This window comes from Aethalodelphis obliquidens, unplaced genomic scaffold, assembly GCF_003676395.1.
Source record: "Aethalodelphis obliquidens isolate GAN/ISIS:26980383/991018 unplaced genomic scaffold, ASM367639v1 scaffold58, whole genome shotgun sequence".
In the NCBI taxonomy this organism is placed as follows: Eukaryota; Metazoa; Chordata; class Mammalia; order Artiodactyla; family Delphinidae; genus Aethalodelphis; species Aethalodelphis obliquidens.
In genome coordinates, this window is record NW_020838002.1 from 7,483,141 (window position 1) to 7,549,019 (window position 65,879).

Sequence of the window (65,879 nt, forward strand, 5' to 3'; positions counted from 1 at the left end):
TGTTCAAAGCAGCACTATTCAGAATAGCCAAAACATGGAAACAACCTAAATGTCTCAACAGATGAATGGATTAAGAAGATGTGGTACATATATACAATGGAATACTACTCAGCCATAAAAGTGAAAGAAAGAAAGAATGCCATTTGCAGCAACATGGATGGACCTAGACATTATCATACTAAGTGAAGTAAGTCAGACAGAGAAAGACAAATACCATATGATATCACTTACATGTGGAATCTAGAATATGACACAAATGAACTTATCTACAAAACAGAAACAGATTCACAGGTATTGATAACAGACTTGTTGTTACCAAGAGGGAGGGGGGTGGGGAAGGGATGGATTGGGAGTTTGGGATTAGCAGATACAAACTGCTATATATAAAATAGATAAACAATAAGGTCCTACTGTATAGCACAGGGAATTATATTCAATATCCTGTGATAAAACATAATGAAAAAGAATAAAGAAAAGGATGTAGGTATATCTGAATTATTTTGCTGTTCAGCAGAAATTAACACAGCACTGTAACTCAGCTATACTTTAATAAAGTAAATTTTAAAAAGAAAAGGTAAAGGCAGAACCCCAAAGGAGGCTGAGATGGAATAACCAGAGAAATAGAAGGAAAACCAGATTGTAACATAAGGGAGCCAAGGGAACAGTCTGAGAGAGCAAACTGGACAACGAGGCCAGAAGAGTGTCCCTGGGATTTAGGAATATGGAAGTCATTGGTAACGTTAGGATTGCCTGAGAATGGAAGGAGCAGAGTTCAGATTATAGTGGGTTGAAGAGTGAGGCGGAGGTGAGGCACTAAAGACAGCAGGTGTAGACAACTCTTTTAAGAACTCTAACTGCAGTGGGAGGAAAGAGATGGGGCAGTGGCGGGAAAGGGGGGGGGGAGCCAGGAAATTTTTTTTTTTTTTTTTTTTTTGGCCGCACCACACGGCATGAGGGATGCTAGTTCCCTGACCAGGGGTCGAACCAGTGCCCCCAGCAATGGAAGCACAGAGTCTTAACCGCTGGACTGCCAGGAAAATCCAGGGAATACTTTTTAACAATGGGAAAAATCCAAGTGCGTCAACTGATGAAAAGAAGCTAATAAAGAAGGGGTTGGCGATACTAAGAAGGGAGATAATAACCTGAGAAGGATAACTCTGAGCAGACAGAAGATGAGACTGGCCTTGGATGGGAAGAGAGACACTTCCTTCAGTGTAACGTGGAGGAAAGTATCAATAGAAAGAATACATGTAGAAAAGGTCCACCTCTAGTTTAGGGTAGACTGATTTACCTACAACTGTTCTACCTACAACCGTTTACCTACAACTGTCACAGAGACAGATGTGACTACTTGTTAGTAGTGTTGGTGGTGGGAAGCTGATTTGTTCCCATCTGATGGCTAATTTCTCTGTAAAGTTGGAGGTAAGTCATCTGTTAAATGTTGATGGGAAGTGAAGAATAAAAGTTTGAAATAACAGCTGCTGAAGAGTAGGAAAAGCAGCATACTAAAGAAATACAGTGAGAGTGCCACGTGCAGGAAAAGCACCAAGTATATAAAGTACCTGGCACATAACAGGTGCTCCATAACCAATAAACAATATCTATCAACATTATTATTGTTAACATTGGCCAATATTACATAGTCACTGGCCAGACAGAAGAGTCTACTCTGTAGACAAAGGATTACAAACCACGTCAGTGCGAGTCTGTAGCCTTTATGAATACTAATAGATCATACTGTAATTTCATATCTTACCATTTATCATGATATGTCTATTAGCTCTTACATTTTTATGTATGTTGGTTTTGTCTCACCACATAAAGCTTTTTGAGAGGAAGTACTGCATGTTACTAAGTCTCTGTATCCCTCAAAGTTTCGTATTATTTGTAGAGTAATTTGTCATGGGTTTCCTCTGGTTACAATGGCAAGCCACTGTTTCCTTGCTTTAAAATGGTCAAATAAACTTGTACCTTCCTGTTTTATTTGTGCAGGGTAAAATTTTGGGGAGCTAAGAACTGTATGAATATGACCGTCCACAAGAGGAACTATCCGGTTTTCACAAACAAAAGACCTACTACCTACAGATAAAATGTTAGCTGGCTAGCACCGCACAAGAGGCTAAGTTAGAGAAAATATTGTGATCTTTCTTACCATAGTTTCATTCTTCTAAGACACTAAGGATATGAGGTGTAAACTGAAATATACAGAGATGATGTTTGTTCACCTTAAAGAGTTCAAAATATTTTGGGCTTTTATTCCTACCTACACTTTTATCATGTAAGTCAATTGTAGCTGGAACGGGAATATGGCAATCCCGGTGAAGAGGAGGGCAATATCTCTGTAATAAAACATGGATGACTGGTGCCAGTTTGTACGATGGGTGGTAGCAGTAGTTATTTACTTGTCAAACTTTATAACAGAATTCAAAACTTCTTTGCGTGGCAGGTCCTCTCCCAACAACTAAAACACAGAAATATATCTTACAGCTGAAACCTAACTGATATTAAAAGGAAACATTTTATTACATAACAGGAGTTGAAGTGTTTGAAAATTTATATTAAAAAACCAAACACCATTCTGGACACAACGAGAAAGCTTTACAATCAAAACTACCGTTTACTTTTCAGAAATCTGACTGAAAACAAATGGTTAAATGTGCTGCAAACAAACAAGTCATTGTGTCTATTGTGGCGGCTGAACAAAGTGTGAGCGATGGAACCACTGCCCTAATGGTGACTGAAGCAGACGAGGGAAGAAGGGAGCTCATGAGCAGGATACTCAAACGCAGGCCAGGAGTCCATCTATGGTCCACTTCCGGTCAGTCTGGCAAGTCACTCTGATCCAGCACGATTATCCTGAACAAAAAAGGGAGTTTCGAGTTGGTGTGATGTTTCTTAAAGACACAAACAACAGCCTCTTTTTATTCAACTGAATTCAAAGGAAAGAAACTTTGATCTTTATAATCAAGCGAGATTATGATAAGCTAGTGTATCACGGAAATGTAAAGCATTTCGAGAACAGCATCTTCTGTACTCCCTCCATCTAAAACCGTTCTTGTGGGACCTCCCTGGTGGCGAAGTGGTTAAGAATCTGCCTGCCAATGCAGGGAACACGGGTTCGATCCCTGGTCTGGGAAGATCCCACATGCTGCGGAGCAGTTAAGTCCATGCGCCACAACCACTGAGCCTGCGTGCCACAACTACTGAGCACACGCGCCACAACTACTGAAGCCCACGCACTCTAGGGCCTGTGTGCTGTAACTACTGAGCCCGCGTGCTGCAACTACTGAAGCCCGCATGCCTAGAGCCCGTGCTCCGCAACAAGAGAAGCCACCACAATGAGAAGTCTGCTCACCGCAATGAAGAGTAGGCCCCGCTCGCTGCAACTAGAGAAAGCCCACGTGCAGCAACGAAGACCCAAGACAGCCAAAAAAAAAAAAAAAAAACCCTTCTTGTGCTGTCTACCAATTATGTAATCAAAGTTGGCATTAATTTCCCCTTGTATTTTAATTAACTATAAACATTAGCATTTTTAAAACTGAGCAACTCTGAATTCAAGTCTTTGTCATTAATGTTTATTTAGATACTGGTACATGTTTAAAGTCTATTCATGTTGTCTATAAACAATGGACTTTGACTTACAAACATCTGACATCTCATTACCTGGATGGTTCGGACCAACCCAGTCGCTTCCAAAAACAGGGTTTTAGTTCCTCTTGATAGGAGGAAGAAAAAACAACTTGATTACTTCCTGGGTCAAAGGGTGAGAGCATTCAGAAGTCACATTAGTACTCTCTCTAGTTTAGGGTGGACTGTTTTCTCTCCATCAATTGTTTTCTTCTACAGAGATAGAATCTTTCTAAAAACACAGATACTGGGCTTCCACTCCTAACATCCTGCAGCTCCCTGTCATAGCAATGGACACAAATGATGCTAATTTCACAAAGTCCCTGCATTATGTTCTCGGTGAATTCAATACTAGCTGAACGCTCACACACTCTGGGCCTTGTGCCAGTCAGGGTCCTGGAGGAAACAGAATGCACCCCCAGGCCCTTTAATGAAGTGACTACTTACAGAGGTGTTGTCAGAATTAAGGGAGCAAACAAGGTATGGCAAAGCATCCAGCAACTAGCAGCAGTGGGAAGCCATTATCACCCCTAAGTCTGAAGAGACTGGGGTTGGGGGGGGAGAGGCGGGGCAGAACAGTTACTGGAACCCAGTGAGAGCTAGAACTGGGAAGGATGGGCTGCACCATAGAAGCTGTGCTTGTTGAGGGACCTCACTTCCACACAGAGATGAGGTGCTGAGGTAGGCAGTAAGGCAAGTAATATCCCAACTGTCTGATCTTCTGCTGGGCTCTCCCATTGGCCAACAGGAAGCCAGCTGGCCAGGAAGCCCAGCAGATTCAGTTCACAAGGGTCAGCATCCTGGGGCACAAAGCAGGGCAGAAAAAGGAGAAGAATGAGAATGGACTGGGGAAGGGATAAAAGGGATACCAGATGATCTGAAAGAGTTAATGAGTAGGAGGAACTTAAATATAGGAGGGCATCATTTGTGAATGGCGCCTTAAAGCTCTATCAAAACAGTTTTGAAATTAAGGTTTGTACTTTTCACATTACTTGTAGACGCCACTTAAATTCCACAATTTATGATTTCTTATCTTTTGAAGACACATTTGAAGGAAAACGTCTTTCCAGACAATATGAGCCTGGCTGAAGGCTTGCTTTAGAAATAGAATTGGCTATTGTTACTGTTTTGTGATAAAGACATAATTGGCATTTAACAGAAAACCTGGGCTGAACTACAGGGGAAAAGTGTAGGAGGATTATGTATAGCATCTGGGAAACATTTCTAAATAACTTTGATGCTCATGGAAGCCCAAGGACTCCAGGCTACATTGTAAATGAACATCCAACTCACCTTCTTCAGAAGTCCCTAAAAAGCTTTCTGATTTCCTTCTCTCTGGTGTGATGCTTTCTTCCCCTTTTCTCTTCTTTTCACCAACTTCTTGATCTTTGGTATTTGTCTCCCTTCAATGACAATGACTTTGGTCATTAAACCATGTGCACAATGGCCAGGGGAACAGCACTGCACTCCCAAGGAAATATGATAATAACTAGAGCTAACTGTGCGTTCCCTATGGAACAGTTCAAGTGCTGTAATATATATTAACTCATTTAATTCTCATCACAACTATATAAGGTAGTTAAGTGATGAGAAAACTGAGGCACAAAGAAGTTAAATTAATGCCCAGTAAGTCCTAGAGCTGGGATGGACCCAGGAAGTCTGACTCAGACGCTGCTCTCAACCACTAGGCTGTATTGTCCCAAAGGAAAAAAGCATTTCACTTATGTTGTAATCGGTGTCCTTTTTACAACCACATGTATTTTTATTACCTTATCTTCATTTCCTAAAACTCTCAATATCTAACTGCAGTATCTAACAATTGAAAACCAACTCCCCACTCAACTATAAGCTCCTTAAGGGCAGAGACATCCTATCCCTCTGCATCTCTAGCCCCTAGCACAGTGCTCAGCTCACTGACAGTGCTCAACAGATGATGGATGAATCAAACTGACATGGTTTAGGGATTTTTCTTCTGTTTTCATCTGGTGGATATTCAAAATAAAATATGCAAAGTAAGAGAGAAAATAAAGCCAACTAGGGTGAAAAGGATTTTTTTTCCTCCTAACCTCTCATCACTAATAGAATCACAGGCTCTAAAGTTGGAGGAGGTTATCTATTACCTCCGTCCAAATGCCCTGGACCAGAGAGTCATGCAGCCTACGCTCGGGTGGGAGGAGCTGCTGTTAAAGTTAGTGTAGAGGCAGCTGTTTCTCTATCAGATTGCTGTGGCCATTAGAAAGCTTGTGCTTTACTGAATAAAAATCTCTTACTCTGCAGTTTCTAGTCAGTGGCTCTGTCCTTTGGGGCAGAAGAGAGTAAGCTGACTCTCTTCACTTTACAATATTTCAGGTATTTGGGGGCAGCTATCAAATTCTCTACTCCATTTGCTCTTCTCAGACTGAGCCTTCCCAGCTCCTTCAGCTGTTCTCACATGACAAGGTTTCCAGACTTCTAGCTGTTCTGTGGCCACCCTCTTCTATTTGTTGACCGTTAAAATGTGACACCCCAAAGGAGCCCCACATGAGTTCTAGAAGTCCTCTAGCTAGCCTAAGACATCACCGTGACCTGGGCTGTACATTTCTGTCTGTTCAGCATCAGTGCTGCACTGACCTTTTCAGCAACTGCATCAAGCTGAGGTCTCATGGAGTCGCTGTCCATGTCTTCTTCAGGGGGAATTTCTTGAATTCTTACCACATCTCAAAATGCATGCTAAATGCTGGGCGTATAAAAATAAGACATACTTCCCATCTTCAATGAAATTACAGGTGAGTAGGAGCTTTCGATCAAAAAATGCTCCATTAGGTCAGATCTCTCACATTCTATACTTTTGGATCTAAATGCTCACTTTTATCTTTCAGAGAAATCTAACATTTCCACCTGTCAAGACCATTTTGAAGCCACAGTTTATCTGCCCATCACATTAGCATTTATCCTTAGATTTGTGTTATCTAAAAATTTGATAAGCATGCCTTTTCTGATTTAATTCGAATGACCAATGAAAATGTTGAAGGTGACAGGGCCTAGACACAGCAATCTTAGAGGCCTGTCTCTATACTAATATCAGTCTGCTAGTCAGTATCTTGAGCACTGTGGGTGGCTGGAGGAAGAGGAGGGAGACAGAAGGCGGGGCTGGCTTATCTAGAGCAATGTAACGCCATCACCAAACATTCCTTCTCCGAGGAGTCCATGTACTTCCTAAAAAACTAAAATCTATCTTTTTCAAAAAACTGAACTAAAATCTAGTCCCCCTTCCTAAAAAAGAAAAAAAAATGATCCCCTGATGGAGAAGAATAACCTTGCCGAGCACTTGGGGAGACCCTGTAGCTCCGTGCTGTCCTCAGGTGGCTGCAGCCATCTTTCCAGGTCCTCATCAAGCGTAGAGTGAGCTCTGTGCAAGGGCAAGTGAAAAGAATTGAGACAGCAATCATTCCCCTTCTCCCTTGACAAGGAGGCGTAGCACTCTGGAGTGGGAAAGGACCTTCAAACTCCTGCTTTCACTATACACATGAGAAAATGAGAGCTCGGTGAGACTGTACCTGGAGTTGTAGTGGTCACTCAGATCCGATTTAAATGTGCACCAGAACCCTCCTTTAGCCTCTTGACAAAAAAGCCCAAAGTGTGATATTAGACTCTGTCTCAATTCTAGATCATTACATCAATTTCCACCTGAGGCTAGAAATGTACACTCATTCCCACAAGTTTTTCAGATTAAGAACTGCCTCTGAGGCTACTGGATGCAGAGAATGTGTTTTCAGAAGGCCTGAAAAGTCCCAACCATCTGAAAAAATATCTTCCACTCTGGCTTGGTGCCAAGGACTGAGATGACTGAGCATCTGTGGGCATCTACCTGTGTCTAGCATAGCCAGCCCTTTTGAAAAAGGAAGAGACAATGATAATAGTAGCTAACTTTTGATAATGTGCAAAGCACTTCATATTTGTATAACCAAATGTAATTTGGCCTTCTTGAGCTACTCTTCTTTTGCCTTAAATAATGGCTAGATATTTACCGAAGGTGTTTGGGGGAGATGGAATGAATGGAGTTACATCATACATTATAGACAAAAGGTTCATAAAACTTTTAAAAGTTTACCTTCCTCCCCCTTTGCCTCTTTGTCTTCTCTGTCTCACCCCCACACACACACCAAAAAACCCTCTCCCCACTTCTTCTCAGGTCCCAGGGCTCTAGTCTCCTCACTTCCTGTCCAGGTCTCTCTCTTTTCCTTCCTTGTGGAGAATAGTTTAGCCCTTGAAGAGTGTGACAGAAACTGGATTCACTACCCAGAAGTTATTCATAACACTCTCCTCCCTTACCTTCCTCTTCTACAGCAGCTGAAAGCTAAAAACTCAATTTCCAGTCTCCCTGGCAACCAAGGGTGGCCATGCGTCACATCTGGCCAAGGAGATATAAGTAGGCATCTGCTGAGAAGGGCTTCTAGGAAAGCTTTTGCTTTCCAGATAAAAAGACATAAAGTTGGCTAGACTATTCCTTTGCCCCACCCTCTTATTTCTGCCTGGAGTATGGATAGCAGCCACCTTGTCCAGGAGTTGACAAGCCTGAAAACAAAGGCCAACATGCTATGTCTGGTAGAGCAGAAAGCTCAGAAGAGCCTAAGTCCCTGGTAGCATCATTGAGCTGCTACGCCAGCCATGCCCTGCCAACCTCCAGGCTTCATGTCATGTGAGACAAACTCATTTAAACACGATGGTGGGGTTTTCTAACGTTTGCAGCTGAAAGTATTCTGCAGGGCTTCCCCAAGGATTTGCTGGTCCAGGGTGAGGATGAAGCAAGTGGTGTAAGTGTAGATCCATAGCCTCTCTTTCTTTAAAACGTAAACATTTTGTTCATCATGGATTTGGTTTTGCATTAGTATTGATTTTTAAAAATATGGCATCAAAATAGTACTTTTCTTGACTTCTGAGTTTTTTGGTGCCTCCTTCAATTTTGTGCCCAAGGAGTGTGTTGCACTCACCTCCCTCGAGTCCTGGCCCTGAATAACAGTTCGGACAAAGCAAGAAATGTTAGGAGGCAAAGGAGGTGATCTGAAGTGGTTTACCTTACAACACAGGTCAAAGGAGAGCTCCAAGTCAAGAATGGAATTGGGTTTCTTGAGGCAAACTTGTGTTTTCAGACTGAATTGTCTGGATGGTTGCCTCCATCTTCTCTTATTTGGCTAGAAAGATCTAAAAATTCTCTTTAAAATGCTTTGAAAGAAACTGAAACCAATGTTTGCCTCACAAAATGAAGTAAAAACAAAAACAACAAACAACAACTTTACAAGAAAAAAATAAATAATCCTATTAAAAAATGGGCCAAGGACTAGGATATTTCTCCAAAGAAGATATATAAATGGCCTTCTGCATATGAAAAGATGCCCAACATCGCTAATCATTAGGGAAATGCAAATCAAAACCACAATGAGATATCACTTCGCACCTATCAAAAAAACAGAAACACCACCACCCTGGTGGTCCAGTGGTTAAAACTCCGTGCTTCCACTGCAGGGGGCACAGGTTCAATCCCTGGTCGGGGAACTAAGATCCCGCATGCCGCTTGGCACAGCCAAAAAAAAAAAAACAAAACAGAAAATAACAAGTATTGGCAAGGATCTGGAGAAAGTGGAAGCCTTGTACACTGTTTGTGGGAATGTAAAATGGTGCAGCTGTTGTGGAAAACAGGACGGCATTTCCTCAAAAAAATAAAAATAGATTTACCATATTATCCAGCAATACCACTTCTGGGTATATATCCAAAAGAAATGAAAGCAGGGTGTGTTGAAGAGCTATTTGCACACTCACACTCAGAGCAGCATTACAGTAGTCAAAAGGTGGAAGCAACCCAGTGTCCACTAACAGATGAATGGATAAACAAAATGTGATACACACACACACAATGGAATTCAGCCTTAAGAAGAAAGGAAATTCTGATGCATGCTACATGGATGAACCCTGAAGACATTATGCTGAATGAAATAAGCCAGTGACAAAACACAAACACCGGAGGGAGATGCAAGAGGGAGGGGGTATGGTGATATATGTATACGTATAACTGATACACTTTGTTATACAGCAGAAACTAACACACCATTGTAAAGCAATTATACTCCAATAAAGATGTTAAAAAAAAAAAAAAAGAATAGTGAAACTCAGAGAAACAGAGAGTAGAACTGTGGTTGCTGGGGACTGAGGGGAGGGGGAAATGGGGAGTTGTTGTTTAATGGGTATAGAGTTTCAGTTTTGCAAGATGAAAAATTTCTGGAGATCAGTTGCACAACAATGTGAATATATGTAGCACTACTGAAATGTACACTTAAAAATTTTGTGTTATATGTATTTTATAACAATTAAGGACTTTTTAAAAAAAAACAAAAAAAGCCTTTTAGGAATAGGGGCTATAAGGATAGTATGACAAAGGACCATTATTTCCTTATTTGTCAATATCAGAAGAAAAACTAATATAAACTAACACTATAGTTTTTTCAAACACTTTAAAAAAAAAATCCAGCTTTTTCTGTTACCTCTCTGTATCCTCTTCTAGATCCTGAGTTTCTTTGGTCCAAAGCATACTGCTGTCTTCTTTATTACTGTTAGTTTCTTGTTCTTCTAAATGCCTTGGATCTAAAAACAGTTGAAAGACTTAACTTTAGAACAAAAAAAATTTTGAGAAAACCTGCCTTAAAATGGAGTGCAGGACTTCCCTGGTGGCCCAGTGGTTAAGAATCTGCCTGTCAATGCAGGGGACATGGGTTCAATGCAGGGGACATGGGTTCAATCCCTGGTCCGGGAAGATCCCACATGCTGCAGAGCAACTAGATCTGTGCGCCGCAACTACTGAGCCTGTGGTCTAAAGCCCGCAAGCCACAACTACTGAGCCCACGTGCCGCAACTACTAAAGCCCGTGCGCCTAGAGCCCGTGCTCTGCAACAAGAGAAGCCACCGCAGTGAGAAGCCCACACATCACAATGAAGAGTAGCCTCCCGCTCGCCGCTACTAGAGAAAGCCCGTGTGCAGCAACGGAGACCCAACGCAGCCAAAAAAAAAAAAAAAATGGAGTGCAAAAAATTAAGGCTAATCAGTGGACCCTGAAGTCTGCAATGCACGGGTTCCCCTCTTCCCACAAGAGCAGGGGGCCAGGTGGCAATCTGCAGGGCGCCTGTATCCACAGCAGCTGCTTCTGAGGTCTGGGGAGCTCTTTGCCAGGCGAAACGGCAGGAAGCCTTGCCTGTGCCAAGGCTCGAGAGAGACAGAGGAAAGAAATGGCACATAAAAGAGGAGGCAAGAGTCCCTGAAAACAAATTGTACAGATTTATTCTGGGGGGCCACCCTCTTCCCATTTGTTAGATGTTTCCAGATTGGAGCCAGGGAAGGAATTTGGGTGGGGAAGGGTAGTGCCCTTTACTGTATGCCAGGCATTTTACATATGCTATCTCATTTCATCCTGCCAGCAGTCCTATGAAGGGAAGGAGACTAACATTTGTTAAGTATCTTACAATGTACCAGGCACTATGCATGCACATCATTAGGTAGGAGTTATCATTCTCATTTTACATATGAGGATAGCTGAAGCTCAGAGACATTAAACAGTCTGTCATACCAAAGTAAGTAGTGGAGTCAGAATTGAGGTGGAGTGTGCCTGACCTCAAGGTCCACACTCACCCAAATGTACCACTGTGCTTCCAAGGACAGTTACAGCAAAATCTGATGAGAAAGAACTGGGGATTTGGCTTACCACTTGCAGTGATGCCCAGATGACTTGCTGTGTTCTCATCCCGCACTGTGGATGAGGCCTGCTGCCGCTTCAGGTGCTCTGTCACAACATAGAGCAGAAAGCAACTTATTTCTTCTTTTGCATGTCACATCATCCTCTAGGGCAGTGGTTCTCAAACAGTACTCCTCAGACCAGCAGCCTCAGTATAACCTGAGAACTTGTTAGGTATGCAAATTCTCAGGCCACATCTCAGGCTTACTGAATCAGAAACTCTGGGGGTGGGGATGGTGTAGCAAGCCCTCCAGGTGCTTCTGATGCCTGATGAAGTTTGAGAACCACTGCCTTAGGCATCCAATCCCATGTAACACTAAAAATAAAAGTAAAAATAATGATGATGGGGGCTTCCCTGGTGGCGCAGTGGTTGAGAGTCCACCTGCCGATGCAGGGGACACGGGTTCGTGCCCCGGTCCGGGAGGATGCCACATGTGGAGCGGCTGAGCCGCTGAGCCTGCGCATCCAGAGCCTGCGCGTTCGGAGCCTGTGCTCCGCAATGGGAGAGGCCACAACAGTGAGAGGCCCGTATACCGCAAAAAAAAAAAAAATGATGATGATAGGTAACACTTGCAGAGCTCTAAGTGGCAGGTACTATTTCTAACTTGCATACATTAATTCAAGATTAATATTCACAATTAATCTTCACAATACCCTATGAGATTGATCACATTATTGTTATTCTTGTTTAACAGATGAGGAAATTAAGGTAAAGAAAGGTTAAGGAGGGACTTCCCTGGCTGGTGGTCCAGTGGGTAAGACTCCACGCTCCCAGTGCAGGGGGCCTGGGTTCAATCCCTGGTCAGTAGAACTAGATCCTGCATGCATGCCGCAGCAAAGATCCCGCGTGCCACAATGAAGACCCAGGGCAGCCAAGATAAGTATTTTTTTTAAAAAAAGGAAGGCTAAGGAACTTGCCTAGAATCACACAGATACTAAGAGGTGTAACTGGACTTTGAATTCAGGCAGTCTAGCTCTAAGGCTTATGCTCTTAATCTCTACTTTATATACTCTCTCAAAAAGTTGGTAAATTCAGAGTAGTCCAAATCTTTCCCTATCTCTGTTGGCCTAAAGTACACATTTTTGATCTGGTCTGTAGAGAGACAAAAGGCAAAGAATAAAATTTCCAGTTCCTAACGAATTGATCATTAGACTAAGACAAGCGTCTGCTAAACTCAGTGCACTGCTTCACGTGTGTTAGGCGCTCAGTTTCCTCAAAGTGCTCCCCAGAGCCCATCAGAGAGACAGCTGGGAGGCAGCACAGACGGGACCCCTGGGCTCACCGGCACGGCCCTGTTGTGTGCAGGCACAGGTCTTGCCCTTCTAGCAGGTCAGGAAGCAAGCCCTCCCTGGCAGCCCCTGGGCATCAAGGGGCCCCATAAGGTCATTTAATATAATCTGAAATTTTTAAATCCATTTTTATCTTTGTTAGAGGTAGTCCCTTGTTGATCTTACAAGATTCTAAAGGACCCTCCCCTTTAGGCCCTGGACGGAAGCCTGGAGTTGTGGATGTGTGCCCTTCAAAAGAGTAGGTGTCAGCTCCAGGTCACTCCCCAAAGCTCTCCTGAGAGGAAACAACGAGAGTGATGATAAACAATAATCAGGTAGGCACACCCGTTATTAGGAGAAACTACTCAGGTGCCCTCTGCCCTTTATCTTTCTGGAAAATTACTGACCCATCTCAAAGTACAAGACATCGCCTAGAAACCTGGCCCAGATAATTCCCATAAGCGAAATGAGGAAGAGTTTCTGCAGAGCACACTGGGGTACAGCAGTGCCAAGAGGCCGGCTGCAGAAGCCTGGTGACAGCTGCTGAGATGGGGGGTGGGGGTCCACATTGTGACTGCAGAGAGAGGAGAGCAGGATCCAGAGGAAAAGTATTGCTAAGGTCTAACTGCAAAGGAGCCTACAAGTACTGTCCTAAGCCGTGACCAAAAAACAGACGGCACTGAGAATCTACCTGAGCGGGACACGAGGGGCTGACCTCTACTCTCACAAGCAGTAGTTCCATGAGTATGTGAAGGAGAGCAACTGGAGGGGAGGAATTTGCAGGGACCCCTTAGGGGGTTCCAGGGGAGGCAGACTGGTGCCGGGGTGGGAGCCCTAAGAGCCAACAACCCTGTGACCCGCACAACCCTGTGGCACTGGGCGAGGGGTGTGGTGAGGCAAGAAGGGCCTATGACTACAGAAAAGAAAGAAACCGAGGGAGGCTTTGGCAGCTCTGACCGGCTCCACCCAAGTTTGTAAGGCCAACAAGCCAGGGGCTAGGGGTTGGGTAGCCTAGACCGTATCTGTCCATTGAGTCATTCAACTCCCTCTTCCTGATGAGACACAAAACCTCAGAGACCCTGAAAATCAAGAGATTCCCCTTAGGAAACTCCCTACTGTTCCCATACCAAGAACTGTACCATCAGAGGTCTGATGAGATGTGCCCTCTGAGAGTGAGGGGCTGGTCAGCCAGGCTGTCACGAAGAGGGCAGTCAGTCCTCCCTGGAGAAGCAAACCACCTGCCCCAAATGTTTCTATCACCATGCTCCATTTACTTTCAGCATCAGCTCAGCTGGGCAGGCCCGCTGATCAGCTGCAACTAAAATTGAGCAGGTATCCCTCAGTCTCTGCCTGAAATGGAAAATTCTGGTCTCATTAGGTCCTGTGCCACTGACTTCCCTGCCCTCAGGAAAGGGATTCATCCACAATGCCAATACCTTTAATATCTCCTGCTAATGGCAAAACAGAAAGCATGGGGTGTTTTGGCCTGAGTTGCCAGACTTCAGTATAGCTGAAGTATGGCTAGTTTGGTTCAAAAAGGAGCTAAGAATTCTTTTAATAAAACAAGTTCATCATAATAAACCACTTGAATGTTGTTATTTCCTCTTAGAATCATTACCGTAAGCCCTTTAAGTAACAAAATGACAACAGACACAGACCAATTATCCTGGCCAGGCTTCAGTAGTAGTCTGAGGCCCATTTTATTGGAAAACTGTCTCTTCCAGAATTCTGTACATTCAATCAAACCTTTATAGGGCCTTCGGTACTAGTGCTCTCACCTGAGACAAAGAACCATATGTGGTCAGTGACCATAAGAAGCAGGGCCATGGAGTATATTCTGCATTGAGCATGCCTTACCGATTTCGTCAAGCAGCTCCTGAGGTGGTGGTGGCAGCTCATCAATGTGATGTTGCGAGATGGCTTCTACTAGTTCTTAAAAAAGATAAAGGAGAAAGTGACTTACTGCCTTCCTAGACCTGAACTAGGTTTTCGAGGCTTCGACGTGGATTTGACTTAGGATTTCTCAATGATGAAACAAGCTAAGATGGGGAGAAAACCTCTTATATTAATGGTCCTAATTGAGACTTCATATGTGAAAGGCTTTACTCTCCCTTTTACTCTAAACCCTTTCCTACATCACACCTCACCTCAGTACCACTTGATCTGTGCCCCTCCCCAAGGATATTTGAGGGAGGTGAGGTATAAATTCTTACTAAGAGGCTGGGGTTCCAATTTGGACCAAGACTGCTGGAGGGATATAGAAGCTCTAGACCCGTCAAAATGAAAAAGTGGGAGGCCTTTCTCTACAGATTATCAGGCCAGGGGATATGGGAGACCATACTCTGGGCCTTCACGTAAGGGCTCAATTATAACATTAACCAAAACCCCTCAGCATAGTTCACAATATCTCTATCCCCCTGAGGGAAATTCTGAGTTGTACCAAAGACACAAGACAATAAGATTAATGGAGCAAAGGCAATTACACCTCAAGAGCTGTTAACGCTCTCATACCCTTTGATCTGGAAATTGTCTTCTAAGACTCTATCCTAAGGAAAAGATCAGAGGTTCAGATAAAGATTTCTGTACAAAGAGCAAAAGTTGGAAAACAACATAAATCTTCAACATAAGGGCATGGTTAAGCAACATAAGTAGAATGGACTACTATGCAGCCATCACATATATTTATGAATAATTTTTACTGACAAGTAGAAATCCTAAAATATATCATTAAAGAAAAAGAAGCAGGCCAGAGCTGATACACTATATGATCTCAACTATGCTAAGAAAAAGAATATATATATATATATATATATACAGCCCCCAAATATATATATATATATTCTTTTATATATATTTGGGGGCTGTGTATATATATATATATATACCAAAATACTACAAGAGGTTAAAAAATGATGGTAGAGGGACTTCCCTGGCAGTCCAGTGGTTAAGACTTCGCCTTCTAATGCAGGGGGTGCAGGTTTAATCCCTGGTTGGGGAGCTAAGATCCCACATGCCTCGTGGCCAAAAAACCAAAACATAAAACAGAAGCCATATTGTAACAAATTCAATAAAGACTTTAAAAATGGTCCACATCAAAAAAAACTTAAAAAAAAATAATGGTAGAATGGTCGTGGTTTTCTCTTTTAAGCTCGTCTGTATTCTCTAAGTTTTCTATAATGAGCATGTTTTACTTTTATAGTCAGGGGAAATTAGCATTTTTGTTTGAATCTGCTATAGCCATCAAAGAAGAGATGAAGTCTCCCTTAAACTGGTTTACTATTATGAACTTGTATTTTAATATTAAACACAGGGTACCTTTTGGCAGGCTCCTCCTCTGAGTGGCACGGGATGATGTGTCAGGTGCCTTGGCAATGCTGGAGGAACCAGCCCCAGTAAATGCAGGCAATCTTTTCTACAAGTAAGATATAAACATGGTAACCGACACGTGTATTAAGCTAAAAAGGCCTGTTAAGCTCAGTCATTTCCAAGATTAATCTTGTGTATCACTGATGGAAGAAGCTACTTGTTTTGTTGACTGAGTCAAACATTCAAACGTTATCTCCTCTCGGAAGCCTTCCCACCCCCTTTGCCTCCACAGCGCTCAGTTTTTACCTCTGTGTTACATCCTGCCAGTCTTTCTCAACAGGCAGTGAGCTCCTTCAGGGCGCGGACTTTCCTAGTCACTATGCCTAGAAAAGGGCCTGGCATAGTGCCTGGCACTTAGAACCTGCCCCATTAACAGTTTGTTGAACAAGAGCATAAAATTCTTTATTTCCCTACTTCAGAGTGAGACCTTTTGTGAGTCAAATGCCCAGAGAAGATGACAGTCGATTTTTCACTGAGGGCCAAACAAGTAATCAATCTGCCTACAGAAAGGTCAGTCAACAGGTTTTTAATGAGCAGAACCAAGTAAGGAACTTTCAGTTTTCTTGAAGAGACTACACATATGAAGTATGAGGGAGAGAGAGAAAGGAAACCAACAAACAAACAGCACGGGGAGGGGAAGGAAGCAAGGAGAAGGTACCATTAAGTGTTTTTACTGCAGATTATTGGTTCAGGAGTTCAGAAAAGGTAGAGATCAATCGAAACTCTCAGAGAACTAACCAGAGGAGGCGTCAAGAAGGAAGCAGAACTCAAGCCTCCTCTTAGTATGTAAGACATGGTTAGGTAGAAAGAACAATGCAGATGAACAATGCATCATAAACTATCGCAGCGGACGGATCTTTCGAGAAATCGACAAACATTACCTCTGGGGGAAAAAAGAGGGCACAAAAACCCAGGATCCATTCTACAATACAGACTCAGAGAGGAGCCCCAGGGAAGCCTGGAGAGGATCCAGCTTATTTCTTGCTTTCTTTGTAAAACAGACACGGAGAAATCTTGGCCTTTTGGATCACTGACGCCTTTGGACTCACTCCAAGAGTGTGCAGCGCAGAGTCAGTATACTTACGAGATTAGTCAGTCTTGAAGGAAGAGTTTCAGAGGAAGTAAGAAGGGAGTCTAGGCTCTTTGCTTTCTCTCGGACAGTTGTAAATTTATCAGACAAAGTTTGAATAGATTCTTGACTCTTCCAGAACGAGGCAGACCCTGTTTTAACCTGAAACGTGATACTTTCAAGACAGTCCTTATACTGACTAGAAGCTGAAGAAATTGACCCTGTTGTAGAAAAGAGGGCAGTTAGTGTCTGAATCCTTTACATTATTTAAAAACAACAAAAAGAAGCCCCCACAAAACTCTATACCTGGAACAGGGATTTTCCAAATTGTCAATAACTGAAATAATCACTGATCACTGATGATAGTCTCTAAACTTGGGAGAGACTACAGGGAGATTATTTGAACCACAAATATACTGGAAAAAAGGACACTAGAGAGAGGATATTTGATGCTGGCTGTATGCAGTTGCAGGACCCAGAGCTATGTATGTTTAAGCACAAGGTACTGTTTTAAGTTACTAACTCTAGAGAATCCAATGTATTTGCACTAAATTCAACAGTGCTTCAAGTACAAAGTAGACTCTGCATTTGCATGTCTCTATTGCTAGAGTTTAAAAATCTCCTTATAGCTGGTTAATCACCACCACCACAGCTACCTGGCCTCCCATGAGATTATCCCCTTCAGCTCTGACCCTAAAGAAACCCCTCTGTACTGTGACAAAACACTGTGGGTCTGCTCCTGCAGCCTGGCTTCCCATAGCCAGCGAGGCAGGGGCTGTTAGTCCCTTTCCCAGAACATCCCCCTGCTAGTTATTACCTGGGCTGAGCGGAGTGCTGACACTAGTAGGTGCGTGGTTTATTTTGGGTGTTTTGCATAAGACTTCCTTAAAAGAACTGCCTTGTTCATAGGAGATACTAGACAGGTCTTGAATGTCTGTCAGTGATCTAAAGAATTAAAAGCACAGAGTAATTGGGAGATGTTTACAAAAATCAAACACTATATTCCTAAGAGGTACTTTTTAAAGATGCTCTTCACAAAAATCTTTATTTGGCAAGTGGCCAAAATCAGAGAATATCTTAGAATATCCATAAGATATCTATAAGATATGTAAGATATCTTAAAGAGAATATTAGAGAATATCTTAAAAAGAGATACTAACTTTAAACATATCTCAGCAGCTAAAAATAAATTCCATAGGTGAAAGTCTATTTATGTGGCAAACAGATTTAATCTACCTCAAGTATAAACTTCTATTCTTCTTATCCCTGTGTTTCCTTGATTAAGATGCTGTTAATTTAGATCACTCATCACAACAGTTTTTTGGTGAAAGAAGAAACAGGCTCACATTAAATGTATACATAAAAATGGGAAGAACACAGACTCCTACAAACAAGGAAATACTCTTCCCCTAAAACCAAGACTTTGCACAGAATCCTTAGGCAACTTTTGGTGGCCATACATGTCTTTCTCTTTCATTTCCTTTGGTGACTCCTTTAATGTCTCCTCTTGTTCGTCTTCAATACTGTAAGAGAGAAAGTGAGAAAACTATGTAAATCTCCTGTCAGCAGAGTGCAATATCGTGGTACCAGGCACCAGTTACGGGCCCAGTGTGAGAGGCAGCTGGAAGGGCACTAAGCTCAAAGTGGAAAGTGAGGGTTCTGATCCTGGCTCTGCTACTGACTAGCCACATGTTCTCAGGGATGTCTGGGTATCTGTTTCCTCTTCAGAGGCTGAATAAATACTCTCTAAGGGTCAGCCCATCTGAAATCAGCCAATGATGCTACTGGCTGAGCAAGCTCTTGAGGAAATCAACAGAGCATGGGAACTTTGCTGTGGATGGATGATGGAGCAAAGGGCACAGCCATGGGGCCTTACCAACTGTGAAACAGCTTCTTGGCATGGAGTATCAGGGGAGGCCAAGAGAGGCTTGTGCCAAAAAATGGCCAGAAAAGAATTCTGAAGACAAACTTGACCTGCTTCTACTTTAACCAATATTTAAGATTCATTTTCAATATTCAAACACAAACTATAAGCCAGATCCCATGCTAAATCCTTCCAAATGTTTCCACATTTTTAATCTTTGCACAATCCTGTGAGACCAATGGTATAAAGGAAAGAGCATGGATTTTGGATTGAGTTGTGACTATTAATTCTGTTCACTAAATATTTGTTTCTCCTGCTGAGCACAATGTAGGACAGTACTTTCTGGCCCTCCTAATTTACATAAATGGCCATATGACTTGTTTTAACCAGTGAAATGCAAGTGAAAGTGATGTGATTCACTTTGGGGCAGAAACTTTAAAAGCCTAGTGCACAATTCACCATGTTCCCTTTTTTCCTGCCTCAGTAAGAAAGGAAGCACAAAGACGGAGTCTCCCTCAGTGTGGATTTCTAATGGAAGGTAGAGTAGCACAGAACACTCCTGGTGATGGACGTGGAGCACGAGCACAAAATAAGTTTTTGTTGCTTTAAGCCACTAAAATCTGGGGGTTGTGTGTTACATAACATAATCTAGCCTATCCTAATGATATAGCTACTTACTAACTGTACAACCTAAGGAAAAAACCCTCTGCTTTCTGTATTGGCAAAATGAGAGGGTTGTTATATGAATTAAATTTGACAAAACAGAGTACCTGGCATATTGTCACTACTTAGGAAATACTAGCTATCATTATTATAGAAAAGGAAACTGAGGTCCAGAAAAGAGAAAGTAAATTGAATGCTATCGTACCAGGCACTTCATCTCTGTTATTAGTTTTTGAATTAATCTTTTTACTTTGAAATAACTGTATGTATATTCACATGCAGTTCTTTTTCTTTTTTTTTTTAATTTATGGCTGCGTTGGGTCTTTGTTGCTGCACGCTGGCTTTCTCTAGTCGCAGCGAGGGGGGGCTACTCTTCCTTGCGGTACACGGGCTTCTCACTGCGGTGGCTTCTCTTGTTGAGGAGCATGGGCTCTAGAGTGCAGGCTCAAGTAGTTGTGGCACGCAGGCCTAGTTGCTCCGTGGCATGTGGGATCTTCCCAGACCAGGGCTCGAACCCGTGTCCCCTGCATTGGCAGGCGGATTCTTAACCACTGCACCACCAGGGAAGTCCACATGCAGTTTTAAGAAATACACTTTACCCAGCTTCCCTCAATGGTGACATCTTGCAAATCTATTGAGCAATATCATAACCAAGATATCAACATTGATACAGTCAAGATACAGAACATTTCCACCACAAGGACCCCTCACGTTGCCCTTTTATAGCCATGTCCATTTCCCCCCACTCCCATCTCTTTCTTAACCCCTAGAAACCACTCATTTAGTCTTTATTTCTACAATTTTATCATTTCAAGAATGGTATAAATGTAGAATCATATAGTAAATAACTTTGCAGGGGTTGCTTTTTCCACTCAGCATAATTCTCTGGAGACTTGTCCCAGTTGCTGCATGTACCAATAGTTCGTGCTTTTTTATTGCTGAGGAGCATTCCATGGTATGGATGTAACACAGTCTATTAAACCATTCACTTGTTAGACAACATCTGGGTTTCCAGATTTTGGCTATTATGAATAAAGTTTCTATAAACATTCATGTATGTGTTGGGTTTTTAAAATATTTATTTATTTATTTGTTTGTTTTTTGGCTGCATCGGGTCTTAGTTGCAGCATGCAGGCTCTTCATTGCAGTGTGCGGGCTTCTCTCTAGTTGTGGCATGCGGTTTTTCTCTCTCCAGTCGTGGTGCGCAGGCTCCAGAGCGTATGCGCTCTGTAGTTTGCAGCACGCGGGCTCTCTCGTTGAGGTGCACAAGCTCAGTCATTGTGGCACGTGGGCTTAGTTGCCCCGCCGCATGTGGGATCTTAGTTCCCTGACCAGGTATGGAGCCCATGTTCCCTGCGTTGAAGGTGGATTCTTTACCACTGGACCACCAGGGAAGTCCCATGTATGTGTTTTCATGTAAACATAATTCTTCATTTCTCTGGGTAAATGCCCAGAAGTCATATTATTACTTTTAATCTCTATGTCAACATTCCCAGTAAGAATTCTTTTCTTTTTTGAATTTAGAATCTTCCATTTATTCAATAGAATTGAAAATATATTATTTAAGAGAGGTGTAAAAATAAAACTCAATGTTGTCTACAGAAACTTTCCTTAACCAGATGGAATTTCTCTTTCTCATTTGTAAAAGTAAAAAAAAACAAAGTAGCTTTTTCTTTCAAAAGTAGTATGCACCCATGGTGGAACATTCCAACAGCAAAGAAGGTTATAAGATAAAAAGAAAAACCTCTGGACTCTCTCTCTAGAGTTAACCACTGTATAGACTTCCAGAAATGTCGACACACTACAAGGATTATAGGTATCTCCCTTCCCTCTCATTTTTACACAGGTGGTATTAAATTACATACACTGTTGTGCATTTTTTTCAATTAACAATATGTCCAGTGATGATTCTTATTGCTATTTTACAAATGGGGAGCTAGAAGAGAGGGGTTGAGAAATTTGACCAAGTTAGAAAAGCAGAGTCAGGATCTGAATACAGATAACAACTCCTTTTCACGACGCCTCACAATTCTGCTGAACAAGTCCTCACAAAGCTAAGCTGCCCAAAGCTTACTGTTATAACATGGTGGCTATTATATTTGAAGAAGAGCAACATGTAAATATGGGGCATTACCATCAAATAACATTACTTCTTTGAGTCTGAAACTGTGAATAAAATAATAGCATAGGGGGCTTCCCTGGTGGCGCAGTGGTTGAGAGTCCGCCTGCCGATGCAGGGGACGCGGGTTCGTGCCCCGGTCCGGGAAGATCCCACATGCCGCAGAGCGGCTGGGCCCGTGAGCCATGGCCGCTGAGCCTGCGCTTCTGGAGCCTGTGCTCCGCAACGGGGGAGGCCGCAGTAGTGAGAGGCCCGCGTACCCCAAAAAAAGTAAAAAATAAAAAAAATAATAATAGCATATACCTTTGTATAGGTTGGAATTGAGACCTGGTCAAAATTTCAGCATTCTTTCCAAGGTTTTTTCTCATTTGGAACTTTTCTTCACCTGAAAGAATAAAGTACGTGCATTTTTTAGTGAATTTTTGCCAACCCAGATGATTACTTTCATTCTCGAGAATTTTCCTTGGTCTGATCCAGAATAGGAAATAATCTACATAAACAGAGTGCTTCCTAGTTGGGTTTGGAGTGAGCACTGTAGAAGAGGTTTTTGCTCTGAAAGTTTATTTCCCTTGCTCAGAGGGGAGAACTATATTCTGACTCTCAGAATACAATCAAGCCATTTACTGGCCTTTCAGTTATAACTGCACAGTTATTTCTGGAGACAAATGTTGTTTTGTCTTTTCAGGAAGGCAAACTGACCTGGTTCCTGTCAACAGACACCAGGGGGCGTTGAAACCAAGAATTGTTTGTTCACTAAAGATTCCAAATAGAAAAGACCACGAGGGCTTCCCTGGTGGTGCAGTGGTTAAGAATCCGCCTGCCAATGCAGGGGACACGGGTTCGAGCCCTGGTCCGGGAAGACCCCACATGCCACAGAGCAACTAAGCCCATGCACCACAACTACTGAGCCCCCGTGCCACAACTACGGAAGCCCACACGCCTAGAGCCTGTGCTCCGCAACAAGAGAAGCCACTGCAATGAGAAGCCCGCGCACCACAAGGAAGAGTAGCCCCCTGTTCGCCACAACTAGAGAAAAGCCTGCGTGCAGCAACAAAGACCCAGTGCAGCCAAAAATAAATAAAATTAAATAAATAAATGAAAATATTAAGAAAATGAAAAGAAAAGACCAATGTTCTGGGCATTCCCAGAACATTAACTGTGTCTCTTGGCCACCAAACACCACATAAAGAGTGGGGATGGGGTCTTGAGTACTAAGGAGCTAATTCAACTGTCTTCTGTTCTCGTTGGCCTCAAGCATCTGAAGTCACTCCTCCCCAGCTCTCAGTAAGGCCTCTGGACACACGGGGCCAGTATCCATTTTCCTTTCCACCATTACATAGCTCTGGTTTATAGAGAAGAGGACAGACAGACCAGCCTGCCCCGCTGGCAAATGCTCATGATCCGCCTGCCATTCTTCAGGTCCAGGAGGTAGTCTGGTAGGCAATGGGAGGCCCACTATAAAAGTGCCGCCTTCAGCAGAAGCCAAGCTACTCTGAAACCCCACCAGTGGAGAAGCCTAGGGGTTCTTCTTCTTTCCACCCCTTTTCAAATGCCTAGAAAGCGTAAACACCTGGAAAGCATAAATGAATTCCTAATAAGCACAATTTAGACCTGGAGGGGAACTTAGAGATTTTAGAGTGTAACTTTCTCCTTTACTTTACATGGAGGAAAAGTGGAGCCCTCAGGTGGAGTGACATGCCCAAGGTAATGCACAAAAAAAATCAGTGGCAGAACTGGGCTTGGAACCCAGCATGTATGCAACTTTTATCCCTGTTGTATTGCCTGGTATGGAGAGGATATATTGATATATCAGACCCCTAGTGAAAAAGGGGGAGGAGAAGGGCTAAAAGGAGGAAACAGAGTAGAAATCAGAGGCTTCTACATGTACTTTAGATGTTTGTATCCAACTAGCCCTGGTTTTCTGATCTGCTTGCCCCATAACTTCTCTATCCTACTCAACTCTCTTCCAAACACTAGTGAAGTGGCCATGTACAGGTCAGGCTCACACAGAAAGTGATCATGGGCAGAGGCTCCACAGAAAGAGCTGGGTGGCCAGAGACCCAGGTTTGGGAACTTTAAATACATATTGTCCTGAGAATTTAACTGTTCATCTAAAAGCTTATAGCTTCTTAAAATGCTTGTGCCTGTGACGGGGGCCTGCATCAGGTTAGAGATGGCAGCTGGAGTATGCAGCAGGAGGAAGGGAGTATGGTCGGAACCTAAACCCACCCAGCCCGGGTTCAGACTGTTGAGACACGACCCTGGACCGAGCTACATGGCTTGGGAGGTGGATAACCCTGGTTTTAAAAATGGATGGTTGCATACCTTAAAAGAGCGAAAGTGCACAATTTTTAAAATGCCTGTATCAGAACCTGTGGTTCACTTACATCTTGTCTTGTGTCACACCCCAGCTGCTGATCCAAGGTTAATTTACCATGTAACGGGAAGCAGTTGCTAAGTTATAGAGAACCCAAGGCCTCCCAAGGGAAGGACGTTACATTCACTGTACTGTTGGCTATCATTAACCCTTTGCTAAGATGCCAAGCAACCAAAGGAAAATGATGGTGGAACTCTGCCTTTTGGGGAAGAGAAGGACATGGAAACCTAGTTCTGGTTGTCGCTGTGTCAATAACTAGCTGTGTGGCCTAGGTCAACCCCTCAGGTCAGCTCAGCAAAGATAACTGAACACCTGCTATGTGCCACAAAAGAGCCTGAAATCTAGGGAAAGAGACTACAGGGGGAAAATAGAAGAAGAAGCAACTGCTATAACGTATGCTATAAGAATGCAAGGGGAGGTATAAATAACATGATGTATGGATGTCATGAGACTAGTGAGGGGCAGGGGAAATCACTGAGCCTAAGTTTTCTCATCTGTAAAATGAAAGGCCTGGAAGGTTATTTCTAAGGACCTTTCCAGCTCTAAACATGTGTGATCTGACAGAAAGTAAAGATGAGGGACTCTCAAAGGAATCTGCCCTGAGGGCTTATTACCAGAGGCTTGAGGTCGGGCACAAGCATGTTGTATTCCTTCAAAGTCTTCTTCAATGGGACTTGAGGTCTGCAAAGAATGAAAGAGCAAAGAAAGGAGGGTCACTGGAGGCAGACATATCATCAGAAGGTGGAGAGAGAATTTCTTGATGTTCTTAAACCTTGAAAATCTTCATAAGGTTCCTACATCTTCTACAGAAAAAGAACAAACCTTCATCACAGACATTAAGCACTTATTTGTACTATGTGTTCTTCCTCAACAAGCCCTCCCCCACCTCCCATTCTGAGGTGGAATCGGGTGACTTTTCCCTTCATCATCCCCTCCTCACCACAACCTTCCAACAAAGATGTTTTGATTCCTGGGAGCTTTATCAGAAAAGCCAAAGAAGGTAGGAAAAACGGCCCAGACTGCAAAGCTACTCTATGGGGTGACCAGTCAGAACACTGGTTCCTTTGAGGGGAGGCAGGGAGTAGGAGGAAACACAAGGAGGTCTTTCGGGGGATCAAGAATGGTCTATTTCTTGATTTGGGTGCTGGCTACATGAGTGTGTTCAGCATGTAAAATTTCATGAGCTGTACACTAAAGACGTGTGTAGTCTTCTCCGTTATACTTTTTATATACATCTACACGTTACATGTATATACATATGTATGTTACATGTATATACATATGTATGTATATATACTTTATACATTTCTATTAAAGATTTTCTTAATGTCCCAGTCCACCGTAAAACCAAGAATGTTTAAAGGATTAATAATGGAAAATTGCTCTAATTGAGTTTTCAGAAGCGCCAACAAGTGGAAACTACGCGTTTTGATGCATCACTGAATTCTTCTTGTCAGTCAAATGCTGTGACTGACATGTACAATCCTCTCTTTCCTCTTCCGTACCTTCCATATTGGTAAAAGAACCTCAAAAAGTGGCAGGTTAGGGGACAGGTGAGGTAAAAATAACATAAGTAAATAAGAGAATCCAATAAGTTTCATTTTATAAATGAAAATACTCTGTACAAACAGGTTCTTGCAAAAGCTAGGCAGATCCCAGAGAAAGCCCTGTGTACTGGACAGCCTCACATTCACTGCTGACACTGTGACTCTATTCCTGGCTCTCTCACCACTAAATCTGGCCAGGCCAGGGCTAATTCCCTACATCTGCATTTGCCAGTTCTTCACACGGAGGAATAACAGCAGGCTGCCTTCTCTTCCCTTCAGGAAGGATGTGTGAATTGGGTAACATGAAGGAAAGTGTTTTGAAAAAAGAAGTACAAAGTGCTGTACAAATGCAGGAGCCACAATTTTGGGAGAAATTGCTTATGACCTTCATTATCAAAAATCTTATTTTTCACGTTTTTTCAAAACACACAAAAACACTGATAAATTGACATTATATACTTTTATGTGTAAGCTATTTTTCTTAATAAAAATAATTTTAAAGGAATAAGGCAACAGAAAAGCTGAAGATGTACTTTATCCTGAACTGTAAATTTTTACCTCTAGGGGCTTCCCTGGTGGTGCAGTGGTTGAGAATACGCCTGCCAATGCAAGGGACACAAGTTCAAGCCCTGGTCCGGGAAGATCCCACATGCCGTGGAGCAGCTAAGCCTGTGCACCACAACTACTGAGCCTGTGCTCAAGAGCCCGCAAGCCACAACTACTGAAGCCCTCATGCCTAGAGCCCATGCTCCACAACAAGAGAAGCCACCGCAATGAGAAGCCTGGGCACCACAATGAAGAGTAGCCCCTGCTCACCTCAACTAGAGAAAGCCCACGCACAGCAACGAAGACCCAATGCAGCCAAAAATAAAAACAAACAAATAAATAAATTTATTAAAAAAAATTTTTTTACCTCTAGAGCCAAGTTTTCTTGAGCAGTTGAGGAGTAAAAATATTCATGGTCTGGAGTTAAAACTTCATCTGTTACGTCTTCAGAAGACTCTGGTGAACAAGTTGGTTGCACGGACTGATCCTATTAATAAGGTAGGAAATCACTTTTAAGTTGGTGTTTATTGTAAACAAATCCCTTTACAGCTGGATGCAGTGTTAATGATGGGGTATCAAAAATTACTCTGTGGTCGGGGTGACACTCTCTGAGACCTTCCTGCCTACTTGCACCTCTGGCCCTCCTTCCCCACTGTGAGCTGTGACCCCCTGGGGCAGGCCCTCCTTCCCCACTGTGAGCTGTGAACCCCCTGGAGCAAATGTGACAAATGACAGTCCTGAATCTCAACATCCTTACCTGCACAGTGGAAGTGGGGGGAGGTTGGGTGACCTTTTTGCTCTAAAATTCACAGGAAGAAAAAAGTCCCTAGACAACTCAAGCTGGGGACTGAATTTAAACACCCTGATCCTCAAGAGCCTAGACACAGTCCATGTGTTGGCATTGTCCTCCAGGCTGAGGCTGCTCAGAACTGGGACTCCCTCAGGTATTCCCGTTTAAAGGCAAGTGAAGAAGCATGATTTTGGGGCTTCCCTGGTGGTGCAGTGGTTAAGAATCCGCCAATGCAGGGGACACAGGTTCGAGCCCTGGTCCAGGAAGATCCCACATGCCGCGGAGCAACTAAGCCCGTGTGCCACAACTACTGAGCCTGCACTCTAGAGCCCATGAGCCACAACTACAGAGCCTGCATGCCTGGAGCCCGTGCTCCACAACAAGAGAAGCCACCACAGTGAGAAGCCTGCGCACCGCAACGAAGAGCAGCCCCCGCTCTCCGCAACTAGAAAAAGCCCGCGTGCAGCAACGAAGACCCAACACAGCCAAAAATAAATAAATTAATTAAATAAATTTATAAATAAAAAAAAGAAGCATGATTTTAAAAATAGCAATGCAATCTCAACAATAAAAACAAAATAAAGTAAGTTATTTCTTCAGCATCTCCACTCTACCCCTTCCTTTTTTGCTCTTTCTCTACATTCAGGCCCTGATCACCACATGGCCAGACAACTGGCTCCTTTCCTCATCTTCAGTCATCCCTTTGCAGAGGTTTTGTGGTTTATTTCCTTGGACATTGCTTTTGCCATACTTCCTCCTCTGTGCACTTAGCAGCTGCTTTCCTCAACCTCTCCTGTCAAACTGAAATTTCTCAGACAAGCTTGGCCTCCCATACATTCCCCACTTCCCTGACAGAGATGCTTCCCAGCCAAGCCAGTATGCTGAATGTGGCACATCCTTCCAGCCCTCACATGGGAGAAAGAATGAATTGTCCTGTGAACAGTTTGTGTGCTATGATTACTACAATAGTATGTTCTTCAAAAGACCTCTAATGTTATCACACCTGGCTTTTTACATTGTTTCATTCTCAGCTGCTGTTTATATTCTTTAAATGATCCTGGGCCCACGTCAATGGTGATTACAAAAATTCTGGTTCCTTGCTCTGGCTGGACTATGGCCCAACTGCATGCCTGAAGAATGCACTAAATCCCGGAAGCAAGGCTGTAACCCCAATGCAAATGCTAGGATATGACTGTATCCCAGAGATCTTGCTGAGGCAGAGGTTTCAGGCATGAACACCTTCCTTCCACTGAGTTGAAAGCTGAATTTGGGTCTTAGGTGACATTCCAGGTGAAGGTACTCCCATCGCAACCCTGGCCTTGTACTTCAATCTGACCTGAGTCACGAGCTTTGGTAGCTGACCGTGCTTTAAGAGTTAGTCTTGGGACTTCCCTAGTGGCGCAGTGGTTAAGAATCTGCCTGCCAATGTAGGGGACATGGGATCGATCCCTGGTCCAGGAAGATCCCACATGACGTGGAGCAACTAAGCCCGTGCGCCACAACCACTGTGCCTGTGCTCTAGAGCCCGCCAGCCACAACTACTGAAGCCCTCGTGCCTAGGGCCCGTGCTCCGCAACAAGAGAAGTCACCGCACTGAGAAGCCCGCACACCAAAACGAAGAGTAGACCCCACTCTCGCCACAACTAGAGAAAGCCTGCGCGCAGCAACGAAGACCCAGCACAGCCAAAAATTAATTAATTAATTAAGAAAAAAAAGAGTTGGTCTTGTCTAGCCAACTTGACAGAAAGCTCAAGGGTCAGAGCTGAATATAACACTTGTCTGTGTTTTCCCCAAGCTCCGATATACACAATGCTTTGAGTTGAACTAACTCAAAAAGTATCAGGCAGGGCTTCCCTGGTGGCGCAGTGGTTGAGAGTCCGCCTGCCGATGCAGGGGACACGGGTTCGTGCCCCGGTCCGGGAGGATCCCACGTGCCGCGGAGCGGCTGGGCGCGTGAGCCATGGCCGCTGAGCCTGCGCGTCCGGAGCCTGTGCTCCGCAACGGGAGAGGCCACAACAGTGAGAGGCTTGCATACCGCAAAAAAAAAAAAAAAAAAGTATGAGGCAGGGAGGAAAGACTTCTTCTTTCATGTCAGAGACACGAGGGCACATGCTCCAACAAAAAAGAACTAAGACAGATATTATTTCAATGTCATAATACATGACAACTCAGTTCTAGTAGGTCTTTGGGTTCAAGTTGGCTCTCCAGGCAGTATGACTCACGCTGTAAGACTGCTCAACAACCACAGGTGCATCCGAATTTTCTTGAAGGACTTCCCCATGCTCTGGCTGCTCATTTTTTCTGGGGGGCAGGTGCCTGGTACCTAATAATTATAACACAATCATTGTCATTTGGTGATATTCAAATGGCATGGAAGGGGCGAAGGGTGGCATGAGAGAAGAGATGTAGGCATATTCTGCCAAGGGTGGCCATGTTTCATATGTCAAATCGAAGTGGAGACTGTTAGGCTAGTCTGGCCCCAGCACGGGGCCCTGGATCAGCCACCCTTTTGCCTACCCATTCAAGAGCGATGCTTGACAAGGAACAGATTTTAAATACCAAAAAAATCCAAACCAATAGATTTTCTACCTAAGATAAATAATAATTTAGATGTACCTTCCTTTGATTTGCAAACAACTGTGAAACGATATCCCATGCCCTGATTGCAAGCAAATTACCAGGTAGAAATACACACTCTTCAGTTTTCACCTACAAATCTCTAAAAGTGATGACAGTAAATGCCGTTTGTCTCTAAGTTCCTCAGGCATAGACTCTCTGAGAGCCACTGGAATTTTTCTGGCTTAAAATGCAACGCAAAGAAGGGGGCGGTACGGAGTGGCCTTCCACCAATGCCCTCAGGTAAAAGGTTCGATTCTTTGTGAGGTTAGACCCAGATCCAGGGTCAGTGCATGGAGATTATTTTACTTCCTTTGGACAAAGGAATCTGCTCCGGTAATAGAAAAACTCATGAATCTCTGGACTTCTTTACCTGTCTGAAGGACAGTGGGATTAGAAGGGTATGCTGCTTTCCCCTGGAATTCAGGATTCCCAGACAGGTAGGAAAGAAGACTAAAGGAAATATTCTAGGAGGTTTACTTATTTTTGAGAGCTGACAACTTGATAGAGCTCACCTACCCTGACTCGTCCAACTGAACTTACCGGTGAAACTTCGAGGCCCTGGCTGTCTGCCATGCTGGTCACTGCTGCGGTCACTGCTGTCTGTTTTGTCACACTTGCCATTTCCTCCTGGCTCATCATTTTTCTTGGGATGCTCTATAGCTTGCTGCCAATCCACGTGCTCAGGGACCTTAATGGGGGGCTGCAGCAGGGGATCAGGCCTGTTTTCAGCCTCATTTTCTAAAGTCACACTACTCTGAGGATGCCAAGGAGGTACTGCCAGCTGCCCAGTAGCTGCTTTCTCTGCCATTTCTTTCACCTCCGCTGGATGTAAGAGAAAGCAGCGTTTAAAAGATCACTGTGAATGCTGGAAACAAAAGCTTTAGATTCTTAAAGAGTTATGTCATATTTTATAGCTCATATTGTCACAATGATTGCGTTTTTGGAATTGCATCATCCTTAGCTTGGCCTGAAGCAGAGGAGAGGAGAGAATTGATGACAGAGTAAGGGAAAGGCAGAATTTCAGTTAGTTACAGTGCTTTTTGCTGAATTAGAGTAAAAAGTAACAGGAAACTTGTAGACGGACCTTCTTGCTGTGAAGATTTTACAAGAAAATGACATCTGAAGCCCCTAGTCTGTAGAGACTAATGGAAGGAATTCCATTGAGTCTGTCTAGCCTTTCTAGACCACGCTGAGCTCATATTTGGGGAGTACGCATGTATGTGTTCATGTGTGTTTTCACTCCCATTTTCTCTACTTTTGCAATGTCACTTAGCATTAGTATCAAAAAACGTAGATGCTGCATCCTGTTAAGCTTACAAGATTAGACTGATACAAAAGGATAACGCCCACAAAATATGTGAAAGTGACACTGCAAGCTCTCTACCTTAATAATGTTATATATTAAACATCTATATTGTGTATTTTTACTGCATGTGTTATATAGCATACATACATATATATATATATGTATACACATGTAAAATAGAAGAATTTCCTATATAGTACAGAAATGAATAAAGCACTTCTCTCTGCAGTGTGTAATCAGAAAGGTCTTGCTTTTAAAATGGAACGATCTAAAAAGAAAAGAATATGGGAGAACAATGCAATACAGGCTGTGTACTTACAGATGACAACAAGGTTAGAAAGATACTTTAAATTTCATTTTGTTCAACAGAATCCATGACTTTATACTCACTTTTCCATTTTAAGTGTATCTCTCCAGCATCTTCATTATTTCTTGACTTTGTGTTACAGATTTTAGAAGACACAGATTCCATACTGATCCTGAATTGCATAGATTTGGAGGAAGGGAGTGAGTGGACACAAACACATCAGTTTGCTCAAGTTCCTGGCACAACCCCAAGCCCATCAACCCACCCGGAGGACTGTCCCCTATTACTCTGAGCCGTTCCTGAGATTGCACTGACTCCGACCCACCACCAGGGAGCACTAGACTTCCCAACGTTCAGCCCACAAGGCTCTACCTGGAAGAGCCTCGGCCAGGGGTGGATGACGTGAGTGGTCCCTGTGGGTGGCCTGGCACAGTGAGGAGTGCACCACTGAGCTGTGTCGTTCTGGTTTGGGCACTGGACTCTCTAGGCCTTCCCTGGCTAAGAAATAAAAGGAGTGGGTTAGAAGATCTCGAGGTAGAAGACCCACAACTGAAACACAGCTGCACCAGACAGAATCCTGGTTACTTGGGCTGTAGCAGAGCCCTGCCACAATGCCACAGAACATAGGTGAAGGTTCAGTAGCTGTTCCTGCCCTTTGATCAGAATCCTCTGGTAATATGCACACCTGCATATCAGTGATAGCACAATAGCTAACATTTGTAAAGATGGTCTTGAGGCACCAGGGGCTCTGAAGAACATTCAGAGATCTTCAGCCTAGTTTCACTGAGTTCGAGACCATGTCCTGCCACTGGCTAGCTGTCTGACTTTGGCAAACTTCAATCTCTCTGGGCCAAGGTTTCCTCGTCTGCAAAACAAGGGAGTTTCTTTTTCCTCTAAATATTCCATTATAATATATATGTTATCACCTATTAAACTAACTCTTTGAAAATGTGTGATCTATGGCATATATGTGAATTCCCTTTTATCCAGAATACCCCACTCTCCCACTGGATCAGAGTGCAGAGACTGTTGAATTGGAAAGGTCACATCCAATCAGTTTCTTTGAAGAGCAATTTGGCAATAGCTATCAAGAATCTTTAAGGGCTTCCCTGGTGGCGCAGTGATTGAGAGTCCGCCTGCTGATGCAGGGGACACGGGTTCGTGCCCCGGTCCGGGAAGATCCCACATGCCGCGGAGCGGCTGGGCCCGTGAGCCATGGCTGCTGAGCCTGCGCGCCCGGAGCCTGTGCTCTGCAACGGGAAAGGCCACAACAGTAAGAGGCCCACGTACCACAAAAAAAAAAAAAAAAAAAAGAATCTTTAAAATGTTCAAACCCTCTGAGCTAGTAACTCTGCTTCTGAGAATCTATCAAGGACATAACCCAAAATGCAAAAAAAAAAAAATTTACTGACAAGTCACTGTAGCCCTATTCATAACAGGAAAACAAAAAATAAAGAATAAAACAACCTAAAATTCAACAATGGGGGAAATTCAACAATTTCAAAGTAAGTTTACAGGATGTTTTTAATAACAAGGGATAACCATGTTCTAAGATAAAGCAAAAACTGAGGATACAAAATTGCCTACATGTATATAATTACAATTTTTTTAAGCATACAGAAAGAGTAGGTGGATTGGTAGCAAAGTGTTAAACTTTTCTTTAGTCAGTTTTTTGTTCTCCTGGGGGAAGAGGGTGGAGCTGGGCAGGCGAAGCCACAACTACAGCTTTTGCTTTGTCATCCAGTGGCTATACTATCACCCTATATGCCTCTGTCAATGATGTGACTGCTAAACTCTCTGATGCCAGTTAGGTGGTTCTTCAGTTAATTTCCTTTGTAAAGGTAAAATACACTAATCTAAAATGTCTGGGCATTTTCCTTGATTCTCCCTTAATGTATATATTTAACCAAAATGAATGGAACAGCAAATTTGTCATTAGTTTTAGTCACCACTGGGAGTAGGTACAAAATTTTCTTTCCAGGAGGACTGACTTCAAGCTGTGGATTAATGTTGCCATTTAACCACAGAAAAGGAAAACTAAATTGATATAATACTCTATCTTGAAAAACATTTATTGCTCCATTAATAATTCCTCCTATGCAGGGACTTCCCTGGTGGTCCAGTGGGTAAGACTCCGTGCTTCCATTGCAGGGGGCCTGGGTTCGATCCCTGATCAGGAACTAGATCCTGCATGCATGCCACAGCTAAGAGTCCACATGCCACAACCAAGAGTTCTCATGCCGCAACTAAGTGTCTGCATTATGCAACTAAGAGTCCGCATGCCGCAACTAAGACCCGATGCAGCCAAAATAAATAAATAAATAAATAATTTAAAAAATAATAATAATTCCTCTTATGCAAAATAAAATTTGTTTTACCTAAGTTCTTAAAAACCCAGCATACGCATACACCCTCCTTCTGGTGATTTGTGCTGAAACCAATTCATTTTGTTGATCTGGCTAAAAATCAGAGGCCGCAAGGTAACAATGATACTGTTCAACCCCCTCCTTCTGTCCCCCAGAGTCAGTGATGCTTATTTTGAACAACACTGGTTTTCACATAGTTTGGTTTCTGTAGCACTGGTGCATGGAGTACTTGGCAATTCTTTTTATAAGAAAAACAATCTGGGGACTTCCCTGGTGGTCCAGTGGTTAAGAATCTATGCTTCCAATGCAGGGGGTGCAAGTTCAGTACCTGGTTGGGGAACTAAGGTCCCACATGCTGCATGGTGCAACCAAAAAAAAAAAAAAACCACAATCTGGGCAGTTTCAGAAAGGCAGGATGCTTTACTCTTGACAACTGATGAGTTCTGTGTGGCTAACCTGCCAGCCACTTGATGTCCCCTGCAAGTCTCCATTATACCACTATTCTCACTTACGCAACGGAGAGAACTTGCCAAGATCTGTTTCTGTGTTACTATGCCTCATCTCTCACAATCTCTTTGTCACTAGACATATGAAGATCATTAAGTGGCCTCAGGGTCACATGGGAGTCTAAAGACATGGTGACACAAAGAACAATACAATGTTAACCCACCTGCTGGTATTTTGGTTCCTGTTTCTTTCCAAACTGTCCTTGGCTCCATGAGTGGGCTGAAACTGTTCACCTCTGCTCTGTTTTCCAGGACCACAAAGAGATGGCAGCTTAAAAATCAGTAGACATGTTTCAGTGCTTAGATGAAGGAATTCCTCTTCCCTTCACTCTCACATTCCCTCTCTCTCTCTCTCTCTCTCTCTATATATATATATATATATATTATTTTTTTCTTTTTGGCTGCGTTGGGTCTTCGTTGCTGTGCGCGGGCTTTCTCTAGTTGCCGTGAGTGGGGGCTACTCTTCGTTGCGGTGCACGGGCTTCTCATTGTGGTGGCTTCTCTTGTTGTGGAGCATGGGCTCTAGGCACGCGGGCTTCAGTAGTTGTGGTGCGCACAGGCTTAGTTGCTCCGCGGCATGGGGGATCTTCCTGGACCAGGGCTCGAACATGTGTCCCCTGCATTGGCAGGCGGATTCTTAACCACTACGCCACCAGGGAAGTCCCTTCACATTCTATTTTTAAAGCCATTCTCGCTAAGTGTGTAGAACTAACCAGACCTCTCAAGACAATTTCATTTTGCATGTTTCACATCTAGTAACGCATCTCTTAGCTGGAGGCCTGTACATAGAAATGTTGGCCCCCAGGACTCCAGGCTGAACAGGGCACAAGTGGAGAAGGAGCAGACAAAATAGACATCAAAACTCCCCAAACCTGGACTTCCCTGGTGGCTCAGTGGTTAAGAATCTGCCTGCCAATGCAGGGGACACAGGTTCGAGCCCTGGTCCGGGAGGATCCCACATGCTGCGGAGCAGCTAAGCCTGTGCGTCACAACTGCCGAGCCTGCACTCTGGAGCCCAAGTGCCACAACCACTGAGCCCGAGCACCACAACTACTGAAGCCCGCACGCCTAGAGCCCGTGCTCCGCAACAAGACACCACAATCAGAAGCCCGCTCGCCGCAACTAGAGAAAGCCCGCGCGCAGCAACTAAGACCCAACGCAGCCAAAAATAAAAATAAATAAATACATACATAAATAAATAAATTTATTTTTAAAAAAAATCCCCAAACTTTCCCCTGTATTAATTAAGGCAGCAGGTTTTGTGGCAGGAGCCCCAGGCCCTGGGTTCTAATCTGACCTTTGCTCAGACTAACCTAAGAGAGCCTTATGTTTCAGTTTCCTCATCCATAAAACAGGGACAATAATATCTACCTAAATCCACCAGGGGGATGCTATGAAAATAAAACACAACAACAAAAAAAAGGCCACAATACTTCGGAAATAGTAGAAGCAAAATAAATGAAAGTCTATGCCCTTTATCCAAAAGAAAGACTTTGGGATCTGCTTACTCCAATTTTAACAAACTTAGTTAATTATATTTCCTAACCTATTAAGGCAACAAATGTGAGATTTGGGGATGGCAGCAAGGTGCCTAAAGGTGAGAAGATACATAAAAATGATCATAATCTCTCTGGAATATGACCTCCAGAGGCTCTTCTGTGGCGGCAGCATTGTATCATGGAACATCACAATAACAGATGTTCAGAAAAATGTCATGGTCACCAAGGAAAGACCAGTATATATTTAGAATATATCCAAAACAGGTATTTAGAATAATGGGAAGTTTGTAATGTTTTCATTCAGTATGATTAAAAATTTGAGAATGGAGAAATTAAAAGAATGAACTCCAATTGTCTGAAAAAATCATTGAGGTGAAAATGCCTTACTCCTGATTATGCTAGAAAACCAGGGTACACTTTTTAAAGAACAGTTGAAATACGGTGTAATTGTTTTCCCCATAGTCTCATGTACTAGTAGGTGGCTTCCAACAATGACTGTCATCAATTCCTTCCCTCCCTGCCATTTGGGAGCTGGAATCTACTTCCCTCCCCTTGAATCTGTGCTGGCTTCATGACTTTGACCAACAGAAAAGCAGCAGAAGTGACACTGTCCTAGTTTTTAAGCGGCCTGGCCGCTTCAGCTTTCACTTGGGAAGCCAGCTGCCATGCTGCAGAGAAGCTTGGGTGAATGAAAAGCCAAGCGTGGAGAGAGGCCCTCTGGGGGAGCCTAAGGCACCAGACGGGTAAGTGAAGCCTTCTTGGACCTTCTTGCCCAGCCCAGCCTCCAGCTGAATGCCGTCGAGGGGGTGATCCCAGACGGTGCCACATGGAATGGAGGAATCACTCAGTTAAGCCCTGTCTTATTCCTGACCCACAGAATTATGAGAAATAATAAAACATTGTTATTTTAAGTCACTAAGTTTGGGCTTTTGTTGTTGTTGTCAGACAGCAATAGGTAACCAAAACACAGTATACAATAAAAGTTATTTCTAATGGTTTTCTAGCAAACTCTAACTTCCAACAGAAACAGAAAAATTAAGAATCTAAGTAAATTCTTTGTGCCTCCTCTTTACATAAAAACAAATGCCAAGGCTTTTCCAAATGTTCTAAGTGAGGACTGAAGTCTCACTGAAATTCAGCAAGGAACAGTGAAACAGCACGAGACTGGGAGTCAGAAACCTGCCCCTGATCAGCTGTGGGCCTCGGCAGTAGCGCAGCAAGGCATGGGGGTTAAGTGGGAGTCGTCTGCCCTGTGCAGGCCTAAGCGGGTGCACTGCAGGTGGAGGATTTTAAAACAATAATAAAACTCACCAAAAGCCTGCTTTTTATTACCATGAGCCAGAAACTCTAAATAATTTTAGTAATAAGATCTTCCTTCCAATGGTGCTGACCTCTCCTACTCCACCCCGCTCTCAGCCACACCAGCGGACCTTGGAAAGTTTAAGGCTCTGAGCTTGAGCTTCACACTCTGTAAAAGGATGGGCTCGATCCACCTCTAAAATTCTGATTCAAGAGGCAGCCAGCTCTGCATGTGTGAACTTGTTCAAATTCGTTCGTTTAGTCCTTCCCTCAATGACTGTTTATCAAGTACCTTCTACGTGCTAGGCCCCCTTCTTGGTGTGGGGACACAGCATGAGTAAGACCTGTCCTTAAGAAGCTCATGGAGGAACCACTCTTCAACCCATGGTTTCTCATATCCTCTGAGGCATCTTCTTTGACTATCGAGTCCCTCTGTCCCCCACTGGTGTCTGAAATACTCATAGTAGAACTTGTGGTTCATTCATCATAATATCCCAGGGTCTAATAAATAGCCTCTTGCTCTATAAATGTTTGTTGAATGAGTGAATGAATGAATGAATAAGCAATTTAAAATGGGGATTAATACCTGCCCAAGATACCATATTTGATGAGCTGAACTATATAAAAGTGTCAATACTTGATTATTTTAACCTATAGAACAACAATTTCACATGGTTCAAACTTCTCTGAATTTACAGAGAAGGACATGGGTTGTGTGCTGGGTTTGGAACAGGAGGTGAAGAGTTATCTATCTTGGGCTTCCCTGGTGGCACAGTGGTTGGGAGTCCGCCTGCCGATGCAGGGGATATGGGTTCGTGCCCCAGTCCGGGAAGATCCCACATGCCGCGGAGCGGCTGGGCCCGTGAGCCATGGCCGCTGAGCCTGCGCGTCCGGAGCCTGTGCTCCTCAGCGGGAGAGGCCACAATAGTGAGAGGCCCGCGAACCACAAAAAAAAAAAAAAAAAGAGTTATCTATCTTGGAATTCCAACCTAGAGGCCTTACTTCCCAAAGCCAAGAGGACCCCACTGTGAGCTGGCTGTGCTGACATCAGTCCTTGCTCGCAGGTCAGGGGCAAGGCTGAGCCCGGCTCCAGATCCTGCTTGTGCTGCCCTGCCCCTACTTCTCAGCCTTACCTGTTGGCCCTTCTCCGGCTGATCCCTAGTGCTTTCTTCAGGGACTTGGGGGAAAGGGGTGAAAGGTGTCCAGCCACAGCTGCTTCTTTTCTTGGACCTTTTGCCAAAATGTCCTCCTTGAAAGTCTCTCATTGTTCTTGGAGACTTTGCTAGGGTCGGGCAGTTGCCCTCAGTGTCCGGCTGCAGGTTCCCTGGCAGCTGCATGGCAGGAGGAATATAGCTTGAAGCTTGGGGGCCCAGGGCTGAAGGCCAGTCATAGCCGTTTGCAAACTCTCTTGAGGAAGCCCACAGAGACCTGCCCTCCTGCTCCTTCTGTGTCATCTCAAGCTTATCTATTTTCTGTTGAATACTCCTCAGCAAATTGGCATTCTGGTGCATTAAGGTCTGTGAAATCTTTAGATTCAGCACACACTTACTGATGTACTGCTCGGTCAGGGACCTGTTGCTCACGTTGCCCTTGGCTCCTCTGGCTGGCTCAGGCAGGCTGGGTGAACTCAGTGAACCACTCTGCCAGCCCCAGTCCTCAAAGGAGAGCTCCGTGTCAGCTTCTGAAGAGCTGCTGTCTTCATGGGAAAAACAGCATGCCTCTCTCTCCATCTTTTCCAACTCTTCTTCCATGGACTTCAGTTCATCTACCTGGTTTTGTCTGGCCCCCTCAAGAGATGAACCAGTTCCTGGGGGCTCTTCCTCTTTGTCATCTCCCATGTCCAGGCAGCCTGAGTAGATTTCGTTGATTTCGAAGCTGCAGAGGCTCGCCTGATCTGGGCTGGAGCTCCTGGCCTCTTCCCCCACAGAGCAAGCAGAAGAAGCAGCGTCTTGGTTCTGTGTCTCCTGGGCCTCCAGACTTGGGTCTGGGACCAGAGGCTCTGGTGTTGCTTTCTTGGTGAGAGTGGAGTGACCCCTTGGTGAATGAAGCTGACCACCTGCTGAAAAGAGTAGCAACATGCAGCTGATTAAAGTAATTGCAGCAGCTCAGCAGCCTTGGCTTGTTGCTCCAGCAGCATGAGAACACAGAAAAAAGCTTTTTATCTTCCCACTCCCTTTCCAGTTAGGAAGACTACCAGATACACACACAGAGGGTGAGAGGGTATTTCTAACTATTTTGACGTGGGTTGAGATAGAAAATTTGGGGGACTTTCCGGGTGGTGAAGTGGTTAAGACTGGGTGCTCCCAATGCAGGGGGCCCGGGTTCAATCCCTGGTCAGGGAACTAGATCCCACATGCATGCTGCAACTAAGGAGTCCACCTGCCACAACTAAGGAGCCCACCTGCTGCATCTAAGACCCAGTGCAACCAAATAAATATATATATATGTATATGTAAGAGAAAAAAAAAAAGAAAATTTGGGAAGGATCAAACCCGGGAGGAAATGTTCTAAGCTTAAGTTATAGTATGTTCAAAACATGCATAACTTCAGGACAAGCCAATTACAGGCCCCTGAATCTTAGGACTAAATTCATACTTTACACTAAAGGTGTTTGAATATTCATGTCAGTTCAAGTTGTGCTCTTTGTGAGCATCTGATAAAAGAAGCTGAGACACTGCCCAAGAAGCCACTGCACTGAGAGAGATAATACCTCAAAAAATAACTCCAGGACTGACTACCCACCACCCCTGGTTGATGGTGTAAGCTCACAGAGAATGGGTCGAAGGAGCCAAAGTAATAAGAGCTTGGAGGGCCATTCTGGAGGCTTCCAGGCCTGTCCAAAGAGTCAGAGAATAGTCACTTGGCTAGAATCCAAAGGCCTATGTTCCAGGTGCGTAATAAACCTGGAATTGTGAGCAAGCCACAACCTCTCTGAACCTTAGTTTTCGCATCTGGAATATGATGGCATCAAGCCAGATGATTGCAAGGTCCTTTCCAGCTCAGAGCTCTAAGGTTTCCAAGTGTACTAAAAAGCAGTAAGGCTTTAGAAGAAAGGTTGGAAGGAAACACCAAAATGTTAACAAATTATTTCTGACGAATTAAAATGTTAAGTAATCTTCTTTGTATTGTTTAGAATTTTCTATAATGAGCAGATAATAGTTTTAAATTTTAAAATCACCATTTTTATTTGTGAAACAATTAAATACATTCCTAAATCATACTAGAAAGAAACAGATTGTTACTGCACAGTTCTGGATCCAATCAAGGTGTATATGGAACCCAAAAAGTTTAACTTAATAATTTTAAGGATCTTGATTTTTCCCTAAGGCATCCATCCTTCCCAGTATAAGTTATGAGTATAGTTTGGAGGAGTTGATTAGTTACAGCTCTCAGAACACATTCATGTCAAAACCTGTGGGTTAAGGCCATACCTGCTTCCTTCAGCTCTTTTATTTGCAATGGATGTTCTGAAGTCACTCCTAAACAGACATTGACATCAGGATGGAGTTCATATCTCTGCACCCTGGGACTCTCAGTTGGCTGAGTTCTCTGGGCTCCAATAAAATCCTGTAACAAGGGAAGTACTGGCAAGGACATATCTGCAATCATCTGAATGTCACTGGTGTTTTAGAAACATATCTAGGTGTCAAACAAACCCCCCGTTACCCCAGTTGGGTAGACTGACTGTAGTCCTGATAAATGAATTAACTGTTAATTACCAATATTTAAAAAGTAATAACAGGGACTTCCCTGGTGGCACAGTGATTAAGAATCTGCCTGCCAATGCAGGGGACATGGGTTCAATCCCTGGTCCGGGAAGATCCCACATGCCGCGGAGCAACTAAGCTCGTGCACCGCAACTACTGAGCCGGCGCTCTAGAGCCTGCGAGTCACAACTACTGAGCCCGTGTGCCACAACTACTGAAGCCCGTGCCCCTAGAGCCCGTGCTCCCCAACAAGAGAAGACACCACAATGAGAAGCCTGCTCACCGCAACGAAGAGTAGCCCCCACTCGCCACAACTAGAGAAAGCCCACGTACAGCAACAAAGACCCAATGCAGCCAAAAATACAAAAAAAAATAATAAATTTTTAAGAAAAGTAATAACAGTAGCTGTCATTCATTGAATCGCACTGTGTGCCTACAGGGTGTCCCTTTTATGTACTGACACTCCGCAGCCTCCCTCCACAATTCCCTGCTGCCCTCACCAAGTTAGGCAGTTAGAATTTTCTTGGGAACACAGAAAGGGTGTAATGAAATGAGGATTTCCAAAATATCCTACAACTTGGTCTCTAGCTTCTTCTTGGTCTCTAACTCCCTATCCCCTGAGATAGGTTAAGCAGAAATAAACTCCCAACAACTTCACAGCTTACCTTTAAGTCATTTTTCAGAATATACTGGATATCTTGAAGGTTCATAGTTCGGTCTTTCTGCTTGACCTGGATGCCTGACTTAACAATGTCATAGTAAGGTTTCGGAAGCCTGACATCAGCTTCTAAATAATTTCCCGACACTATGGTTTCTTTAATAACTGAGCCATCTAAGTCATCCCAGGGTATGCTGTCTGTTAAGGAAAAATCCATAGGAAGGAGAGACATTAAGAAATCACATGAAATTGTCTAACCTTTGTCAAGTCACTCAACCTCTTTAAAATTAACTTCTTTCTGTAGAAAAACTACCGGAAGCCCAATAACAAAGGAGAAACCACTTGACCCAAATAACAGGGAAATCTCTGCCACAGAGACAGGAAAAAATAGTGTCAGACTCATGTAGGTATGGACTCTCTGCTGGCAGACCTAGGGACCACAAGGGAATGTTTCCTGGTGTCAAGTAGGCTTGCCCAATACATTCATGTCATGGAAGGTGTGGTTTTTGCCTCTGAGACTGTAAACACTGCTAAATGGGGGCTGATTCTCACCCCCTTAGTGAATGTGGCATGTATGCCTTCACCTTAGAATTCTATATGTTTGGAAGGGTTTCTATGTCTTTTAAGTGACACTGCTTATACATACGCTGGATTCTGGGTGTGTTTGATTTCACAGTTTACTTCTCAGAGGCCAGTCCTTTCCCCTCGTTTATAAGTTCTTAACATAGAGAACAGACTTGCGGTTGCCAAAAGGGATGGGGGAAAGGAGTTTGGAGTTGGTAGATGCAAACTATTACATTTAGAATGGATAGACAACAAGGTCCTAATGTATACCACAGGGAACTATATTCAATATTGAACTATAGGGCTTCCCTGGTGGTGCAGTGGTTGAGAGTCTGCCTGCTAATGCAGGGGACACGGGTTCGAGCCCTGGTCTGGGAGGATCCCACATGCCTGCCGTGGAGCAACTAGGCCCGTGAGCCACAACTACTGAACCTGCGTGTCTGGAGCCTGTGCTCCGCAACAAGAGAAGCTGCGATAGTGAGAGGCCCATGCACCGCGACGAAGAGTGGCCCCCACTTGCCATAACTAGAGAAAGCCCTCGCACAGAAACGAAGACCCAACACAGCAAAATAAATTAATTAATAAACTCCTACCCCAAACATCTTCTTTAAAAATATATATATATTGAACTATTTTCAATATGAGAAACCATAATGGAAAAGAATACAAAAAAAGAATGTCTATATGTGTATAACTGAGTCACTTTGCTGTACAGCAGAGATTGCACAACATTGTAAATCAACTAGACTTCAATTTAAAAAAAAGTTCTTAAGAGGCACCTTACAGAGACCCACCCCTAAGCATTGACAGCAATATTCAGTTTAAAAACGCTCCTTGGATTAAATGCATTACCACTGACAGGCTGATAGGTGAGCTTTGCTGAGTCTTAAAGAACAGGTTAAAAGAGAAAGATTTCTGGGAGATCATCTTATACCTTCCATAAACCCAAAGAGGTTTCCTTAAAGAAGTTTTTTTTGCCTGTGTCCTGCATTTTCATAAAACTAAGTAACACTTGGGGGAAAAAAAATTCAACCTAAGAATAGGGACTTTGGTCACCGTCAATGAGCTCTTTGATCTACCTGTTAAAATCTCCTGTATGATCACAGAAAAGCTGTAGACGTCTGACTTCACTGTGGCTGCCTTCTGTAAGATCACCTCCGGGGCGGCCCAGTTGTAAAGCTGGGTGGGGAGGGATACTCGAGTCAGGTCCTTGTGTACACCTCCATCCCGGCTACGGAAGGAAACACAAAGTAGGGCTCATGTCTTAAAGGATCACTGTGATCACCATGCCGCACATGTGTGAAAACATTTGCCTCTGAAGCCTGACAACCTCCTTGAGCTTCCAGAAACCAGCTAGACCCTGAGCTAACCCACACTGCCTGCTATTCCAACGCCTGCAACTCCTTACCGTTCCTACCCGAGCAGGCCCTGCCCTGCCTCCCACCTCATCTGGCCGTTCTCTCCTGCTCACTCACTCCTCTCAAGTCACAGGTGCCCTCTTTCAGTTTCTCCAGCATGTCAAGTACATCACCACTTCAGGTCTGTGCACCGGTGGCTTCTTCTGCGTGGCATGCTCTGCCCACAGATCCTAGCATGACTGGCTGCTTCTTGTAATTAAAGTATTAGCTCATAACACATATATGTGGAATCTCAAAAAAAAAAAAAAAGGTTCTGAAGAACCTAGGGGCAGGGCAGGAATAAAGACGCAGACGTAGAGAATGGACCTGGGGACACGGGGAGGGGAAAGGGTAAGCTGGGACGAAGTGACAGAGTAGCATGGACATATATACGCTACCAAATGTAAAATAGATGGCTAGTGGGAAGCTGCTGCATAGCACAGGGAGATCAGCTCGGTGCCTTGTGACCACCTAGAGGGATGGGAGAGGGAGGGTGGGAGGGAAGGAGACGCAAGAGGGAGGGGATATGGGGATACATGTATACATATAGCTGATTCATTTTGTTATACAGCAGAAACTAACACAACAATGTAAAGCAATTATACTCCAATAAAGATGTAAAAAAAAAAGTATTAGCTCAAAAATCACCTCCTCGGAGAGGACTTACCTGACCACCTAATGTAAAGTAGTCCCAATTTATTGGCTTCAGAGCACTTATTATCTGAATTTCTTGTTCACTGATTTATTGTTTATAATCTGTCTCCCCTCCACCAAAGTCAGCTCCACGAGGGTAGGCCACTTATCTGTCTCTTGTATCACCGTATCTCTAAACTTATACCAGGGCCTCAATGCTTACCTTTTGATTGAATGAACCTAAGACCCTTTCAAGAACCCCCTCAAGCCCCACCTGCTTTATCAAAGCCTTCTGAGACTCTTCCAGCTCTTCGTGATTGCTTCTTTTCTGAGCTCTGCCCTCTTGGGAACGAGCCCTCTCAGTTTAGCACTCAAAGGTTCACTGATTGGCTTGAATAACTCAACTTCGCAACCAGGCTCTTTGAGAACTAAGTCAGAGTATCCTAAATGTCTTCTGGGCCAAAGAGAGTCCTCAGGGTGACCAGCACTGACTTCTGCCCACAGCTGTCATGAGCATCAAATGAGATCACACGTGTGGGAACACTCGGTGAACCATAAAGCACTAAGCAAGTAAGGAATTAATATGAACATTATGGTAGGCATTTGGTAAAGACTTGGTGACTGCTGGTTGATAATTAAGAATTAAGTTTTTGGGAATTCCCTGGAGGTCCAGTGGTCAGGACTTGGCGCTGTTACTGCTGGGGCCCGGGTTCAGTCTCCCGCGGGGAACTAAGATCCTGCAAGCCGTGCAGCGTGGCCAAAAAAAAAAATTAAGTTCCTAAAAAGCAAGTAACCAGAAGTTCTTTTTGCTGGCAAAGGAAAGCTTTTAGAGGATGGGATGGACTTCTCAGACTTTGAATAAACTTCCCTAAGTAATATTTCTTCCGGTAGAACTTTTGATAGATGGCAATGAGTTCAGGAAGCCATGAAGCTATAAAAGACCATATTTTTGTTTTGTTTTCTCTCTTTTTTTAAAAAAAAAGATGGTACATTTAGACTCTTTAGTTGTATTGCTCAATAGGCAAGTGTGGCCTAGGTGTCATGTGAACAGCGTGGATACACATGCAAATATTATATTAGTATCACAGGAAAAGCAATGTCGTGTTTTATTGTCAGAGATATATTCTGAGGACCTAGCACACTTGGCTCTTCACCTTGTAGGCTGACTGTCCAAAGGAGACACTTACTGACCCTCTTGGGCCTCTCAGGCTGCCTAAGGCAAGGGACAAGTTATTTACAATCAGGATTTATATCCTTTCTCTTTTACTTCCACTCTTCTGATCCCTCTTCCTTCTCTGTTAACGCTAGTGGGGTGTAGGAAGGGAGTTTCTTTTCTGGCCGTCATTCCATGGTAGTTATTTTTCTGGGCTTCAGCTCTGACATCATTAAAATTACATTTGGCTATGGCTATGTGATACCACTTGCAAGGTCAATTCCAGCTCTAAAGATTCCATTAAGAAGGAGTTGAAGAATAGGAGAAACTGCTGTATCAGTTTTACACCAAGAGATGGAGTGCTACCCTTAACGATGACATTCAACAACTGTACCGGCCTGAATAGAGTGCTACCAAAAATAAATGCAGAACTGAAAGCTGTTTTGTATTCTTGGGTAATCAACTCACATTATGAGCTGTCAAATGTTGCTGACGGACATTTCTGCCCAAAGTTCCATTCTGAGGTCAACAAGCCCAAAAGAACTCACACTTTCCTACCCATTTACTTCACAGCCCCTCACTTGACCAGTCTGTGGACCCCAGCTTCTCGGTGCATCTCACATCTTTCCCTTCTATTTTGGTTCCTTGGTCACCACCAGGCCCTGCCCTGTGGCCTCCTGGCTGGTTTTTCTACCTTCAACCTCCAATCCATCCTGCCCCTATAAGCCAGGAAACGTCCTCTACCACCTGATTCTAGCCACAGCTGGGTAACCTCAGACCACCTCTTCACCTCTCTGGGCCCCAGTTTCCTCTTCTATAAAAGGACAGCGTTGGGCCTGGCCATCTCCAAAGCTCCATTTCACCCTAGGATTCACATTTCTACTGGAGAGCTCAAGTCAAAGAAACTGTTATACCTCCATTTCAACAACAGATGGCGCCGCATCACTGGCAAACAGCTTGGGTTCTGTCAGCCTTCTTGAAAAGCCTGTTATCAACGGCAAAAATGTCCAAATCCCTTAGCTTCTACTGCCCTTGAACACACAGCCAAAGTGGTGAACCCTGTTCTGAATCATTTCAAAGTTTCCCTTCAGCTAGACTCAACCATTCACTTCAAATGCTTCCTGAGCACTTACTGTGTGGCAGGCTTGAGGTGGGTGCTGAAGATGAACAACTCATGGTCCCTGCCCTCTCGGAGCTCGCCATCTGGGGGGGCAGAGACACTCGGCTGCAGGGGAGTGAAATATGCTCAGTGAGGTGGGGACAGGGCTTCAGTATAGGCTTCACGGGGTGTGGTGGGAGACTGTGTCAGAAGTGAGTTTAAAAGGATAAAAGGGAGTGTCAGGTACTCCGGAGGCAAGGAGCAGAGCGCTGGGAAATGGCGTGGACTGAAAGTGTCTTCAGATGGCCAGGCAGAGTGGGAGGTGATGAGCATGGCACTGTAGGCGGAGCCCAACCTTGGAAGGCTTCTCACCCTGCAAAGTGCCGGGACTTAATCTTCTAGGCCATGGGAGCCACTGGGATTGAGAATGGACCAGATCTGAGACTGAGCCACTCAACTGGCGACAGCTGTTTGGCCTCCACCGGTTCCCACATGGAAAACTGCTCCAGTCACACCCTAACTGTTCCCCTGCTTCTCTCTCGTCCTGTCACAGCCCCTTCTCCACATGGCAGGAGTGAGGGGGTCTTCTTAACCTGTAAATTTCAGCCATGACACCATTCTGCTCAAAAAAAAACATTCACAGCATCCCCGTGTTCTTAAATTCAAACTCTTTGCCAAGGTCCATGAGGTCAAGCACAATCTGGTCCCTGCTCCCCTCTCCAGGCAGAGAGACCAAGGGCTCATGCGGTCAAGGAAGTGAGTCTTTCCACTTCATTCATTTAAACAACATGCTGAGCTCCCACTTATTCTAGGCATCTGAGACATGGCAGCGGATAAAACAGAAATCCCTGCCCTGGTAGAGGTTTTCATGTAGTGAGAGAAGTATATTATGAACATGTGAGCAGCAAAGACCTGCTGAGAGACTCAGAAACAAAGCCTCAGCGATGGTGGTAGGTGAGGACCAGGGTAAGTGGAGGTAAGCAGATCTAAGCCATGGGTCTGCCCGTGGCTGAGGCCTCACAGCAGCACAGGAACAACCTGGGCCTAGGGCTCAGAGCTGTGGACGACAGCAAGGAAGCACAGGGGAGATCCTCTGCTCCCCAGAACCTAGGGGCAGGAGATAGGAGCCAGCCCTCAACTCTCAGGAGGACTCTGACTCCTGCCAAATGCGAAGTGAAGCCCATCCACCAACCCTTGAACAAGGGCATTGTTTTTTGTCACTGCTTCCCTCACAGCACTGATCCCCACCCATCTGGACCAGGACCGTAACGCTCACCAGCACCCATCGCCTTCTCGCTCCTTCCAGGATGCACAGCTGTGGTGCATTTCCCAGCCTCCCTGCAGAGGTGACTGGGCTCTGGCCAGTGTAAAGCGGGAAGTGACAATGCACACGCTGCAGGTAGTCCCTAAGCCCCGCTGCGTCCCTCCAGGCTTGCTCTTGCTCGTTGACCAGCATGCAGAGGATACAGTGGGGGGACTGAGGCCTGGGGGATGGTGAAGCCACAGCGGGGAGGAACGTGGAACACAGTGAATGCCGCCACCACCCCCTCCCACACACACACACACACACACACACCAGAGTGCAATGTGAGTGAGAAATACTTCGGTTGTGTGAAGCCACAGAAAATTTTGAAAACTTATACATGCTGGCTAATGTGTGCTCATGCCTGTTAAATGTTTATTAAAATGAGAATGTCCTGAGCAGAAATAACTTCCCCAAAGTCCCTCTAACCTTGGCTGACAGGGCAAGGCATTGGGAAATCTCCTCCTCCATGGATTGCCAGCTCAGCCCCCCAATGAGGAGTCAAGCCCAGATCAGATTCTCTCTCTATAGCAAAGCACCCCCAGGGAGATCCTGATTGGACGTCATGATTGAGGTGCACCCACCTTTCCATCATGTACTCCAGGTTGGTCAGCCTCGCTTCCCCTGTGGAGACGATGTGGATGGCGTAGGAGCTGAGGGAACGGTGGATAAAGCCCCGAGAATGCAGGTATCTCAGGGCGTCGGAGGTCTGGAGTAGCAGGTGCACGATCACCTCCATGTGCAGTATGGGGAACTGGGCCCGCTGCAAGCAAGAGATCAACCACCAGAACAAAGGGGACTGCGGCCCCCGACACTGTAGAATGCTTTGTAGTTCCCAAAGTCTTTTCAACTGATCTCCACGACAGCCACATAGTGTGCCCATTTCATAGCGGGGAACCTAAAGCTCAGGGAAGTTAAGTGATCGGCCTAAGGGCCCACTGACCCAGGGCCCCTGGCTCCAAACCGGGGTTCCTTTCCCTCAGCCAAGCTGCTTGATACCGTGAAAAATGAGGAGAAAAGTCCTCAAAGCCTGGTACACACCTCCAGAGTGGGCCTGCCACCACCAGCAATGCACCTGCCCCGCTCTCCATCCCCAGCCAAGCCTGTGCTGCGGGAGAACCTGGACGCGTAAAGGCCACTCCACCCCCTACCCCAGTCAGACGACCTAGGAAGTTCATCCTAGGAGGACAGAAATTCACCCACACCAAAGTACCCCATCATAACAGGTCTCTCCCCAGAGAAGGGGCATTTTAAGTTAACGTCCTCACCAAGGAGAGGAAAGGGAACTAGGACACTAACAGGAGGTGCTCAGGCAGGAGGAACGGCGAGCCATTTCAGGGAAGAGCCCTTCCTGGAGGATCTCTTCTCACTCCAGCCCAGGGTCTTTAGAACAAAGTCATGGAGAAAGGAAAACAAATCTTTCAGGACCTCTCTGAAGCCACATGTCAGCCCAAAGCATGTTTCCCAAGGAGTCTGTGGGTCAGGGAATATGTCCCCGCCTCCACCAGGAAGTCTGAAAAGGGAGAGGGGACTGATAAAGACTTGCATATAAAGGTCCTGCAGGGCACCAGTGAAAATACCGGGAAGTAAGACCAGAGGCTGTTTGATTATAGTTAGCTAAAAGTGTGGCTATGTGATTTCTGGGTCTACTGAGCTCTTAGATGTCTGATAAAAAAGCAAGACAAACAGTAATACAATCACACTCGTTCCAACGTGCTCATCAGCCTTACATGGTGTGTTATATAGCTCCCACAGAGTAAAGAATGAAGAGGTTTCTCAACTCTTCTGCTGGGGGAGAAGGAAGAGGGAGGAAGGGAAGGGAGAGCTGGGGCGAGGGGTGGCGGGGAGCAAGGGAAAAACCCAGGGAAACGGCCATTTACCCGTTCATGGAGGACAGAGAACAGCGTGCCGACGGCGACACGCTCGTACACGAGGCGGGTCTTCTGCAGGCCCTGGAACAGGCACACAGCCATCAGCTGTAGCAGGTGAGGGTGCCGCAACTTGCTGCAGAGGGAAGGAGGCTTCTGATGAGGCAGAGGGAAGAGGACATGATGGAAGATGGGCGCTTTCCTTTCTTCTTGGCACCCTGAACGCACTCCATACAAATACTATTTGCACAGAATGTTCTTCCAAGAAAGGGGGATAGGGTGGGAGTAGGGGTCTCTGTTGGTGGAACCCTTGACCTTTCACTGATCGGAACCTGAGGGCTTAGAGTCATCAACGACAATGTCACTAAGAGCTACTAAGCAAGGCACTTTACACACATCAACTTGATCCTAACAACCAGTTGCAAGAAAGGTACCATTACAGTTACACTCATTTTAGAGATGAGGAAACCAAGGTCAGGGAGATGTCAGGCCCAAGATCATAGACCCTCACATCAAAATCCACGCTGTGGGGACTTCCCTGGTGGTCTAGCGCTTAAGAATACACCTTCTAATGCAGGGGACGTGGGTTTGATCCCTGGTCACGGAACTAAGAGCCCACGTGCCACAGGGCAACTGAGCCCATGTGCTGCAACTACTGAGCCCGTGCACCGCAAAGGAAGATCCCGCGTGCTGCAATAAGACCCGACACAGCAATAAATAAATAAATATTAAAAAAAAAAAATCCATGCTGCGTCTATGAGCCCTTCCAGCCTCCTTGAGTCCCTTTAGGATGACTTCTCCAAAAGGAAGGATCTGGCTTTACAGGAGTTGAGTGATTTCCTCAGGAGAGAACTTGATGAGCCAGGGCCTATTCCAAGGCCTCAGCAGCCCTGGTATGAAACCGAGGATGGATTTCCTGCCCCTTTGAAAGATTAACCCCTGAGCCACAGGAAACTTAAGGTACTGAGACCCATCAGCGTGTCCTCAAAGGAGAGACATGGTTCCTCAGACACGTGGGTCTCCAGCAGAGCCATGCTCTACGAAGATAGTCTTGCACACGCCGACCTGATGGGCACAGGGCCCAAAATAAGGTGGGCCTCAGGGGCTGCAGAAGAGCCCGCCAGGCCTGAAGGCTGCACCTCAGAGACATGTGTCATGGGGAGTTGATCAGCTGACAGAACTGAGACCCTACTGTCCCCACACTCAGGCTATTCATGAGTTCTTCTTCTTTCTTGGCAGCCCTGGGAAGTCAAATCGACCTACAACGAGGAAACGCTGAGGCTGAGGGGGCTGGTCTCCACCCTCAGGCACAGCCCTGCACAGCCCCGAACTTGGGTCTGAAATGCTCTTGGGTTTTCTTCTCACCTGCTGTGCTCTAGCTCAGCAATTAACAAGTCAGCCAGCCGCCGCCTGCGGCAGAGCGGGTGGGTGGGAAGATGCAGCTCCTTCACTGTGACCCTGCTCCCGTTCCACAGCAGGCTACAAGGGCAGGAGAGAGTGGGAGCAGAAGGGAATGAGCAGCCACTGCTTCAGTGAGGAGCTCTGTAGCCAGAGATCAGAGAAGCAGTGTTTATACAGACTCTGTAAAGCCCCCACCCCAGCACTGCTGGGTCCTCCCTCCTACCACCCCCGGGGGCCTAAAGCACTTCAGGGACTTAGTGCAGGTGGCAGGAAGTCACTGAAGGATTTAAGGGAGGGAGGGACTTGATCAGGTTTGTATTTTAGAAAGACAAGGGTACCAGCAGCATGGGGAATGGGAGGGCAGGGGTGGTCTGGAGAATGAGAGGCCAGTTAGGAGGCTAGCCTGGGGGAGGGACAGTGATGACGTGGGCAAAGGCCACAGCAGTGGACAGAAGAAGAGGGGATGTGACAACAGATCTGCGGCACGGGCAGGAAAACAAGAAGCATATCTGCAGGGGATACAGAGCCTTGCGGGTCTGCAGAGGCCTTTTTAGAAGGGTGTGACTTCTAAGCAGGGAAGAGGCAGCCAGGTTCAAGGAGGACAAGAGACCTTGGCCAGGACAGCTCCTGTGACCCCGCAGCAGGCAGGCCTCTGGGGACTGAGAACGTCCCAGGGGCTTTCATCACAGCCAAATCCTAGTACTGCCGCCTCTGCTGCATTTGGCTGGTGAGAGCCATGCAGGGCTTCAGTACCCTTTGACCTGAGGCCAGACAGTCACCCCTATGCTGCCTCTAATTCTCTAGAGAGTAGAAAGGTTGAAACACTGTCATGAGTAATCTTTCAGAGCGGTTGTTCTCAACAAGGGGCCATTTGGCCTTGTCTGTAGACATTTTGGTTGTCACAATCACAAATGTAGGGGGTTGAGGGGAGGCAAACACAGCTGCTACTGGCATCTAGTGAGTAGAAACCAGGGACGCTCCTAAACATCCTACAGTGCACAGGACAGCCCCCAACAATAAAGGATAACAAAAATGTCAATGGTGTCCTGGCTGAGAAATCCTGATCTAGACATCTGCTTTTCAGTGTGTCCTTGTGTTTGGGCAGAAACCCTCCACACACAAGGAAGTCACTAAAGTCCATCCTTCCTGTGGGACTAAGTCTCACCTCCACTGGCCAGCTTCCACTTACTTGGTCATGACCATGTAGGGGCCACTGAAGAAAGAGAAGGCGGGCTCATCGTCAGCTTGAATCACTTCCTTTTCTCCAATTACTGGAAGAGATCCTAGGTAAGCCAGCTGCGTGCCCCCTGTGAGATAAAACTGAAAGCAAAGCACAGCTTCAAATGGTGGGGAAAAACTCCTCCAGAACTTTACCAGCCAGCTAAAAATAGAGAGAGCTGCTAGTTATCAATTTGCTGAATACCCCTATGCACCGGACATAATTCTTTTTATTATCTTTAATCTTCCAAGAGGCGCTGCAAGGTTGTAATACCCTTTCCCTTTTGCTGGCGAGGAAACCAGAGGCTCATGGAAAGAGGTCAGATGCCGGCCTGAAGCACCAGGCCTCAGGTGCCTCTTGAGACACCCACAGAACATGCCTGGGGCCTTCGCTGGGAATTAAAGGATCATTGTCTAAAACTCCCCAAATCTAGCCCAAAGGCATTCAAGAGAACTCTCCGAGGTTTTCATCATTTTTCAGTAAGGACAAGAACACTAAGAGGTGGTACTTGTCCTGCAAGAGCAGTAAAGAACAAAAAAAACACTTTGGAGAGGGAGTATTTTAACTTTCCATAGGAAGGAAGAGTTGGACACAGTTGTGGGCCCTGGGGCCAGAGCCAGGGCCGGGCGATTCCCCAGTTAGTCCTGCAAACATTGAGTGTTGGTAGCAACCTCTTACCTTTCCAAAGCCAAAGCTGTAGATATTTTGGGCAGAAATGACTCCAGCTTTAGGCAGTCGGTTAGGAGAGCCATTAGGGCTTCTAGAAATATTTAAAAGAGGAGGAGAAAAGTAAGGATTAACTACCCATATCTAGAGGAACAACGCTGAACCAAGCTGTCAGAATGCGTAGTTGGTTTTGTCTTTACTGCTTGACAGGGGAAGCCAGCCTCTGAGAGGGCCGCAGTGATGCCCATTTCCTGGTGTTCATGCCCTTGCGCAGCCACACACAGGTCAGAGAGGGCTGGCCTGTTAACCTAATGGAATACTGCAGAAATGACCGAGTGGTGTGAGTTCCAAGGCCAGACCCCCGGGACTTCTGCCCTGATCTCTCTCGCAGCACTTGCTCTAGAGGAGGCCAGTTGCCATGTTGTGAGGACCCTCCAGCAGCCTAATGGGGAGGCCCAACACCCAGCACCAATTTGCTAGCCATGCAAGTGAACCACCTTGGAACTGGATCCTCCAGTCCCAGATGACTGCAGCCCAAGCTGCATCTTGACCACATCTTCATGAGAAACCCTGAGCCAGAGCCACCCAACTCAGCCATTCCTATTGGAATGGCTGAGTTGGGTGTAGCCATTCCTGATCTACAGAAATTATGTGAGATACAAATATTTATTGTTGTTTGAAGCCACTAAGTTTGGGATTAGTACAACAGATAACGAACAGAGATGGTCAAAGTTGGAAAGAATCATAAAGCATACCTTGTCCAACTTTCTCATTTTACAGATGGGAAAAATGGAGCCAGAAAGGGGAAACCTGCTGGCCTGAGGTCACAAAACAGCAGCAGGGACTAGGCTTTGGCTCTTTTAGAAGGAACTTGGTCTGCCAAGATCCTAACGCTGGCAGGAGCGGAGGTGTGAGAGATGGAAGAGCTGAACCAAGCATGGGCTCCAAGGCCAGATGGGGGATTTGGGAGTTTAACCTGATAGCCTTGGGGAAGACCCTGAAAGGGTTTTTAGCAGTGAGTGGCACAATTCGATTTTCATTTTTAAAAGGTCATTCTGGATGTTGAGTAAAGAACCAAGATGGACAAGAGTGGCAGCCAGAAGAGCAGTTAGGAGTAACTGGTCCTCGAGGGAATCGTTAACTCATCTTGCATGAGAAGCATCCAGGTCATGAGAGGAAAACCAGGACTCAGTGTGCACAGAAGGGGATGCGGGAGCCTGTGAAGAGTGTGACAAGTCTACTCACCCTGATCACAGAAAAAGATGCTGTCAGAGAAAATCAAAATGGAAAGAATTTTCCACATATAAATCCTAAGTCTTAAAGCCCAGGGAACTTAAAATAACTCTCCTGAGCATGAAGAGAAGCCTGGATGGAGCTCACCTCCTGCAGCTGTGATGGGGACAAGGGGAGGCTGCCCACCCAGGTGGCAGCAAGTCTTACACCAGCTTAAAACAGCCCAAGGAACCTTAAATTAAGCATTTGTGTCTTTTGCAACCTTAGGATATAAAGGATGCATGTTCCAATAAAGGAACACGTTTTCCATGGTTCCGAGATGACAAAAAAAAAAAAAGCTAGCCAGCTGCTCTGCTAAGAAAGTGTTTTCTGCTGGGCAGCCCAGGCCTGAAAAGTTCCTTCCTTCCCTGCTAACCATGGGGTGGTTCCCACTGGAGCCCAGAATTCATTTCCCCCAGACGTTCCTGGAAGCCGGGGGACAACTGAAGGTTTTCATGGCAATGTCCTCTCCCTCCAAGCTCACCCCTTTGGGTGGGCCAGTTGCTGGAAGGGACCAATGTGGAGGGGACCGAGGGCTCCCACAAGGAAGGCGGGGGTGATGCAGAACATCCCAGTCTGCTTGAGGCAGCACTCACCCCTGCATGAGGCCCCCAAACCGGGGCAGGCCACAGATGAGCCGCTGAGGGGAGTCAATCTTCAGGAGGTCATAGGAGAAGCCCTGGATGATGGCCTGCATGTGCGCGGCACAGCGCTGCATGAACTCCACCATCTGCAACACATGGCAGAGACAGTCAATGCCCACACAGCTAATGGCCACCCTGGCCTTCAGTGGGATTGGAATGGTCTGAGGGGAGTGCTCTGAGGAGACAGAAGCCCCCCACAGGGAAATCTCTGGAAAGGGAAGGGCCCAAGTGACTTCCTAAAGATATGGAATGAGATATGGAATGAGATTCCATATCCTAAAGACATGGAATGAGATTTTCAGGGAGCTCATTTGGCAATAATTGCCTCCAAATCCTTCATTCAACGGATGAGGAAACTGAGGCAGGAGGAGTATTTTAACTTTTGTCCAAGGCCCAATAGCTATTGAGCAGGAGAACCAGAGGGAAGGGACTCTGCCCATCTCCCCCTTCCCTCCACGTGCCCTTTACATTTGTTAGATTATTTAGCCCTCATTAAAACACATTATGCCTGCCAGCGAGTGGCTACAGACAAGTTACTTAATGTCAATGCACTTCAGTTTCCTCATCTGTAAAATGGGGACAATAATAGTACCTACCTGAGAGGGTTGTTGTAAAGATTAAATGAGTATTTAATTTAATTCAGAACATCTGATGCACGACAAGTGCTAGTTAAGGGTCAGACGAAATTACAGTTGTTCTCCCTCCCCACTGAATGGATGACCAGAAAAGTTCACTAGACTTGCCCAAGGTTTACAGTTGGTTAACTTGCTTCAACCCAGGCCTGTGTGTCCAATGTCAATGGCAAGGCCACTACAAGTCCTGTGCTGCCCTCAGGACCAGCCTCTGCCCCTGGGCGCCTGACTCCCAGCCCTGTGCTCTGCCTTGGTCGTGCCTGCAGAGCAGGCCCACACTTACCGCGGTGCCGCGTTCCTTCCCTGCTGCCAGAGCCCAGGTCTGCGGGCTCTGACCCCTCTCATCATGGAGTCGAAGATCACCCCCTGCATCCAGCAGTTTGCTGAGGATCCACTGATTGCCTGAAAACGCTGCTGCATGGATAGGAGTGCTCCCATCAAAGCAGCGGCTGGAGATGGGGGAGGGGTACAATGAGTGTCCATGGCAACACTCTTCCCCTTCCATGGGTAACACAGGGCTCCTTTTCTACAAAGGCAACCTTTGGTGATGAGAACTGTAACAACACCATTTGTGAGGCCTAACAACACCTATCTGGGGCCTCAGAGAAGCTTTATATACATCCCCCTTTTCCATGTTTACCTCCACCCTTCAAGGCAGTATTATTTCTCAATTTATAGATGAGGAAACGAAAGGGCAAAGCCAAGATTCACACCCAGGTATGGGTCTGGTTCGAAATCCAGTGTTCTTTCCCCACAGCCCCGATACTGGCTGCCCTGAAGCAATTTCTTCACGTCTGTAGCACCCTGTGGTCAGGCTGGTGAAGCACAGCCTCACCAGAGACCACCTCATGTGAGAATGTCTCTACCTCCCGAGTCCTATGGTGAGGCCCATAGACCTTGGCATCAGCAATCTGGTCAAGCATCTACAGCTCAGAAAAATTTAACCAAAACCAGTAAACTATCTGAGACATGAAGGGACAGCCTTTGTGAGATGTAGAGATGTGATGTGTAGCTGTGGTTTCCTAACCTGGTTGCACGTCAGAATCACCTGCAGAGCTTGCTTGCTCTTTTTTTTTTTTTTTTTTTTGGCCGCACCCAGCAGCATGCGGGATCTTAGTTCCTTGACCAGGGATCAAACCCCCGCACTCCCTGCAGTTGGGAGTGTGGAGTCTTAACCACTGGACCACCAGGAAAGTCCCAGAGCTTGCTCTCTTTAATTTAAAATGAAACACAAATGTTAGGAGGAAGCAGAAAGGGAAGGAGAAGAAGAAATAAAATGAAAAAGGAGATAATAAAGATAAGAAGAAAGTCTCCCAATTCCAGACCCATACACAGTTCTCTTGCCGAGAGGCAGCTACTGTTACAAGTTTTTGTATCCTTCCAGGAATTTTCTATGCATATACAAGTAGGAATAAGAATATGCTATATTAGGAATTCCCTGGCAGTCCAGTGGTTAGGACTCAGCACTTTCACTGCTGAGGGCCTGAGTTCAATCCCTGGTCGGGGAACTAAGATCACACAAGCCGCATGGTGTGGCCAAAACAAAAAGAACGTGCTACATTAACTGTTATGCTTTTACATTTTTTCATTTAATAGTATATCTTGGAGGGAATTCCCTGGTGGCGCAGTGGTTAAGAATCCGCCTGCCAATGCAGGGGACACAGGTTCAAGCCCTGGTCCAGGAAGATCCCACATGCTGTGGAGCAACTAGGCCCATGCGCCACAACTACTGAGCCTGCGCTCTAGAGCCCGCAAGCCACAACTACTGAACCCACGTGCCACAACTACTGAAGCCCATGCGCCTACAGCCTGTGCTCTGCAACAAGAGAAGCCACAGCAATGAGAAGCCCACGCACTGCAACAAAGAACAGCCCCACTCGCCACAACTAGAGAAAGCCCACGTGCAGCAATGAAGACCCAACATGGCCATAAATAAATAAATAAAAAAAAAATTTAAAGTATATGTTGGAGAATTTTCCATATGAGAACATACAAGTCACCTCAATTCTTTTTTAACAGCTGCATAGTATTCCAATGTACAGATTTACCATAATTTACTTAATAAGTCATTGGGATATTTGTCAAAAATACAGATTCTCAGACTATACAACAGACTGAATCATAACCTGCAAGCATAGAGCCCAGGAATGTGTACTTTTTACAAGTTCCCCAGCTGACGCCAATGAGGCTGGCCTGTACCCAGGCATCTGGGAACCGCTGGGATATCTCATTGTGAGCTCTCCCTTATTGCTGGGTCTGATAAGCAGTCCAGCACACTGCGCTATGGGAAATGTAATATCCTCCTTGCTTTATTATTTTTTTGTTTATTTAGTTATTTTGCGATACGCGGGCCTCTCACTGTCGTGGCCTCTCCCGTTGCGGAGCACAGGCTCCGGACGCACAGGCTCAGTGGCCATGGCTCACAGGCCCAGCCGCTCCGCGGCATGTGGGATCTTCCCAGACCGGGGCACGAACCTGTGACCCCTGCATTGGCAGGTGGACTCTCAACGACTGCACCACCAGCGAAGCCCCCTCTTTGCTTTAAAAATAAATTTGTATAATGTTTTACAGCCTTCTAATCATTCTTCCCATAAATAGTAAGAGAGCTGGGTAGGGAGAGAGAAGATATTATTTGTCATTTCTTGTGAATGCTAAGGAAGAAAAAAATAATGTTTTCTATACCCAACTAACCCTTACAAGGGAATCCAGGTCCAAGTGATATCAAAATGTGTATTGTTTTATTAATTTATCCTAGAGGTTGAGAACTGGAGGCCCACAGATTGATTTGGCAACCCAGAGGCATGTTTTATTTGGTCCACATAGTGTTTATAAAAAGAATTTAAAGTAATGGACAATACTTAACACTTTGGGGATTTCACAATAAAAACAGGGATTTCCAGCCTCTTGGAAATTTGGAAGATTTGGCCTCCATGGCTTCCTTTTCTGCCCAGCTGCAACAGATGCTCCTTAGACAGAGCCTGTACCCACTGACCCCACTTAGTCCTGCAGGCATCTGACTCTGTGACCTCAATAAGCCCAGGCCATCACAGCATTTCCACTGAGCACTTAGGAATACAACTTCCCTCCAGAAATTTCCCTTCCCTTGATGGAACATATTTTTAAGGTACATGAAAGCATTCCTATCACAAAATAAAAAGCTACAGGGTCTGCCTTCTTCCTCTTGATATTGTCCTTTCCCACCTCCCCCTGGCATCATGGGGATTTCTAAAAAGGGAACTTCTTCAGGTGCTGGGCTCCTGGTCTCAAACCCTATCATTAACACAATGCACCATTATGGACCAGCCATTTAAACTTTCTGGAATATTAAAGGTTTGAATAATTTCTTCTTTAAAGAACCTAGCTCTAAACTTCCACAAAACAGATGCAAATGCAGATGACTAGAAAATGCTGCATTTTTGCTGAGGAACTGCAGGGCTAATATGGCCTCTCTACAAAGCTGTTATCTGCAAACATCAAGTGAGATAGCCCTTTATTTCTGAGTTTTGATATTAAACACACTGATACAGTAGAGACAAATATGCAAATATGCAAGTCCAGAAAAATTCTGGAAGGAAACAAAGCAAAATGTGCACTGTGTTATGTCTGGGTTTCAGAATTCTCATGCTGATTGGTTTTTTTCTTTATACTTCTCCAAGCTTCCAAGGTTTTTCCCACTAAGCAAACAATCTTATAACAACATACAAGCTTTCAACATCAATACTCAAAAAAAAAAAAAATTAAGCGGCCTCCTTCTGTAAGATGGGAAAGCTATTTTATGACTTATGATTGTGTTTATTCTGGCATTCCTGTGAAAATCGGCTGGAATCATATAAACGCTCGAAATCTGTTTCTGGTTCTGTCCAATGGGAACTGTAAAAATACCTGCTGTTCCCTGTCGAAGAGCTGGTTGTAAAGCTTTAGTGAGCTAGTGCCTGGGAAGGCCCTGGAAAAAGCAAAAGTCCTCCACAAAGAGAAGAAATGTTCACTTGTCGTTGATTCATTACATTGTGTTGCTGTTCCATATTAAAATTTGGACTCAGATTCTTTTAAACCACAACTACAAAAGTCATCCTGACAAAGTGATGCCAAATATATTAATTGGTGAAGAACTTGGTTGTGGGGTATGTTAAAGTGCAGATCATAGAAACTACAAAGCGCGGTGGAAATACATAAACAGTACTTGTTAATGACTAAATGAGTAGAAAGGCTCACTTATTTCACAGGGTCTAGTAAAACTGCTTAGAAAACTCCTTATTTACAGTTAAAAGCATGTTTCTGGTAATTTCCTGGTGGTCCAATGGTTAGGTCTCTGTGCTTCCACTGCTGGGGGCCCAGGTTCCACCCCTGGTTGGGGAACTAAGACACTGCAAGTTGCACAACCAAAAAAGTGAAATAAACAAAAGCATGATTCAACGTTAGGTAATACCAATGTATTTCATTGGCATAAATTAGTGAAGGTTCTTTTAAAATCTTACCAAATTAGTTTCCAAATACCTCAATTCATTTTAAAAACTTATTTTCTAGGTAGTGATGTCATTGTACTTACTGATTTGGATCTGATCCATAATCCACCAGGACATCAACTAATTTTGTAAGGCCTAATAATGCGGCAATAAAAAGCGCTGTCTGGCCCAGGGAGTTAACTGCATCGACATACACGCCTGCAAAGAAAACACCAGGATCAACACAAACACACAACAAAAATTAAGCTTTGTTTTTACAGTATTTTTAATGTATTACTAATGCAATTTCCCTTTTTTTAAGAAAAAGAAAAATGATAAACCTTCAGTAGTCCAAATAACACAGAAAGTCTCATATCAAAAGTAAACCACCATCTTTACCTTAAAGTGCTAAATACAGGAAAACGTTACTAAAACATTTCACCACAGGCTGCTACGCGGAAAAGGAAAAGCAAATTAAAATTGCTCTTCGTTTTAAAATTCACCAACAGCCAACAATTTATATCATACACTGTATAAAAAGCAACCCACAAAAAGAGCCCAACGCCCCTACTCCAACCATTTGCTAAAAACAGACGAAAAGAACAAACCACAATACTATAATCTCACTACATGCACTGCAAGTAAGAAAAATAACAAAACCCAACTCTCAATTATACCCACTTCAAAAAACTGAACTCACTCCTGACTAAACCACCACTACAAACCCGATACAGCAATAACACCTTAAGCAACATTTAACAGCAATCCCAAAACACGATAATAAAACAAAAAAACCCCTCCCTAACCGACTTAAGATACGTAACATATGCACATGCCCTCTGACGCCTCCCACAATATCAACCAAAATATGACGAATGTCTATTCATAATACATTATTCAAACCGAAACCACTCAGACTGCGTTTATCTCCCTCTTACTCTTCATAAATGAAGAGAAGAACGATCATCAACGGCTAAAGGCAGCTGCAAACACAACACCAAGAGCCAACTTCACGCTCAGGAGAGAACGCTCCATCTCTTCCTCGTGGGTTCGGGTGCTCTACACGTTCAGAGAAACTTCTCTAGTAACGAACTATAGAAATGATCCCTGAAAGTATAGTCTTAACACAACCGTCGCTGTTTTTCCGAGGTGGAGGAAATGCACACATATTTTACTGATGCTTACTTTTTCTTACACCGCTATTCTTTTTGAAATGTACACTGGAATACGTTGTCTGAAGAATCTTTCCACTACCGAAGCCGACAAAGCATTTTGAACCCTTCTACGTTTCAGAAAACATTTCAAGTTGTCAATTTAATTAACATACGGTTTTTAAACAGCCAATCACACGCCAGTTATTTCCAACCCCGCCCCGTTTCGCGCAGCAGTTCCGCAGCATCAAGATTACGTAAAACGCTTACGACTACAACGTGCGCCGCAGTTTGAGGACTCGCCTCGTTTTAGCCTGGCGTTGGAAGTGAGATGTCTCACGAGAAAAACTTACAAGACAAAGTGGATGCTGAAAGCAAAGACCCGAAGCCAAAAACCTATGACGTTTGCAAAGCACACCATTTATGTTGTGATCAAAATAGCAAACATATAAATATTATTTGGAATTTTTTTCCAAACCAAGGAATATTTATGTAGATAAAAATTGTCTTTAAATAAGCAAGATAATACATCATTACCCTGCTTAAAGCTTTAGTAGCTTCCCAACTCTTGGGCTAAAGATAGAATTTCTCTAAATAGTTTACAGGGACTTCCCTGGGGTCCAGTGGTTAAGACTCCGCTTCCACCGCAGGGGGAGCTGGTTTCATCCCTGGTCAGGGAACTAGGATCCCGCATGCCACAAGGCAAGGCCAGAAAAGAAATACTTTACAAGGTCCTGCACAGCCTGGCCCATACGCACCTCTCCAGCCTTATTTTGCACCAAATTCCCTCCCCCTCACTTCAGCCATAATGAACCACGTACTGTTTTCCACATACTCATCGTGTTCCTTTGCACAAGCTGTTCTCTCCGCCAGGAACGTTAGAAACGGTGGATATTTCACCTAACTCTGGAATATTCAATAAACCAATACAACATGGTGCCTGGCTTGAAATAGTGGGAAGAAAGTTAAACTTCTCATAAAGCTTGAAAAAAACTGAAAAATGAGAAAACATTCACTGCTGGAGAAGAGGTGGGAAAACAGACACTCCTAAATGCAGTTGGCAGTGTGAACTGTTACAATGCTTTTGGAAAGCAATGCGGCAGTATCTATTAAAAACCTGAACCAGAAATCCTGCTTTGAATATTAAAAACCCATTATGTAAAGATTCATTACAAAGTATTTTATCAAAGCATTGTTTCTGGTTATACAAAACTGCAAAAAAATAAATCTTAATATCCACCATTAGAGGCACAGCTGAATAAATTATGGTACATACAGACAATAAAATATTAAGCAGTTAATTTAAATGAATTAGATCTCTATCAATTAGAATAGAGATAGACAAGATGTACTATTGAAAGCAAAAATCTAATAAGCAGGCAGGCAACTTTAGGGAGTTCAATCAATGAGTGGTATTAGCTAAAATGATGGATTTAAAGCATCTAACAGAGTTTAGCAAGTAACTACTCTATAAATATTAAAAATTAAAATCCCAACATTCTTGTAACCACTAATAGGATTTAAGCTTAAAAAATAATCTATTTTGTGCAAGTAATACAGGTGCTTTCAGGAATGCCAAATTCAGTGGCACCCCATGTCTTGCTATGTATAGTACTGTAATCACAAGTGGGGTCCAGCTGCTCGCCGCTCAAAAGCCAATAAAGAGGCAAGCTTGGTGGACAGGAAAGTTTGCTTTATTTTGATGCAGGCAACGGGGTGGGGGGGGAGGTGGACTCCTGTCCAAAGGCCGACTCCCCCACCCCAACCAGTGGACAAGAGCTTTTACAGAGGGAAAGGACTACATGCAGAACCAGCACAGTCAGCTCTGACAGTCATCTTGAAATTGGTCATGCAGTGGTCTAACCAGTGCCATCGTGACTGTTTTGGGTACACTTAATCTTCAGTTCCAAGGTTGGTTTGTTTCCATTTCTTTGCGGCAAATTATCAGAATTGTGGCAGCTTGTGTCACGACTACAGCCTGGTCATCATGTAGTTAACTTCTTCCACCTGGCTGGGGTTTCAGTATCTATAAGACAGCTCACGGGATGTGGCTCAGAATATTACCTATAACCCTCGAGAAGGAACTAAAGGTCCTTCACTTTGATTACTGACTAAACTATTATGGTTTTTCCTGTTTGACTGCTTTTCTTTGCTTCTGTATTTTATCACTCCTCTCATTAAACTTATTCTTTGGCTAAAGTTTTTCCACAGACAAAAGGCAGGCTGAGGACATCGAGGGCAAGGTCTATAGGGTCCTGCTCCGTTTCAGTAGAAGCTCTTTAACCTGGGATTTATGGCATCCTATAGTCTGGTTCCAAGCTGCCTTTGTCTTTACTTCCTAAAACATCTCGTACATAACCTATCCTTCAGACACAACACAAACACACACACACATACACACACACACACTAAACTACTTGCCATTTGTAGGCTCCTTTGTTCTTTTGCTCCTGTATAAATTCCCTCTGCTCCATATTCGTTGAATAAACAACCAAATAAATAATTATAAACTTACAGTATCAAATTATCATCTATTTTCTTTAAGCATTAAAAACAAAACAAAACAAAAAAACAGCACAGAGCCTCTGAATATCTGCTGATATTGCACAGGTTGATTTCTCATGATTTTGTTGTCTTTTCATGTTTCTTGAAATAAATAAGTGAATTTCAAAAAAAATGAGAAAAGCAAGTTGCAGAATGTGTTTAGTATGATACCACTTTCATAAAGGCAGGTTAGCAACTTTAGAATATATGTATATCTTTGATTCCACTGGTTAAAATAACCTCTTTTATTTCTTTATTTACTTTTTATTTTTGGCTGTGTTGGGCCTTCGTTGCTGCATGCAGGCTTTCTCTAGTTGCGGCGAGCGTGTGCTACTCTTTGTTGAGGTGTGTGGGCTTCTCAATGCAGTGGCTTCTCTTGTTGTGGAGCACGGGTTCTAGGTGTGCAGGCTTCAGTAGGTGTGGCACGTGGGCTCAGTAGTTGTGGTTCGCGGGCTCTAGAGCGCAGGCTCAGTAGTTGTGGCACACGGCCTTAGTTGCTCCGCAGCGTGTGGGGTCTTCCCGGACCAGGGCTCAAACCGGTGTCCCCTGCACTGGCAGGTGGATTCTTAACCACTCTGTCACCAGGGAAGCCCCTGTTTATCCTTCCTTCTTCTTTTTTTGGCCGCACTGCACGGCTTGCAGGATGTTAGTTCCCCCACCAGGGATCAAAACCAGGCCCTCGGCAGTGAAAGCACGGAGTCCTAACCACTGGACAACCAGGGAACTCCCTGAATATATGCTGTTTAATAAGGGCAGTTTTCAAAGGCATTACCACCTCCAACACGAAATTAAGCCTGCTTTTACTTAAAGGGACTATATCACATCATATTCAGTAGAATTAAGAGATTTTGTTGATTTTTCTAGCCCATGGCTCAATGACAAGTGTGATATATTAAGAGACCCAACATAAAACCAGAAGAGATTCCTAAAGTAGATGTCAGGGAAAATATCTGATTTATTAGCCTGGAAAAATTTAAAAGGGAGTCTCAAAAATCAGAAGAAAAATGTTTAGATGAAGAAAATGAAAAACAAATCAGCGTACTAGACTACCAAGGCGAATTTTAAATTGCATTTAGCTAAACAAGCATCATAGAAGAAAAAATCATAGCACTGAGGGGGAAAAGAACAAACCATCTTAAAACAATTAAGGATATATCACAATTATGTTTAAAGCTACTTTAAATCCATTTCCCTTGTAAACCTTCCTCTCCTATATATAGCTCACTACAAGATCTGTTTGTCAGTCAACAGAGTATGAAGGACCAGACATGTATCTATTTCCCTGCAGTATATTCCAGGCCTAATTTACCCAGGAAAAGTAGCAACAGCACAGAAACCCTTCATTCAAAAAGGCAGATGGAGGATACTAACTACTTTAACACCCATTGAAGGGGGGGGAAAAAAAGACTCAATTGCCATAGACTGACAAAATCACCTTTAAGAATAACATGAAGAAGGCTTCCCTGCAGGTGCAGTGGTTAAGAATCCGCCTGCCAATGCAGGGGACACAGGTTCGAGCCCTGGCCCGGGACAATCTCACATGCCAGAGAGCAGCTAAGCCTGTGCATCACAACTACTGAGCCTGCGCTCTAGAGCCCGAGCCAAAACTACTGAGCCCACGTGCTGCAACTACTGAAACCCACGCACGTAGAGCCCGTGCTCCACAACAAGGGAAGCCACTGCAAGGAGAAGCCCGTGCACCGCCGTGAAGAGTAGGCCCCACTTGACACAACTAGAGAAAACCTGCGAACAGCAAAGAAGACCCAACGCAGCCAAAGATAAATTTAGAAAAAAAAAAATTTATGAATAAAGTAACAAAAACTGTAGTTCTGTGGTGTTCTGCTGCTTTGGGGGAGCCGGAGGGATTCCCAAAATGTGGTAATTCTGTACATTTTTACTGAATTTTTTTTAAACTTTAGACTTATCACCTTTATTTTTAAACATCAGCACGTCTGTTTAGAGTTTATTTTCATTTTTTGTCTTTTTTGGCCCCGCTGCGCAGCTTTCGGGATATTAGTTCCCTAACCAGGGACTGAACCGAAGCCCGGGTGGTGAAATCACCGAGTCCTAACCACCAGGGAATTCCTGTAGACTATATTCGTGAAGAAATCACTTGCCACTTGAGTACGAAAGGTTATGCACCCCAACCCCTACAAACAAAAACAATTACTTCAAGGTGGGCTACCCTTTTCTTTCAAAAAAAAAAAGCAACCATTTATACAGGACTTTAACATGTTTCAGATCATGTACTGACCCCTTAACTTGAATCACGCCATTTCATATTGGAAATAACCCTAATCATCAAAAACTTTTAAAAAGCAAATACAATCAAAAAAATACCCTTTATCAACAAATGATTGGAGAAAAGTGATATGAGATAAACACAAGAGACTTGACTGACAGGGAGCAAAAACGCCTCTGTAGATTTCAATTAAGAGATAAGGGTCTGCCAATGGAAAGTAACTCCCTTCTACAAAACAGAAATACAACGAAGATCCTCTCAACAACCAGAGAACTGAAAAACAGCATGGACAGCAGGAGAACTTGAACACTGACTGAAAAATCACACGGTAAGCCACCCCAAACCCTAGCTACCTACGGACTATCGCGAGACACAAAAAGTGAAGCAAA

The 65,879-nt window shown here is 44.5% G+C and overlaps 1 protein-coding gene and 1 non-coding gene across 16 annotated transcripts; both read right to left on the reverse strand.

Moving 5' to 3' along the window:
• Positions 1 to 2,499: 2,499 nt before the first annotated feature.
• TEX14 (testis expressed 14, intercellular bridge forming factor) lies at positions 2,500 to 59,607 on the reverse strand. Of its 15 annotated transcripts, none has more exons than XM_027087202.1 (31): positions 59,371 to 59,607; positions 55,395 to 55,560; positions 54,432 to 54,565; positions 52,576 to 52,657; positions 51,868 to 51,998; positions 50,643 to 50,756; positions 49,290 to 49,413; positions 47,994 to 48,208; positions 42,904 to 43,055; positions 41,268 to 41,458; positions 40,327 to 40,504; positions 38,029 to 38,951; positions 34,262 to 34,368; positions 31,598 to 31,723; positions 31,309 to 31,397; positions 30,153 to 30,434; positions 29,216 to 29,316; positions 26,571 to 26,690; positions 24,725 to 24,791; positions 22,037 to 22,118; positions 18,548 to 18,610; positions 17,905 to 18,032; positions 17,103 to 17,308; positions 15,968 to 16,064; positions 14,510 to 14,584; positions 11,354 to 11,431; positions 10,143 to 10,242; positions 6,923 to 7,015; positions 4,921 to 5,030; positions 3,664 to 3,715; positions 2,500 to 2,894 (listed from the first exon to the last, which is right to left on the reverse strand). In XM_027087202.1, exons 3-31 carry the CDS (start codon positions 54,563 to 54,565, stop codon positions 2,852 to 2,854), a joined length of 4,263 nt encoding a protein of 1,420 aa, XP_026943003.1. In that variant the 5' UTR covers positions 55,395 to 55,560; positions 59,371 to 59,607; the 3' UTR covers positions 2,500 to 2,851. The 15 variants fall into 15 exon arrangements, 13 of the variants coding, with proteins under 13 accessions (XP_026943003.1, XP_026943006.1, XP_026943008.1 ...); XM_027087205.1 differs by having other exon boundaries at positions 38,029 to 38,954; positions 47,994 to 48,172; positions 59,371 to 59,606; XM_027087207.1 differs by having other exon boundaries at positions 40,327 to 40,462; positions 59,371 to 59,606.
• Positions 59,608 to 60,460: 853 nt separating this feature from the next.
• Positions 60,461 to 60,676, reverse strand: LOC113609809 (small nucleolar RNA U3). The gene has a single exon (XR_003428806.1). It is a non-coding gene; the product is annotated as a small nucleolar RNA U3 (small nucleolar RNA).
• Positions 60,677 to 65,879: the final 5,203 nt, after the last annotated feature.

Excerpts from the sequence above, each read along its gene's own strand:
- TEX14 (XM_027087200.1), bottom strand. The coding sequence starts at position 54,565 with ATGGTGGAGTTCATGCAGCGCTGTGCCGCGCACATGCAGGCCATCATC. Across the intron at positions 40,505-41,267 it reads TTCTGAAAAATGACTTAAAG|ATGATTGCAGATATGTCCTT; the intron begins GTAAGCTGTGAA and ends AGTGACATTCAG. Across the intron at positions 29,317-30,152 it reads AGGGCCTCGAAGTTTCACCG|GTACCAGGCACCTGCCCCCC; the intron begins GTAAGTTCAGTT and ends TATAATTATTAG.